The sequence below is a fragment of the Chenopodium album genome, chromosome 22 (assembly GCF_948465745.1).
Source record: "Chenopodium album chromosome 22, dcCheAlbu1.1, whole genome shotgun sequence".
Lineage (NCBI taxonomy): Eukaryota > Viridiplantae > Streptophyta > Magnoliopsida > Caryophyllales > Amaranthaceae > Chenopodium > Chenopodium album.
The window spans coordinates 30,872,504-30,944,592 of NC_137855.1; the positions used below are offsets into that span (position 1 = coordinate 30,872,504).

At 38.4% G+C, this 72,089-nt stretch overlaps 3 protein-coding genes and 1 pseudogene across 5 annotated transcripts; 2 read left to right on the forward strand and 2 right to left on the reverse strand.

Moving 5' to 3' along the window:
• Window positions 1–1,835: 1,835 nt before the first annotated feature.
• On the reverse strand, window positions 1,836–15,953 carry LOC145605159 (protein FLX-like 1). 2 transcript variants are annotated; one of them, XM_081661188.1, is made up of 7 exons: window positions 15,711–15,953; window positions 14,710–15,331; window positions 14,439–14,602; window positions 13,951–14,033; window positions 13,653–13,838; window positions 5,954–6,011; window positions 1,836–2,503 (listed from the first exon to the last, which is right to left on the reverse strand). In XM_081661188.1, the coding sequence occupies exons 2-5, from the start codon at window positions 15,315–15,317 to the stop codon at window positions 13,746–13,748; spliced, it is 948 nt and encodes a 315-aa protein (XP_081517314.1). In that variant the 5' UTR covers window positions 15,318–15,331; window positions 15,711–15,953; the 3' UTR covers window positions 1,836–2,503; window positions 5,954–6,011; window positions 13,653–13,745. The 2 variants fall into 2 exon arrangements, with proteins under 2 accessions (XP_081517314.1, XP_081517313.1); XM_081661187.1 differs by having other exon boundaries at window positions 13,951–14,039; window positions 15,711–15,936.
• Window positions 15,954–35,163: 19,210 nt separating this feature from the next.
• Window positions 35,164–36,333, reverse strand: LOC145604176 (protein FAR-RED ELONGATED HYPOCOTYL 3-like). The gene is made up of 4 exons (XM_081660121.1): window positions 36,131–36,333; window positions 35,773–36,010; window positions 35,314–35,349; window positions 35,164–35,202 (listed from the first exon to the last, which is right to left on the reverse strand). Exons 1-4 carry the CDS (start codon window positions 36,331–36,333, stop codon window positions 35,164–35,166), a joined length of 516 nt encoding a protein of 171 aa, XP_081516247.1.
• A 4,360-nt stretch (window positions 36,334–40,693) lies between these two features.
• LOC145605918 (UDP-glucose 6-dehydrogenase 3-like) lies at window positions 40,694–42,607 on the forward strand. The gene has a single exon (XM_081661982.1). It carries the CDS (start codon window positions 40,961–40,963, stop codon window positions 42,122–42,124), a length of 1,164 nt encoding a protein of 387 aa, XP_081518108.1. The 5' UTR covers window positions 40,694–40,960; the 3' UTR covers window positions 42,125–42,607.
• Window positions 42,608–46,615: 4,008 nt separating this feature from the next.
• Window positions 46,616–49,102, forward strand: LOC145605299 (pyruvate kinase isozyme G, chloroplastic-like; annotated as a pseudogene). Its single transcript, XR_014105030.1, has 5 exons — window positions 46,616–46,978; window positions 47,120–47,230; window positions 47,565–47,713; window positions 48,510–48,618; window positions 48,704–49,102. The product of XR_014105030.1 is annotated as a pyruvate kinase isozyme G, chloroplastic-like (transcript).
• The last annotated feature ends 22,987 nt before the right edge of the window (window positions 49,103–72,089 follow it).

Below are 72,089 nucleotides of genomic sequence, written 5' to 3' on the forward strand. Positions count from 1 at the left end.
TTGGTTGTTCGTGGCAACCGTCAAGTAGAAGGTGTTGATTATAATGAGACGTTCGCTCCAGTTGCAAAGATGACTACAGTACGTGTTTTGTTATCTGTTGCAGTTTCTTTAAATTGGGAGTTGCATCAGATGGACGTTCATAATGCCTTTCTTCATGGTGATTTGGAGGAAGAAGTATATATGCAATTGCCTCCAGGGTATGGTACTTCGACACCTGGCAAAGTTTGCAGGTTGGACAAATCCTTATACGGCTTGAAACAAGCCCCGAGACTGTGGTTTGCAAAACTGTCCAGTGCTCTGCGAGGTTTTGGGTTTAAAAACTCATATGCTGATTACTCTCTATTTAGCTATGTACAGGGCAGCGTCTCTTTGCATGTTCTTGTTTATGTCGATGACTTGATAATTGTAGGCAATTCTCATGATGCCATAGTTCGTTTTAAAGCCTACTTGAGCAAATGCTTCTATATGAAGGATTTGGGTTTGCTTAAGTATTTCTTGGGCATTGAGGTTGCTCGGAGTCCAGCGGGCATCTTTCTCTCACAACGGAAGTATGCTCTTGATATTTTGACCGAGGCAGGAATGTTGGGTTGTAAACCCATTGATACTCCGATGGAGCAAAATCATCGTCTTGCACATGCCTCCGGTGAACCGTTCGCTCATCTGGAACAGTATCGTCGTTTGGTTGGTCGTTTGGTTTACTTGTCGGTCACTCGACCGGAGTTGAGTTATTCAGTGCATGTTTTGGCACAGTTTTTGAGTGTTCCACAGGTTTCTCATTGGGATGCGGCCATTCGTGTCTTGCGCTATCTTAAGGGTAGCCCGGGACAAGGTATTTTGTTGCGACCTATGATGGATTTACGCTTGACGGCGTTTTGTGATAGTGATTGGGCGGCATGCCCGTTGAGTCGGCGTTCCTTGTCAGGTTATTTTGTTTTCTTAGGTCGTTCCCCTGTTTCTTGGAAGACTAAGAAACAGCCTACTGCAGCCACATCCTCTTCTGAAGCAGAATACAGGTCTATGTCTCTCACTTCTCGTGAGTTGAAATGGTTGAAAATGCTGTTGTTTGTTCTTGGTGTTCAGCATTCAAAGCCTATGCAGTTGTTTTGTGATAATCAGTCGGCTTTGCATATTGCTAAGAATCCGGTGTTTCATGAACGTACGAAACATATTGAGGTAGACTGTCATTTTGTTCGTGATGAGTTGATAAACGGTAACATTTCTACCTCATATGTTCCGACAGGTCATCAGTTAGCAGATATTCTTACCAAGGCTCTTGGACGTCAACAGTTTGGTTTTCTCTTACGCAAGTTGGGCATTCGTGATTTACATGCTCCAACTTGAGGGGGAGTATTAGAGTTTGGTTATATTTGTTATATTTATGTTAATATTGTATATTTGGCAAGTATATCTTGTTAGGAGTTTTAGGCTTATTAGGTTTCCTAAATGTATTGTGTATATATATGTGTTTATGATCAATACAAAGGCAAGCCGTTTTCTCCCATATTTTTCCACGTTAACAATACCTTGCAATGGACAGTCCTATAACATTCGCCCCTCCATAAAGGACCGACATCCTCGTTGGTCATGGCTAGCTTCCTCCAGGCCACCAAATCCATGTGCCACAACTGTGAGATCAGCTCTAATACTATGATATAGGACAATAGGAGAGCCATCCCCAAAAGCTAGCTCAAGGGGAGGAGAGCACATTGTCCTATATAAATCTCACAAGAGCCTCCCATATGACCGATGTGGGACTCAAGTCCCAAAACTTGCAATGGGCAGTCCTATAACAAAACCACTAAGACGTATATATGATTTGGGAAAAAAAAATACTCTTAATCTAAAAAACTACCTTTAAACAGGAAATTAATTAATTACTTCAATGTAAATCATAATTTGGTACATGCTATGATACAATGGTAATACACCAGAGTTACAAAATATCAGTTTAGTTGAGACAATAAACCGAGTCACCAACAGATTTGTGACTACTGCAGAAACGTTTCAAGTGGTGGCAAGATGGTTGTGGCATTTGATGAGGTAGTGATGATGGATTGATGGGTGAAGAGGTGTATAAATTAAAGGTGTTTCATTTGGTGTCAAAATCATGGTGGTTTGGAGTGGTGATGCTCCGTGACCGAAATGCGTGCTGTCAGAAACCAATACATGGGAATCAAGAGAGGTTTCGAGCAATTATAGAAGGTACAACAAAGATGTGTGCACTAATTTTACGAAGGATTCAAAAAATCATAATTCCTGTATCTTTTTTGTTTTCCTCAGAGTCATTCTGTGTAGAAAAAGGCTACCTCAGCGAATGTTTACCCCCCTCCCACTTAAAGATGATTTTCATGAAGTAGGCCTTTTTCACATCTCATTATTCGTCATTAGACATCATATAATCCATGACAGAATGGACCGGTCAATTCCTTGTTGGTACGCAGCATTGTTGCAAGCTTCCAAAAAGTGAATTCTGAGCTGTGACAAATCATCAAAAATAGTCCACCTGTACAAAACGAATTTTAAATTAACACTGCAATCATAACATTACACTATGAGGAAAATCTAACATCAAACTGATAAACACAATCTTGACTGAACCCTACTTCAGTCATTCCAAATTAAGGCCCCGAGGCCTATCAATTCAAGCCCTCCTTCCCCCCCTCTTTTCTCCAAGTGACTACTACCAAGCTGCTCCCGTACCTGGTCTAATAATAGGATCACTCTGCTTGAAATTCCTTGTCTTTCTGCAAGCTTAAGAAAACAATGCCAAGTTTCTAGGAGCAGCAGCTTTCAACTTCTCCACTCTGCTGGTTGCAAAGTATATGTATAATATAGCCTTACGAAATTTTCCTAAAACCTACTAACTATAAAGCCGCAATGCTTTTAGGAGGGAAACTTGTTTTAGTGGCTTCTGCTATAGTATGGTAAGGGCTACTTCAATAGCATTTTTTCGTAGCTTAAAATCATAAAATCTCATAGAACTACTTGCTTGACCATATACACCATTATAATATTTAGTTGCGCTTATAAGCTACCTTGTTAGTTGGAGAATAATAACAAATAATTAAAAGTATTGATTGACATTTAGGGTCATTTAAGCTACAAGAGTTGCATCTTACTATTGGAAAATAATGTAGCTCGGAATATTGATGTGGCAAGTCAAGCTTAGCCATTAGAGATATTCTAATACACTAAAGCAGAAGCCACTAGTGCATTTTCCCTTCTAGAGCAGGTATAAAATTAATATTATTAATGCATCGAGGATTTCAAGGGTCTTGGTAATGGAAATCAATTAATGAATTCAATAGAAATTGTAATTTGGCTTATAAGTGAAGACTTTCTTATTATATCTGGCATTATCTCAAAGGTGTGCCAAGCGCCAAGTACCGCAGCCCCAGCATTGTCCAAACCCTCAGAAGCAAGGTATGATGCCTCAACCACCTTCTATACAGAAATGTTTGAGATAGGAAAGTTAGTTAAATTCATAGAGGGGGACAAAAACCTGAAAATGTATCTACCTAGGCTTTTAGATAACAAAGTTGAGCAGGATCCTTTGGAAGCATCCACGAGACTCATGGATAGATTATAGATATTTGAACAGATTAAGCTTTGTCATATTATGCCCAAAAACTACTATTTGAATATGGGGCAGGCCTCCGTCTCACATTAGTTTTTACACTTATTATGACACATAAATTAGGTGATAGAGTGTTGTTTGATTATCAATTGTAGAAAAAGCTATTTCTTCCTTCACTTGCCTATGAAGCCTTGGTAGGGTAATCTATTGCATCAGATGATGAGCAACTTAACGAGCATGGCAAAACTTTACGGCCCACCTATCCCACCTCTTGTGGTGGTTAGATTCTCAGCCGTGGCAGGTCAAGTGTTTAGATTAGTACTTAGTTCTCTCTTTGATCATCTCTTTTTCTTTCGCCCTCATTTTATCTCCCTTTATTCTTATTTCTTCATTTTTCTCTACACTCTTGGAATTTTAGCTCCCCCCTTCTTCTTTCTGTTTTTTTCGTAAAAATAAAAAACTCACTTCTTAATTCTAAGTGCTTACAATATTAACGAGCATAGTGACTGAGGTAGTCACGTGGCCCCTGTCCTCTTCTCTAAATTCTTTTCAAATGGCTTTTATTAATAATGACTTTTATTTATCTGCTTAGTCTGAACTACAACAGTAAGTCGGTAACAATAAATGAGAGCACCTTCACAATGAACAGGCTTGTATATGAGCCAAAGTAACAGCCTGTTCTCTCTAATCCATAGCATTTTTCTTATCTCTCAAATCCAAATTAAGCAAAAAATTAAGGGAAGGGAATTTTGGAGAATTTAATCTTCATCAAATTCAAATGTGAAGGGAATTTGCAAAATTGTGGGACATGGGAAAAAAAAAAATCAAATGCAATAGGCCAATAGCACATATGCAACTATATGTTTTGTATGGTAAGAGTTTGAACAGTAAACTAGCAATGCAGGGGTTGTTTATAGAAAATTGCATTGAGAGATGAGTGAGGAAATACCAATAAATCATTATGGGTGTAATGTGTAATCGAAAACATGTTTAAGGAAATTAAATTTTTGGGACTTTAATTCAAGATGAGGCTTAAAAAAAAGGCGGAGACAAAAATTAACGAGAGAAAAGGAAAAAGTTGAATAGACAAAAAGAGAAGAAGATGAAGTATAAGTTTAATGAAAGAGTTAAGAAAGATAGTGCACTAAAAAATTAAAAATGTAAAAAGACGTGGCACATTGGGTTAGAAAAGAAGATAGGGAAGTGTAATAGGATGGGGACATGTGTCTTTCCTAGTTTGAGTTTTTAAATACTAAGTCTAAATTAGTAATGTGGATGGATTTTCAGCTATGGGGTTTCAACTTTCAACGAGCAAGATAGATAATGGAAGATGAAGATGAAAATCAGAAACAATGGATGGAAGAAGTTGAGGGAAAAAGTTAAAGGAAAGGAGAAAGAGAGGGTGAGTGAGGAAGTGGAAGAGGTGTCATTCACGTGCAGTGTATAAAAAGCGTACCTTAGGCGCTGAGACGCTAGGCATTTAAGGTAGAGTGCACTAAAGAGAAGCACCAAAAGCGCATTTAAAGAGGCACTGAGGCACACTTCAGTCAATTACATTACTGCACTATTGTGCCTTTGAGCTTTTTTACACATTGCTCACGCGTAAAAAAACAAAGCCAACCCCGGAAATTTGACTTTTTCACTGGAAACCGGAGGCAAGGTACCATATTTAAAACAGCTTTCCAGCTAAAGTACTATCTGACAAGTTTCCAAACTGTTCGCTCTTGAGCCTCCGAAATTGAGGCCACGGTAATGAACCAGCCATATGAGGGTTATAACTAGAATTGAACAAAATTTGGAAACTTGAGGAAACAGTCAGGAAATAAGTTAGGGAGAAACGAGAATATTGATGCCAATTTAAAAAGAAAAGAAGAGAAGAGGGTAGGAAGAGAAAAATTATGAGAAGAGTTGAAAAGTTTGTTTTTGCTTCTCTTAGTTAGGTTTGAGAGAGCATCATATCTCTCAAATAGTAGGTAGTTATCTCCAATTTTATGTAGCTTCATCTTTAAAACATTTATATGAAAGGCCCATACCTTCGTCAACGCCTAGGCTCCAGATACTTTTTGCACCTCAAAGCGCACTAGGCCTCTTAAAACTTGGAATACTACAGTTTTGATTAATTCATGCCCAATCTTTTTATAACTCAATTTTAAAACCAAGCAGTGATCAAATATTACTAATATCAACATACTACGCTACCATCACAAACAAAAACTATTCATATAGTTAAATTGTCTCCAGGTCAGACAGAAACCTAGTATTGAGTACCTATTTCCACAAATAAAAGAACATCCTCTTCATTTCCCGAGGTCAGACAACAAATCACAGTGAACTGCTGGGAACATAAGTAAAATAATGAAGGCAAGAAGTCAGTACCTTATATATTCCCATCTAACATGCAGGAAGATTGACCCTCCTTGCAAAAAGTCCACAGCTGCAATATAAATGATTGGATCACATTAGACCAGATCAAACCCTTATAAGATCAAGTTCAATATACATATAAAAGAAAGTAGCAAGGGCCAATAATGCTTACAAAATATGAGCAAAGCATTTTGGATTTTTTTTCACTCAGAAAATGTTCACGAGAGGATTTCTAAATTACAAAAATAACAAAAATCATATGGAAGCAAAAACTATCACCTGGTAGGATAGCTTTATTCATCTAGCAAGGAAGCATGCAAATATGAATTGTAACAGATATATGAAATCAAGAACTATCACCTGGTAGAATAGCTTTATTCATCTAGCAAGGAAGCATGCAAATAAAATTTTGGCACTCACAGAAAGGCAAGCTCTCATAGTCTCAACCATCTACACCTATATACAGAAACTAACTAGTATTATCAGTTTTCCATACTGACCATGATCAAAATTTTCAACCAAGGCACTGATATTTGGATAGTGTTCCCAATAATAAACTCTAGAGTCTAGAATACTCAAGAAATGGCCAAGCCATCAAGGGGGAGTTGGAGAAAAAAAACAAAGTGAAAGCTTTTTGGTTAATAAAATAAACAAAAGAAAGCTAATTGCACATATACAAAAGCTTTGATGACAAAGACCAGAAATAAAATTAGTCAAGACTCAAGAGAACCAAAATCCATCAACATGGATCTCGGATGACAACAAACATCTCATCAAGACCAACATCAAAAAATCGCAAAAATTCTTTGGTACTGGAGGAAGGAAGCAGCAATGAGTTTCACTAATAAAGTAATAGGTCAGCTGCAGCTCAATTTCAGTTTAACCTCAGCTTCCCATTATAGCCACACTCATATGTATATACCATCTCATTTATCACCATACTGCTCAACCCAACAATATTGTGGCTATTCACAATGACTTCAAGTACTATAGTATGTCCCCATAAAGTAATCACCATAGCTGCAACACTATAAAACTAAACTACCAGCTGGTTATCATTGATAGCACAAAGTAAGCTATAGGGACCTCAGAAATTGGATACTTTCTCTTTTAAGAAATACACAAACGTCATCAATTAGAAAGATAACTTACATTAAAGAAGACCAGGAATCCTCTCAAAATTGAATTTCACTCAACCTAGACTTGATGCCTTGGAGATAACATCACACAAAAAAAAAAAAAAAAAAAAAAACCCTCTACCCCACAAACTCCAAACTAGAATATGTACTATGAAGCCACATAAATCATAGCATAATCATACCAGTTGATTGCCAAAGAAATTGCCTAAAAAGTAACACAAGGGGCCAAGAAGGGAAGGCCACAATGCAAAATTTAACCTCTACACTTCTTTACTTCCCACTGCATAAGGAGAACAAATATATGAGGTAAGAACTAAGCAGCACTTACCAGGTCTCTACTTTAGCGGAACCTATCTGAGAATGCTTTTAACATTAAAGCCTTGGTTTTCTATGGAATCTTGACATTCCACAGATAACTGGAACAGAAAAAAGAAATGGAGTATATATGAAATACTGAGATAATTCTCAAATCAAATACCCTGCTCCTAAGTCAATAAAACCATATAAGGATGGATTGTCTTAGCTCTTACAATCCCACCATAATTTTCACGCAACCTTCAATCTTTCGAATTCAATCTAATGCAATAATTACACAAAGAGAACACATCCTCTCTAAACAAGAAATGAAAATCAGAAGATTATGTAAGAAAGAGATTATAGGATGAGGAAATGAAACATAAAAGTTATTAATCCACGCATTTCTCCATAAGTCAGACTCAAACTCATCCAATGCCAACTTTAAATGAAACCGGGAAAATTATAGAGAGGGTATCAAAGGGATCAACATGCAAATGCATATAGGCAAGGGCACCTAAGTAATTCCTTGGAATATCACGGCTGTATTTGATGACTTGATACCAAAGTGAATTATGTTTCAGAAGAAATAATAAACATTTCTCCAGCAAAGAGATGGTCCTTAGACTACAAAGGACCAAGACCCAGCCCAAATACCTCTTAAAACCAGCAAACCGCCCAAATACCTCTTAAAACCAGCAAACCTAATCTCAACCCACTGGAAGATTTCCTTAATCCTCTCCCCATACTTTTTTTGAAAAAAAAAAAAAGAAAAGAAAAGAAAAGGTTCTCACATTTCATAACCCTTTAAAAACACATAGCAACAACTAGAGAGACTCTATCCTATAATAAAACAAGTAACATAGAAGGATGCTTGACAAAGAATATATCTTTCATAGGAAAAGCTAGAGAATCAATAGGTAACAAGATCAAAGCCTTATTCCCAAAGGGTTGGGTTGGCTGCATGATACAAGAGTTTGTCGCTCACGGTCATCTACAAAGATCAATTTCATCCATTCGCTTCTATCTACAGGATCAACACATGAAGACAATTATGTGCAATTATGAGAAAAATGGTCACCCTTCCTTACATCCTTGAGGCTTTAAATGCCTCAAAGGCTGCTCCATCCACTACAAGTAAAAAACAAGCAGACGAGAAACACTATAGAACCCATTTCTTCACTCTGCCTGGTGCCCCCACATTTTATTGCTCTACTTTGTATCACCCATAATCACCCAATCAACCAATCATAGGCTCACTTAAAGTTTTAGCCCAAAACAATATCATCAACCACCTAATCAGCCACAAAGGTAACATCCAGAGTTTGTCTAACCTGACCTTAATTCAGACATAAATGTCTTTTCACAGATACAGCCCATACAGGGTACTCTATAAGACCATAATGGCTAGTCGACAAGAAAAATCACTAAACTTATCTAATTAAGGCTATAATAAAGTTTAACATCATAAAGTAGTTAGCATAATTACCACCTCAAAATAACAAAACCTCAAGCTATCAGACACATCAACAGAACAGTAGCATTTCTAAGTTCTAACATAAGCAAACAGATCCAAGCATGAAATGTGTTACTAGAAATTTGATGTAGTTAGTCTACACCATTAAACAACAGGAGATTATTAGGCAACTTATAAGTTCAGACAATCCTAATTGAGTGAACATCATTTGCTTCTGGCTAGCCCAAGTCTTAAGCTTGATTAAGTTCTCCTGAGATGAATATGGTTTAAATTTTTTATTTGGATTTTAAAGTGAAATAAGTTTTTCCATAATATAAAAAGAGGAAAACATATTATTAATGACTTTTCCAGGTGGAAGTTCCAACATCTATACATGGGGAATCATCATATATCCTCTAAATTCTACACTCACAATACTATCCTCTCACCTCACTCTCTTTCCACTGATTTCCTCTCCAGTCTCCACTATCTCTACATAAATCTCTATCAGCTCCAATCAGCTCCAACCACGTCTTACGCAGGTCTCATACCTTGAAAACATATCAATACTCAAATGGAACACACAAAGATCAGTAGCCGCTAATCAACAAGCAATTGAAACAAGCCTAATTGCCTTTTTCACTCTTTCTCTACAATCGCTTCTTTCTTCTGATCCTCTTTTGCTTTCCTCTCTTCACCAGCTCTACCTAATCTGTCTCACCTTCTCGATAGATATTTTTGTTCTTTTTGGACAGACCCCTTTCCTTCTTATCAAGGCCAGGCAAAGTTTCTGAGGGCGAGGGAGAACTCACAAATAACCTTGAGCTCCACTACAATAATCTAAAATGCTGCCAACAATCTTGAGCATTGTCTATTACAACCAACTCATTCATTGGCCAATTGACTAAATCCATTACTCAAAATATTAATACAATTAATGACAACTTCTACCAGCTAACTAGCAGCAAAACCAATCCCAAAACAAAAATTCTCATCTGTGAGAATTGGGTATCAAGAAACCACAAAGCAGACAATAATAAGATGAAAACATAAATACAATCATTAGGAGGCAAAAGTTGCTAGTGAGACAAAGTAATATAAAGTGTAGGACCAAATAAGAAAGAAAAAAAATCGGATTTTAAAAATGGAGAGAGCACACAATCGAGGCATCCCATGAAATGTGACAACATCAAAATCATGGTGATACAGCTAATGAGCTAAATACTATGGCACTTACTTGTAAATATCCATCCTTCATCCAGCTGCTTCACCCTCATAAATATCTTGGCAATGACCAGTTTATGTCTTCCAGCTAACAAAATTTGACAATTTTGCTACTGAACTTATGACAAGAATAGGACTGAACTTAGTCCAATCAATCATATGCTTGTCTTTCGAGGCATCACTAAGCAATAAACCCCAGAGGATGAAGATAATTAATCCAACTGAAGAGCAAAGCAAGTCAAATGTTGATGGGAATTTAAACTTGGGAGTAATAGTATATTGAGTGCACCCACATGTCCATCACTATCCAGAAGATGAGACCGGCAAATTGCTAGTTCAAGTTTCTAATAATGTAGTGGCAAACAAAATGGATGCCTGAACACAACTGTCACGTCTGAAAGGGAACATGTTGCTGATATGTGAACTGAGATTTACTGACAGGCTGACAGCTCTCAGCCTCTCACCAAGAAATTCTTCTATAATGATCACTTACATCATTAAAGTATGACTAGATAGAATATAAAGAAGGGATAATTGGTTATCTCTAAATGTCAAGAATCTCAAGATACTCAGCTGAACGAAGACTTCCTGGACATAGCCAGGGTGATAGAAGCTAAGAAATTAGCCTTAGGCAAATCCTGGAAAAATATGAGGTACAATAGCAAGTGAGGCCATTTATGCTGGCTTAACTACAACAGAACAAGTGTAAGATGATTGATGACTCCTGAATTTTAACAGAAAGCTATCCTACTAGCATAACCAGAAGATCAACTTAAAGCCTAAAAGATGGAGCCAGAAAGACCTTTTTTTTTTTTCCTTTTTGACATGCTATAGAACTATCATGAAGCAATGCCTACAAAATTAAGATTTGTCAAGTATCGCTCAAAAGCTAAAGCTTGACTAGAAGAAGTATATACAAGCCTCGCGATAAAGAACTTCAAACCTTGACAAGACAAAGTATAACCTCATATACAATATGTTTGTTTCTATCCAAGTACAAAACTCACATCGCAGCAGCAAACATCTCCCAACATTGATTATCAAAGATCCATATGAGAAAGCTTCAATGATTTCAGGCCTCACAATAAGGAAATAGTAAGCAAATACAGGTATCATGCTAATCCTTTTTTGTGCAAATGGCCAGATGCACCATACAAACTCAGATAGTCCGATAGCTTTGAGCTGATCAACGCCAAGTAATATTTTTTGAATTTGTGATGTAAATAACTGAACAAGGCAATTTCTAGAACGCAAATATAAAATTTTCATCCAATATATGAACAAAAGGGGCGAAGGATAGGAGAATACGACTTCAATACCACATGAAGCATAGGTATACAGATCTGACTCCTAGTCAGATATTACAGAGTGCTGTAATATTAGCATGCTGTAATGTTATTGTGTGTGCTGTAATATTTTCTGTTTAGACTCTACACCTGATAGTGACCAAAAAAAATATTATTAACTTTCATCAAGCCACATCAAATACACTATTCACAGGATTATCAAAAGCACCACTGTATATTCAAAATTAAAAATCCAACAAAAATTAAAAAAGTGTTGTAGTCTGTTTAACAGCTAAACAGTAGGAACTTACACTGTTCAGGTAGTCATAATCTATTTAGTATCTATCTGCTCATACATCACTATTATGTAAGACAGTGAGGAATTCATATCACTAACAATTGTAGGTTTTTTAAACATGTCACTCCTTGTTATCCTACCTTACAAAGGTACTAATCACTAAGAACATTTTAAATATACAAACATAATGGATAGTTGACGCCCCAATGCCAATAAATGGCCACATTTGAGTACAGTACAAAATCTACCTTACATATGGTTAGTACAAATAAGGTCACTTGACAACTAGAAATTATGTTTTGCTGAGTTAGATATAAAAGCCAAGGGGCCATGGACTCAAAACAGATGAGCAGGTTTATAATTACACCAAAGAACTAAACAATACACTAAACAATAAGACTCAAATGCAAAACATCCAGAAGCCCTATTTATCATAGCCTGCCTCCTCAAGTCCTCATCCACCTCCTCACCCCCAATAAAACTACTAAATTAGTTTGCATGACATACAATGTAAATGGTTAATTCAATCTGAAAAAAGTCCTTTTACTAGCAAGGTGATGTGCATGACATAAATAGTATAAATCCGTAGATAAACTAGAGTAGGCAAACATCTCTTCTCCAGTAGGGTTTGTTTCCGTACCCAGAAAAAAAAAAAAAGAGAGATTTTAATCGCTAACCCATATCTTATAAAAAACGATTAGAAAAATCCAACCAATGGCTTTTTAAAAAAAGGAAGCTAAAATTAGACTTTAAGAAATTAAGCAAAAGGGGCTGAAATGACCAGTCACAAAACACAGGCATGAGGTGCTGCTATATGCCTATATATAATACTTTTTTTTTTCTTTTGGGGATAGTAAATGATGAGGTTCTTTTGGGGATAGTAAATGATGCGGATCAAGCATCAAATTTTCAGAGTCTAGTTTAATTTTCTTTAGGGCCTTTTCGGTTGGGAGGAAATGGGAGGAAAAGAAAAGAAAGGAGAGGAAAATTATGGTTTCCTATGTTTGGTTCTGAAAATTACACAAATTTGATAGGAAATGAAGGGAAATGGAAGAAAAGCTCCCTTCACAAAATCTTTCCTTTCCTTATCTCCCAAAATTGGAGGAATTTGAGAGGAAAGAAAGAAATTAAATCTGTCGAACTTAAAATTAGTTTTTCCTCCCCTTTCCTTCCTTTAAAGTTTAGTATTACTATTAAAAATTACCAAAACATTTATCAAATTTATGTTTAAGAATTATTTAAGATTCCAAGTTACATTCCATCTCTACAATTTCTTATGTGTTTCATTGTTTTAATTAATTTGCATATATAAATATAGGTAGAATCAAACAATATTTGGCCTAATTATACTAACCCATATTTAACCCATCCTATCGAGTCAAATGAATAGCTCATATCAACACATTTACATTAAAAGGTAATAACTCCCAACCCAACCAGCCACTTCCATGTCAGGCATGGACAGGTTCCTCGTGTCAAGTTAACTTTTGCCAACTTTAATAAACACAGGCAAAAATATTTATAATAAACTAGCCAAGGAACTGACTTCACCAATGCATATAATTTCTTGGTCTTCACTCTTAACTGAACAAGATGTTAACAAAGAATCAAACTAAACAATTCTTGGAAAAATCTAAAGGAATGAAGCAATCAAATCTCTCATAAGGAATGAGGAAAGATCAGCTGTATGCAATTTTCTAAAATCTTCGGTGATCAAACGATAATAAACAGCAAAATAATTAGCAACAAAATCAAATACGAGGCTTGAAAAAATATTTCAAGCAAATAGGTCACCTCTGCTATAAACGAATATAGACATGGAATAGCATAACACATGTCACTAAATGAAATGAGAGAAAGAGAAATTGTAAATAGATATAGCTTATCCTTACTACCAACTTAAATTAATATTCTGTGGATAAGACAATATAATGACAACACATTTCACCGCATGACATACTTAGTAAACAAGCATCCCCATATTCTGTAAAAGGAATCCCTCAAAGTTACTCACGCAGTCACAATTATGCATCTATCAAGCTTGAGCTGAAGAGACCAGCATGCAAACGAAACAGGATTCTGCATCATCAGATAATTGCAAGCCACTTCATCTATGCCCTTGACCACGTTGCACGTTATATGCTCCCCAATTGCCAGGCCCAGGTCCATATTGAGAATAATTTTCCATCCCAGGCTGCGTCTGTAAATCAAACACCGAAAACCAAGCTAAATGACCTTTGTAAACAGATGAAACACAAGAATGCTTAAAAACATCACAGAGCACACCAAATTATAAAATCTTAGTAACTTACTGGGTTTACTCCATAGCCAGCAGGGTAGGGATTTCCTGCGTATCCAGCTTCAGGTGTGCTATAATTGGTGTTATAACCTGCCGCTGCTCCTAAGATAAACAAAGAAATGAACTAAGTTTGGCTGATTTACTAGACAAGAGGTCTTTTTCAGATAAGCATGGTGCACAGACAGAGTGAGAGAGAGGAGATCATTGAATACAATCATACATAAAGACAACCATAATTACTTAAATAACCAAAGCTTCTGAGAGGTGAGAAGTGCTCAAGATCTTAAATAAGGGTACTCTACAATAACTGAATTATTAAAAGCTCATCGTGATAATTTTTTAACCATCTCTAACATCCAAATGTTGAAAGTTCAAAACCTCACTATTGAAAACCTTTTCCAATAAATGTAGATACTATAAGCCTCATACATTAGAAAATCAAAAGACAAAAGCTCCTTTCTTACAATGCTCAAATAAATTAGACCTGCCAAACAAGCATACCAGGATTGCCAACAGCAGCAGCAGCACGTGCTCTCTTCTCTGCATTAGCAACCTCTGCCCGAAGCTTTTCTAGTTCTCTAGCCATTGAGAGCATTTTAGCCTGGAACTTTTGGCCATGCTCATAGCTATCTGCATATGCTTTCTTCTCGTACTCAATAGCAGCCCTGCAAACCCCCCAATTTAATTTACAAAAAGAAGCCAAAACTAGCATTCAAGACTTGTATAAATAAACATATGTAATATCATAAGACCCTCAAAAACAGCTCCATACTTTGCTCTGTCAACCTCCTGTCTCATATGCTCAATTTCAGCTTTCAATGCCGGGACTTGCTGTAAATCAGTAGAAAATCTAGTCAAATCTTGGTTCATTCTCTGGACCTGAGCCATAAGATCTTGCCTAACGACAGTAAGTTCTTTAACATCAGACTGAACCCGCATGTGTTCAGCCTTCATTGCATCTGCTGCTTGAAGTTCCATCTCCAATTTGGCAGCCTTGTCAAGCATTTCTCTCATCTGCATATCCTTTTCTGCGTGAAAGGAATCGCCATAATGGGACATTCGTTGCAACTCATAATGAGCAGCTTCTAATTCCTGCTTCAATGCAACATGGGTAGCAGCAACCCTCTGGTTATCGACTAATAAACCTTGAATTTCTTGAAGCTGAACTCCGAGACGTTCCTCGAGGATAGCAGGATGAGGGGGTAGTGACCTAGGGCCTATCCCAAACTGGGATTCCCTCTCCCTCATTTCCTCAAGAAGCGCAGGGTGAGGCATTGGACCAAGATTTCGGCCATATGGCGGTTCATGAGGCGGAAACGGAATCCTTCCATGAGGCATGTTCTTCATCGGCAATGGCGGACCGGGGTTTCTGCCTGACATTGTGACTGATGCCCCTAATTATGATACAAAATTATTCAAATTTCCATCAGAAAATTTAAATTAAGAATGCGCATATCTTCAATTACATTAATTGGAAGAAAAAACAAAAACTATTCTCAATCAATTAGAACATACAAACAACTCGATCTCATGAATTACCTCAAATTCTCAATTTAACTTAAATTATCAATTTATTCAAGAATTTGAATTAACAGATGAAGAACTACACCAAAAACCAATTAATTTGAAAATCAATTGAACAAAGATTATCAAAATTTAAAATACAATAATAATAATTCGACAATGAATAGCATACCAATAAATTGAAAATTATTGCTAATAAATGTAAATTAAAACCAGTTCAAAGATAAGAAAAGTAAGACAAGAAATTACCTAAGAGCGATTGACAATTCTTCTGAATTCGAATTATGAAAAAGTATGAATTTGCACAAAATCCGCCGGAAAATGGAGAGGAATTTAGGTTTTGAGGTCTTTTGGCAAAACCCAAGAACAATTGTGAACTGCTAACAGAGCACTGGAGTACAAATACTTGAAAATTTGGAATTAATAAAACTTGGCACAACCGTCATTCAGGTATCCAACGGGTCACTCAAGTCAACTTCTTCCCGGTAATAGTAGTTTTTGGCTCGAGCGATGCCTAGAAAATTAAGATTACGAAATGTTTCACTAAAGAAAAAAGAGACAACAAACAAGTACCAATCGTTTGGTAAGTCTAAAAAGGTTGAAGAGATAAAGCTAACGACTTTCAAAAAAGGTAAACTGTTATGTTAGTGACAAAATAACATTGTTTGTTGGCGCCTAAATTGTTGTCCAGCTGATGAAGGATATTTAGCCAAGGCATAGATTGCTATCACGCGGAATGTTTATTAAAAGACAGGTATGTTAGTTGATTTAGATTTTATTACCATCAAAATATCATGACCTTTGGGTATTTGATTTGTAATTATAGGTTAAGATTGAATTACCTATTAAAGCTGTAACGGTAGATTAATGAGGTGCTAAACGAGTAAAATCGCTTATAGTGTACTATTTATTTACTATATAGTAGTACAAAAGTCATTTCTCTACTTTATAAAAAGTGAAAAATGACTCTTATGAATAGTTCACGGACCGTTATACCCTTCAAAAAGTTGTATTTACCTTCTTACCCCTTCTCTATTTCCTTAAAAAGTGGAAAATGACTTTTATGAACAGTGTACGGACCGTTATACCCTTCAAAAAGTTTATTTACCTTCTTACCCCTTCTCTATTTCCTGGCAAATTGAACTCACACGTGTTCACCATCTCCATTAAAGTTTCAGGTTACTCTTGAGCTTTAATAGTTTACCATGGCGGTCAGAAATGGAGCTGCGTCGCAATCGATCTACCCCTTAAACGATGCGCGCAGTTTGTGAAGGATATTTTTAAGAAAGTAAGAAGGCCGATTTACTCTTACTTCTACAATGGAGGTCCGATTTCCATCCAAATTATTGTTAAGATCGAAATATAACACCTGCAATAGAGGATTTCGGCCACCGTTTGGTTTCCATCCATGGCAGGTACAAATTGGTCTTCAATTACTCTAAGCTCCATATGGTACCCACGTTAAAGGTTAATCTTCAATTATTACTCAACTTATTTGTTTAATTTTCCAGTTGAGCTCAATTACTTAATCAATTTTTCAATTTGTGTTTAATTACACTCATTTGTAGTACGAATATGTAATATAGGTCAAGAAATCCACAAAATAGTATGTTACTGATGAATATTGTTGGAGAAATCCACCAAACAGTATTTTGTAGTTGTGATGAAGAAAGTAATCAAGAATTCACCAATTAAATAACTATAATATAAAATTATAAACTAGCTCTTCAATTACTCCTATACTCATATGTTAAATTATTATGTTTTTTTTTTAAAAATGAGTAATTTATATTGATTTGTATAAATAAGGAAGATTAATTGTTTAATGGTTAGTTTAAATTAAATTGGGGTTTGTGTCAAAAAAAAAATAAAAAAAAAATAAATTGGGGTTAAGATGTGAGTATATGATGTAGAGATCTATTTCTATGTTATTTTATTCTTCATTGGATAAAAATGTTAATGTTAAATCAATATGATGGTTGTTACAAATTTTCCCAGGATTTTTTCGTAGTTGTATATAGCATGATTAGAAATATATAGTACATTTGCAAGGGTATGATCTATTTTATGTTAATGATTAGGGGTTGCCTGGATTAAGGTTAATAATTAAGGGGGTACATTTTATGAGAAGAATAATTACAAGGGACTAATTTAGGGGGACACTTTTTTCAAGGTTAATATTTTTACTGGTTTGGTATGAAAGTAATAGTTACAGCTCATAGGGCAATTCAGTTTGTTCAGCAATATCTTTTTTTTTTAGTTTTACATTTGCAGAATAATTTTGAAACAAGAACATTCATCGATTTAGATGACTGTCAAATTATCCTTCAAAAAAATGACTGTTAAATTAATGACAAAATTCAACATTATCTTTTTCAATTTTTTTATTTATTTTTTAAAAAACCAAAAATTTTACATGCACAAATGCATAATATGCGAATCAATCCAATTTCATTACAAATAGTACAATCAACTTGCTTTCAAAAGAAAATTCCCACGAATCAATTTTTAGATTTAAATTTTAGTTTTGTTTTCTTTTTATCTCGAAATCAAACAATAAAATCGAAAAGGAAAAAAAAAAGTCAAATTGCTATAAAATAGAATGCCAATGTAAAATTTAAAATATATTTTGATAACATTTATACCTGGAAATCTGGAAGATAGATCTAGCCATGGAAAAAAAAAAAAAAAAAAGAAGAATAACAGTGGTTGAGTTATTGAAGAAGATGATGATGAGTTGTATTGGGTGAATAACTGTCAAGTGAATAGTAGTAAATATATCGGTATTGTGGCAGAGGAGTATTTCCGAAGCAATGGACCCTATATAAGTGTTGTGTTTTTCTTTCAGGCAACTTGCTTTATTTTTGTGCGGCTACTGTCAAAGAACACATATAGAAGGATCAACAGATTTGTTGCGGAATTGTTGTGGCTTGAGCTTGTATGGATCGTTGGTGGGCTGGGGTTCATCAGGTGATTCTTATGATGATATGATCTGGTGCAGTTGCTAAAAATGTATTGATAGTTAATGGCTTTAGCTTATGTGGGTCATCTCTTCTCTTTGTTGATAAAAAACTAATGCTTTCTATTGTAGTAGGTTAGTAACTAGACCAGTGAAAGACACTCAGATCTTAGACACTCAAATCTCAGCCTATTTGAGTCTTCACTGTTGTACATGTTCAGCTTAAAATATTTATACATGGTATAATAAATAAATTGATTAAATCATATGTCTATACAGAATAATATTTTGTGCTAAACGTTATGAGAATAATCAGAATTGAAAGTGGTGGCTAGAGTTGAAGGTGTTTGAATTTGGAAAAACATCTTCTCAATGAGCATGTAAGAATGGGCGCCATTTTCTGTGGATAAAGTGTTGAATTAGTCGGTTATTCAGTCATATATATATAATCTCATATGTTAAATTATTATGTTTTTTTTTTAAATGAGGTTAGTTAAAATAATTTTAGTGAGAGCACACTCAGCGCAGTGAAGGTGTATGAGACTTCTAAGTTCACCTACCCAAAGCGGTATTTGGGTCCAAAGGAACTACCTGACAAGTCAAGATATTCAAGAGAACACAGGTTTTGAATAAATGGTGGAATGCCTCTCTCGAAAGTATTAACACTTAAATCTAAATGACAGATATATAGTGGATAAGAAATAAGAGATGATGAATTCTTCATAGTCAAATGAATTTGAAGACAGTTTTGTAAGCTACACCCACTCAAACGCAAAGCACTTAAAAAAGGGAGTGGAATAAGTGAACTTATCCAGTCATGCATGGACTTGACTTGGCTTAATTAGTGACTCTCAGATTAATTTTTGAAGATTATGGACTTCACTTAATGTAATTTACTAGAGTTATGTTGCTTGATTTTCTGCAATTGCTACCACTTGATCATTTATGATACTAGATTAGGTCCCATGCCATGCACGGTTATTTCACTAAATTTAATCAATAAAAGGAAAAAAAAGTGTATTAAAAAATAACATAGATAAAATGCATCTATAACAAATTTATAATCTTCTTATTTTACATATATACATATATATATATATATATATATATATATATATATATATATATATATATATATGTGTGTGTGTGTGTGTGTGTGTGTGTGTGTGTGTGTGTCCATATGTGAGAGTTCATACTTATATGAGAACTGATTTAAAATTTTGAACATGTGAGTAAAAATTTAGAACGTGCGAGTTAAAATTTAGAACATGTGACTCAAATTAAAATTTTGAACATATGAGTAATAATTTAGAACATTTGTGTGAGTAATATGTTTAGAACATCTGCTTTAAGAATTAGAAAAACTAATTAAAAATTTATTAAATTTGCTTTATCAAAATTTAAATATACAAGTAAAATTTAGAATATTTGATTTAAGATTATGAACATGTGAATAAATATTTAGAAAAAACTGATATAGAATTTAGAAAATGTGAGTAAAGAATTTAGAACATGCGAGTAAAAAAATAGAACATACACTTTAAAATCTGGGATATGTAATTAAAAATCTTAGAACACACGTTTTAAAATTTAAAACATATAAGTTAAAAATTTTGGTACAAGTTATTATAAAATTATGACATCAAACTTAACTATTTATGGTTTAGAACATGCGAGTACTAAATTTGAACATCTGATTTAAAATAGAACACCTAAGAAAAAATTAAGGATATCATATTTAAAATTTAGAACATACGAGTTAAAATTTAGAACATAAAGAGTATTCTCACATAATAAAACTTCTCACGAGAGCCTTTTTTATATATATATATATATATATATATATATATATATATATATATATATATATATATATATATATATATATATATATATATATATATATATATATATATATATATTAAATTAGATTGAATTTGATGTTAATTATAAATTTTTTGTATTTAATTTTTATTGATAAGTTATATAATATTAAGAAAAGACTTGCCTAATTTGCCAATCTTTCCTTCCAAAAAAAATTAAATGGATAAAACAAGTATATTTACCGTTAAATTAAAACTAGGTTAAAAATCCGTGCAATGCACAGTTAGGGGTGTACATAAAAGGGACCGGACTTGAAAACCGACTGGTCCTGGTCCTTAAAATTCAAGGATTCCGTTTTTGGTCTGGATCAGGTCTAAGACCAGGGTTTTTAGGTTTGGACCTAAAACTCGGTAAAAATTGTGTTTTTTTTTGTTTCTAAGAAAAAAACTTTTTTCAAAAATCAAAACAAGAAATCAGTTTTCATTTGGGTTAATTATTTTTGGTGTTTGAGAATTGGGGAATTATAGACTTTATGTAACTTTTGTGACTGATAATTTGAGATTTTATGTATTTATAAAAATTATGCAACGCTTTCTATGGAAGGTTTGATTACGGGAAGGAAATAGAGGTCTGTTTAGGTCCAAATCTGGATGGACTTGTTGCATTAGGTTTGACCCGGAATCAGAATTGTTAAATCAGGTCTGGTCTCTGGTCCTCAAAATTCTTTGATTCAGGTCCTGTTCCCAACAAGTCTGGTGTACAACCCTATGCACGATTGTTAAATATTTTTGACAATAATGTTACAAAATATAAAGTATATAAAATATATGTAGAAATATTTCATTTGGTTATATATGGAATATGATTGTCAAAATGGAAAGAAAATATCATAAGGTATAAATAACTTATTTAAAAAATTTGCCAAAAAAAATCCAAAAAAGGCGAGAAAATTTTTCACAAAATAATGACAAGTGTCATTAGTTATTCGCTTTTAATATAAGTTGATAGTTTAAAAACTGTAGGAAAATTTGTAAATATTAAGTTAAAGTTTTGGCCATCCGCTTATATTATGTCAACGTTTTGATTATTTTTGTATGCGGCCGGCCACATGGTGCGACAGGAGTTACTTGTAGGGTGTTACTGGTTTTGTCAGGTGTTACTTGTATTCTAGGGTTACTTGTATGGGTGTTACTGGTTTTGGACGGGGGTTATTTGTAGGGTGTTACTGGTTTTGTATGGGGTTTTGGTATGGGGTTATTTGTAAGGGTCACTTTGAATACAAGTAACAACTACAAGTAATCCCAGAATACAAGTAACTCATACAAATAATCCTAGAATACAAGTAACTCATACAAGTAACCCCAGAATACAAGCAACCCCAAAATACAAGTAATCCTGTTGCACCATATGGCCTGAAGCACTGAAAAACCTCCGTTTCTCAACACGTTAACCTTGTAATAATATTAATTTTTATTACACAAAAAAAGACCTCCTAAAACAGGTTAACTGGTTACGTGGACAACTATTTTTTATTTATTTATCTTTTTTTTTATTACAAACATGAACAACTAAGATGAAGGTAAAAAAGCTAATCTAATTTTAATCTTTTCAAAATTAAATCCTCATAAAACTATAATAAACCCGGTCTAAATTAATGTTAATGTAGACCGAGTAAATATTACATGAGTTTATCACACACCTTCTTTTTGTTTTTATTTATGTGTCTCTTACCTTTATCACACGCCTGTTTCTCTCTCTTTCTTTGACTATTATTCTCTCTCATTTTTTTTCCTATCCTCTTTTAATTTTCTATGTAGAGTCTGCACTACGCTTCCATGTACTATGTGAAGACGAGAAGTGAAGTTCATTAACATCAACCATGTCGGTGAGAACTAAAGGTGAAATTACATTAAAATGGAGTACTTATATATGATCATATCAAAGTAAATTAAAAGTGATTATATCAATTTATGTGATTATTAGAAATAAAAAGTGATTAGACCAAATTAAACGTGATTATAAAAAATAAAAAGTGATTATATCAAACTAAATGTGATTATAAGAAATAAAAAGTGATTATATTATATCCAATTGCTGATGTTGTATGTAAAGCATTGTTCACTACATCAACTCAAAAACAAGTTTACACGTAAGTAAATTTAAATGAGATAACATGTTGAAGCATAAAGGTTTTGATGATGAGGAACTTAAACTAAAGCAAGCTCGACTAATAAAGGTTTCAAGTGTTTGATTAGTTTAGGTGAAGTTGATCATGGTGATGGAAGAAGTAGCTGGAACTAAGAAGACATGAAGAGATCTTTATCAAAGAAGTTAAACAAATTAGAAGAAGAGTTCTCTAACAAGAACTAGTTCCCTAATAGGAACTTGAAGACAGCAAGCTGAGGTTCTTTGGTGGAACTTAATAAGCTTGGAGCCCAAGTAATCTACCTGAACAAAAGCGCGACACAGCTATAAATTTAGTTAAGGTTTTATCTTTCTAGATTATTTGTTAATATGTTAAGTAGGTTATTGCACGAAATTTATTAGAAGCGTGACAAGTTGGCTTGGTAAATAAAATAATACGGAAAGTAATAAAAGATAGATTTTAGGAAAAGATTTTCTAAAACTTTATTTCCTTTAAATCGGTTTGTTAAAAAGAATTATTCTTTTTAACAAAATATCTTTTTATCTTTATTTTCCGGAAAAGATTTTATTCATGTGATTTACATAAAACCGTGTTTTAAAGATAAGTTAAGTTAACTTATTTATCTTTTAGAAAACCTACTTTTTATACTAGTGTGACTTGTATAAATAGTAGAGAGTAAAATGGTTTTAGGTTTTTGTGAGTTTATGCGTGAAGAAATCACTGTGCGTAATTGAGTAAGTTTACCAAGCTTATAACTTGTCATATTAGTTTCGGATTTCGTGCACTGCTTGCCTGACATACTAGGTGCCGTATATTTGTATTGGGTTGGGTTATTTGGGTGAGTTTATTGTTTATTTCATACACAGTTTTGTAAGCTTCTTGGTGAGGCTAAGAGTTTGTACCTTGGCAGTACGTGTAGTACTTTGGCAGTACGAGTGAATCTAAGTGTGGTGCTTAGGTTGGATAGGATAGGGTCCTATCAAGTAGCAATTTCAGTGAGGAACTTGTGAAATTAAAGGTCTATGTCTAATAGGTTGTAACTTGGTGTTTTCCCTATTATAGTGGAGTTTGTGTGTTTGAAATCCCTAAGGCAGGGTCGAGGTTTTACTTCTTGTTGGGCCCTGGAAGGTTTCCTCGTAAAATATGTGTGTGCTTGCAAGTTCCTATATGCATTGTTCACTAATCCGCAAAAAGTAGTCATTATGGACTTGATACAATTCACCCCCCCTCTTGTATTAATTGTCTCAACTAACAATTGGTATCAGAGTAAGGTTCTCACGTGTAAGCAAATAACTTTGCTGAGTAAGTTCCTGGAGAGATGAATTACAAGGAGAAGCTAGAAGAAGGGTATTCCACCAAACGTCCACCCATGTTCAATGGTAAGTTTTACACCTATTGGAAGAACAGGATAGAGATCTTTATTAAGGCAGAAAATTACCACGTTTGGCGCGTTATTGAAACTGGTGATTTTGAAATAACTACAACCAATGACAAGAATGAGGTAGTTCCTAAACTTATTTCTGATTATGATAAGGAAGACTATCAGAAACTTGAATTAAATGCTTTAGCTATAAAGTATTTGCACTGTGGACTTGGACCTCATGAACATAATCGTATCATGGGATGTAAGTCTGCAAAGCAGATTTGGGGTCTACTAGAGGTAACTCATGAAGGTACCAATGAGGTAAAACATTCTAAAATTAATTTGTTGATGTCTAGATATAAAAGGTTTGAAATGCATTCAAAGGAATCTATAGAGAAAATGTTTACTAGGTTCAACGATATTATTAATGAATTGAACTCTCTTGGCAGACACATTCCTATTGATGACCAGGCTAGAAAGATCTTAAGGAGCCTACCACAAGATGAACGATGGAGATCCAAGGTTACTGCCATGCAAGAAGCCAAGGACTTCACGAAGTTTAACATGGAACAACTAGCTGGATCATTAATGACTCATGAACTTCACTTGAGTTCCAATTCTGAAAGTTCCAAGAATAAGAGTCTTGCTCTTAAGGCTCAAGACTCAGAGGAATCGGAAGCTGATGAGGAAGAAATGGCTATGCTAGTTAGAAAGTTCAAAATAAAGGATGATGAACTACAAGAAGTTTGATAGGAACAAGAAGTATGCAAGTTCCAGAAACACAACTTGTTTCAAATGTGGGTCGAAAGATCACTTCATTAAATATTGTCCTCAACCAGATGGTGAGAAAGGAAAGACTAAAGGCAAGGAGCAATCCAAGGAGTCAAGAGTCTATAAGCCTTACTTCACCAAGGACAATGTGAAGAAAGCCTTGCTAGCTGCCTGGGGAGATTCAGATTCAGAGGAAGAGGAAGATCAACTTTCAGAAGAAATTGCACATCTATGCTTGATGGCAAAGACTGATGAAAAGGCAAAACTGAAGGAGTTAGAATCTGAGGTATGGTTTTTCTCAAAAAGAACTTAGCCATTTCTCTAAAGAAAACTTAATATTTGTTGTTTTAGAAATTCAAGAAGAATTGAAAGAATTGCATAAAGCTAAACAACAAGTGATGAAGCTTTGGTAACTTTTAACGAAAACAGTGAGTGGGTCGATAATATGAAATTTGATATTCAATATAGATTCTTTAGTCTGTTTGATGATAACATAATTTAAATGTGGAACTATCCTTGATGAAACTCTGTATCGACACTTCTGACTCTGAAGTTCCTCAAATTGCTCATTATCCGAATTTTGAAAAACTAAAATCTGATTTGGAAGATATGAAAGCGGATAGGGCAAGACTTGAGGGGGAACTTGAGAAAGCCAGGAAAGGTAAACAACCTATAGACTACAGAGTTCCAGATTGGATCACTACAGCCCAAACTAAGAGAACAAAAGGTTTGGGTTTCAAAAAGAAGTTCCAAAAGGAAAAGAAGTATGTTGACCTGCCTAGTAGTATTGTCTGTTATTTCTATGGGAATACTAGACACAAACAGTTAAGTGTCCTAAGAAAGAAAAGAGTACACAGAAAAATGAAAAACATGTAAAACAGATTTGGATCAAGAAGAATGATGAACCTGCTGCTGTTAACTAACGTTTGATTTCTCATGCAGGTTCCAGTGAGGGGGAACAACACTTGGTACCTCGACAGTGGTTGTTCTAAGCACATGACTGGAGATAAATCTAGATTTCTCTCACTGGATGCCTACTATGGAGGAACTGTGACCTTTGGTGATAACATGACAGGAGATATAGTTGCGATTGGCAAAGTAGGAAGGTCAACTTTCAATGCTATTGATAATGTATTTTTAGTCCAGGGTCTTAAGCACAACTTGTTAAGTATTTCACAATTTTGTAACAAAGGTAACTCTGTAATCTTTACTTCTAATAAGTGCAGAATTATTCATAATGACATTGGGAACATTGTTTTAGAAGGAACTCGTAAAGGGAACACATATGTTGAGGATCTTAACGAGGTTCCTAACAGCAGTTTAACATGTCTGAGTTTCATTGAGGATGATCCTCTATTATGGCACAAAAGATTTGGCCATGCAAGCTTTACTTTACTTGATAAATTGAGATCTAAGGAACTAATGGAAGGAATTCCTTGCATTAAGTTTCTGTATGACAAAGTGTGTGATGCTTGTGTTAGAGGAAAACAAACTCGAATTTCTTTTAATTCCAAGAAGATGGTAAGTACCAAAAGACCTTTGGAACTCATTCATATGGATCTATGTGGTCCTATGAGAATTCAAAGCAGAAGTGGTAAGAGATATGTTATGGTTATTGTTGATGATTTTTCAAGGTTTACTTGGGTTTTCTTTCTTGTTAATAAAGATGAAACATTTGATGAATTTGTAGCTTTTGTAAATAAAGAACAGAGAAGAACAGGTAATCCACTGATTCACCTCAGATCTGATCATGGAACTGAATTTGAAAATTCAAAATTTGATGAATTTTGCACTGAGCATGGAATGGATCACAACTTCTCTGCCCCAAGAACTCCACAAAAAAATGGAGTGGTGGAACGCAAGAACAGAAGCCTCGAAGACATGACTAGAACAATGTTGATCTCAAGTGGTCTGTCTAGGAACTTCTGGGCAGAAGTAGTGAATACAACATGTTATATTCTGAACAGAGTATCAGTTAGAGCCATCACCAACAAAACTCCTTATGAGTTGATCAAAGGAAGAAAGCCTAATATTTCTTACTTTAGATCTTTAGGTTGTAAATGTTTTGTTCATAACAATGGTAAAAGGAATTTAGGAAAGTTTGATGAACGTAGTGATGAGGCTGTATTCTTAGGATATGCCTCTTATAGTAAAGCATATAGAGTATATAATAAAAGGACAATGTGTGTTGAGGAATCTGTACATATTATGTTTGATGAAACTGAACAATTGAATGATGTACAGGATTGTGATGATGATTTTGAAATTGGACTTGTACGCAAGGCATATGCAGATGAAGAATCAACATTAGTGCAGAAGCAGCAAGTTGAAATTGCTGAGCAAACGAATCCTGAAGCAAATGAAGGTCAAGAAATAGAGAATGCTACTGGAACTCCCCTTCATGAACAGAATCTAGAACAGAATGAGGGAGATCCTGCTGAAGTTCTAGATGAGACTCAATAACGAGTTCCTACAGAATAATCAGTCAACAATGATCAGGGAAGATTGTATCCAGTCAAGGACTTTACACCTAAGCGTTGGAAATATCAGAAGTCTCATCCTGTGGATGCAATAATGAGTGATATCTCAAAAGGAACTCAAACCAGATCTCAGCTTAGAAACTTGTGTGCATTCTATGCATTCCTCTCTTCAATGGAACCTAAGAATTATGTTGAAGCTTTAACTGAAGCAGACTGGATTAATGCTATGCAAGCAGAACTAAATGAGCTCGAAAGAAACAAAGTTTGGCATCTGGAACCTAGACCCAAGAATAAGAAGACTATATGTTTGAAGTGGGTGTTTAGGAACAAGCTAGATGAGCATGGTATTATTGTCAGAAATAAAGCAAGACTTGTTGTACAAGGTTTCAATCAACAAGAAGGAATAGATTATGAAGAAACATTTGCTTTTGTTATTCGTTTACTTATTGCTTTTGCTGCTTATATGGGATTCACGTTGTTCCAGATGGATGTTAAATGTGCATTTTAAATGGATTTCTAAATGAAGAAGTCTATGTGGAACAACCTCCTGGATTTGAAAGTCAGGAGTTCCCAAACCATGTCTATAAGCTTGACAAAGCTCTTTATGGGTTGAAGCAAGCTCCTAGAGCATGGTATGAAAGGTTATTAAAGTTCCTTTTGCAAAATGATTTTAAATGAGGCAAAATTGATAAAACTTTGTTTTTGAAGTCAAATGGAACTAATATCCTAGTTGTACAGATTTATGTAGATGATATTTTATTTGGTGCAACTAACGAATCTTTGTGCAAGTATTTTGCTGACCTTATGAGTGGAGAGTTTGAAATGAGTATGATGGGAGAATTAAATTTCTTCCTCGGATTGCAAATCAAGCAAACTGAAGAAGGAATCATGATCCATCAACAAAAGTATATCAAGGAACTGATCAAGAAATATAAGCTTGAAAATGCTAAGACCAATGATACTCCAATGGGTTTAGCAACTAGATTGGATGAAGATCCATCTGGAACTTGTGTTGATCAACCTATGTATCGAGGTATGATGGGATCTTTACTTTATTTAACAGCTAGGAGACCTGACATTTCTTTCAGTGTAGGTTTGTGTGCCAGGTTCCAAGCAAATCCAAAGGAGTCTCACCTGAAAGCAGTAAAGAGAATCCTTAGATACTTGAAAGGAACCGATGACTTGTGTCTCTTCTATCCTAGAAGTGACTCATTTGATTTAATTGGCTTTACTGATGCTGACTATGCAAGTGATTTGGTTAATAGAAAAAGCACTTCGGTATAGTACAGTTTTTAGGACCTTGTTTAGTTTCTTGGGGTTCCAAGAAGCAAAACACAGTTGCATCATCTACAGCTGAAGCTGAGTGTGTGGCAGCAGCAGCATGTTGTTCACAAGTACTCTGGATAAAGCAACAGGTTAGAGATTTTGGTCTTATTTTTGAATGTGTACCTATTTACTGTGATAACACAAGTGCTATATGTATTTCTAAGGATCTAGTTCAACACTCTAAGGTAAAACACATCCTCATTAGGCATCACTTTCTAAAAGATAATGTGGAGCGAGGGAATATTAAATTGGAATTTTGTAATACGGAATATCAACTTGCAGATATTTTGACCAAACCCTTGAACAGAGAAAGATTTGAGAAATTGAGACTGGAACTTGGGATGATCAAGCTGAATTGGTTGCTTCTGAAGTTCTAAGATATGGCAAAGTCGAAAATAATGTTAATAGAGCAAAAAGAGCATTTAGCACAATCTTGGTGTGCTAAACATAGCTGAAGTGTCACCGTTGTTGATCACTGGAGGTTAGTTCATTTAAACGCTTAATTAAATTTGCTTGTAGTAATGTACATTGCATGTGTGTAGAAAGCGTGTTTTATTTTCAGAAAATTCTTTTTGAAAATTAAATGAATTTGGAAAGAAAAGAATTTTGGTAAATTCATCCCGCCAAATTAATTTTAGAAAGTTAATTGAACGTGTTCAATTAATGACTGCTTAGTAAACCTCTTAACTTCTTTACACCGCCTCATTTAATATAAAAGGCATCTTCACCCACCTTACATCATCACTGTCAAATCAAAATTACTCCTCTGTGAAAAATTTCTACAAATTTCTTAAAACCCTCAAGAAGATAACTATGACCATAATTACCTCACTTAGCTCCTCACAAAACTCACAAAACAATCATCCTACTGAACAAGAAGAAGTTTCATCACTTCCAATTGTCACCTTCACCGAAACACAGTCAGTACCCCCTCCTTCAGACACCATGCAAAATCCAAAACCTGCTGAAACCGAAAACCTAACCTATGAGCAAGTGATCGAAAAATTGAAAGAATGGAAAGAGAAGCAAGAGTAGAAGAAAATGGTTGAAGAGCGCATTAAGGAAGTCGAGGATTTCGCTGAGAAGATAGGGGAATCTGATAAGGAAGAACCAGAGAAGGAGGAAGAAGAGGAGATCGCTAATCAAGCTGAACTTGAGTCACAAGCAGGGAGGTATGTAGTTGGTCATAGAATTGATTTAAATTAGGTTAGACAAGCAAAGTTCCTAGAATATCTTGTTTTAATTAAGTTCCAGGGTTGGGAGTATTTGTTGACTAAAGCATCTGATAATCTCTTGTATCCCGTAGCAATGACTGAATTCTGTCAAAATTTTGAAGCAAAATTGGGGGTAATAACTAGTGAAATTGATGGAATTAAAATTGAGATGGATGTTGAAACCCTAGGAAAAATCTTGAAAACTCCAACTGAAGGTTATGAGTCTTACATTAAAGGAAAAGCAACTGTGAAAGTAGGAAACTATCTAAGTGGTGATATTGTTGAAGCTTTAGGAGGAAAAAGAGGGAAGAACATAATGAGTCACAATGATTTGAGCCCCATGAACAAACTGCTGTTTAATCTAGTTAAGAAAACAATTCTGCCTAGAACTGCTAAGAAAGGAGAAGCATGCTTAATGGACATGGCTGTAATTTTCCGTATCTCTAGGAGGATTAAGGTCAACTTTCCTTCTTTGATGTATCAACACTTAGTTCACTGTGTTCCTAGAACTAAGGTTGGATATGGAGCTATCTTGTCTACGGTATTTGAAAGCTTGGGAGTAGTGTTGAAAGGGAAGTTTGGTGGATTGCATGAGAAGCCAGATAATGTCATTAATGAAGAAATTTTGGCTGGATTGAGTTTGGAGGTGGTGAAGGGAAAAATTCAGAGAGTGGAGAAAGAAGAGGAAAAGAAAGAGAAAACTACTGGGAAGAGGAAGGAAAAGGAGGCACCAGAACAACTTGTGAGGAAGAGCAGAAGACTGTCTGCAAGCTCAGTCCCTTAGACAAGTATGGAGCAGCCTTTGGAACAAGATGTTGACGAGGGAATTTTAGATGGGTAAGTTGCAGATCTGGTAGAGAGAATGGAATATGCTGAGAAATAGTTGAAAGAGGCTGTTGAAAAGGTCCAAGTGCAAAAACTAGAAAAGCTTGTGTAAGAGCAGGGGAAGCAGCTGAAAGACCAAAAGATGCTGATCCAGGAACAGGACAAGATGCTGAAGAAACAACAAGATGAGTTCCAGGAGAAACTTCAGGGTCTTGAAGACAAGATTGAAGCCCTAATTGAACATCAAAGAGAAGATACTCCCTCCATTCCACAATGATGTTCCTGTTTTGAATCTTTGACTTTTTTTAAGAAAGAGAGAATCTTCTAAATTTCTCTTATTCTATAAGAGCAAATATAGTCATGTGGGATCAAGTTTGATTCGTCTTGGTGAGTAGATTATTAATATCTAACTTTTATAATTTTTGCTAGTGTGAGATTAAAGATATTTGCGGTCAAGGATGGGTAAAATTTTGCATCGATTTGCGAAACAGGAACATGTTTATGAAACAGAGGGAGTAGCAAAAAGATCATGGACCTTCTCCAAACCTAGCCTATAATCAGCCTTAACTTTTCCTAGCTTATCCTAGTTTCCTGGTGCAGTCATGAACAATTTCAATTTATGTTTTTAATGCTTGAACAATTTATTTTGGTTTGTAAAAATTTGTTAAGAAGGATGTTAATCTTTTGGTTTTTAATAGAATGCTTTTGGAACAGCTTATACATGTGTGTTAGTGTATATTATGAAAGCTTATGCAGGAAAGTGGAACTAACTTAAGGGAAGTTAGCAGCGCTGCCTTCAGTTTCCCACACTCGATGAATTACTTGAGGGGCTGTGGCTAGATGCTTAATAACTTGATAATGCCAAAAGGGGGAAAAGAAGAAGCAAACTTGGATGCCGAAGTTGTTTAGGTTCCAGTTGAGAAAGTATCAGAAATTTCTCTGATATGATGCTATAGTAGTTTACTTTATTTCTGTTTAGTTTACTTTGTTTATTTTTGTTTCTTTTGTTTCTGTTTTTCATTTCAGTATGTGTTTACTTTCAGTCAATAAACCAAAAACACAAAAATACGACCTTCTATTTTGTTTAACTTGTTTCTAGAGTTTGCTTAAGTTTGTCATCATCAAAAAGGGGGAAATTGTTGAAGCATAAAGGTTTTGATAATGAGGAACTTAAACTAAAGAAAACTCGACTAATAAAGGTTTTTAAGTGTTTGATTAGTTTAGGTGAAGTTGATCATGGTGATGGAAGAAGTAGCTGGAACTAAGAAGACATGAAGAGATCTTTATCAAAGAAGTTAAACAAATTAGAAGAAGAGTTCTCTAACAAGAACTAGTTCCCTAATAGGAACGTTCCCTAACAGGAACTTGAAGACAACAAGCTGAGGTTCTTTGGTGGAACTTAATAAGCTTGGAGCCCAAGTAATCTACCTGAACAAAAGCCCGGCGCAGCTATAAATTTAGTTAAGGTTTTATCTTTCTATATTATTTGCTAATATGTTAAGTAGGTTATTGCACGAAATTTATTAGAAGCGTGACAAGTTGGCTTGGTAAATAAAATAATACGGAAAGTAATAAAAGATAGATTTTAGGAAAAGATTTTCTAAAACTTTATTTCCTTTAAATCGGTTTGTTAAAAAGATAATTCTTTTTAACAAAATATCTTTCTATCTTTATTTTTCGGAAAAGATTTTATTCATATGATTTACATAAAACCGTGTTTTAAAGATAAGTTAAGTTAACTTATTTATCTTTTAGAAAACCTACTTTCTATACGAGTGTGACTTGTATAAATAGTAGAGAGCAAAATGGTTTTAGGTTTTTGTGAGTTTATGCGTGAAGAAATCACTATGCGTAATTGAGTAAGTTTACCAAGCTTCTAACTTGTCATATTAGTTTCGGATTTCGTGCATTGCTTGCCTGACATACTAGGTGTTGTATATTTGTATTGGGTTGGGTTATTTGGGTGAGTTTATTGTTTATTTCATACACAGTTTTGTAAGCTTCTTGGTGAGGCTAAGAGTTTGCACCTTGGCAGTACGTGTAGTACTTTGGCAGTACGAGTGAATCTAAGTGTGGTGCTTAGGTTGGATAGGATAGGGTCCTATCAAGTAGCAATTTCAGTGAGGAACTTGTGAAATTAAAGGTCCGCGTCTAATAGGTTGTAACTTGGTGTTTGCCCTATTATAGTGGAGTTTGTGTGTTTGAAATCCCTAAGGCAGGGTCGAGGTTTTACTTCCAGTTGGGCCCTGGAAGGTTTCCTCGTAAAATCTGTGTGTGCTTGCAAGTTCCTATATGCATTATTCACTAGTCCGCAAAAAGTAGTCATTAGGAACTCGATACAATTCACCCCCCTCTTGTATTAATCGTCTCAACTAACATAACACGAAATAAGAGATGATCATATACAATCAAAATAGATTATATCAAATCAAAACTGATTATATCAATACAAAATTGATAATGCCAAAGAGCTAATTCAAGTTTATTAGAATGAGAAACAAATGTTGTTTATCTAGGGGCGACATCATCTTTCGATTGGGAAAGTAAGGGTAATTCTGACATTTTCTCATAATTAATGACGACAGACGTTATCTCCGAATTTCGTTGACTATTAACTCTAATTTTGTTAACCGTCTAACGACTGTTACTCTCTTAACTTTCTCTCTCCTCAGTAAAATTTCTCTCTCCTAAGGATTATCACCTTCATCAGCTTATGAGTTATCACCATTGGATTGAGTCGATCTTTGCACCTGTAAGAAATTGGAGTTGAGTCGTGAAATTACCAGAGGACATGAGTTGATCTTTGCAGCTGTAAAAACTTGAACCTGGGTAATCCACTATTGGAGCGTATTGCTGGTGGGGGGAGTTTTCCTGCTGGGTGGGGGTAATTTTGGGGTGGGGGCTGGTGGAGGTGGGGAAACTGGTGGTTTGGGGGGGGGGATTTTTTTTATTTTTTTTTATTTCTGATTTTTAATTTTTTTAATTTTTTTTTGGACCAATGACAAGCTGACACGTGTCATGGTGACCTCTTATTAAAGGTCGTTGACTCTCGTTGACCGGTTTGGGACTGAAGAAAATGAAGACCCCCTAAAGTTCGGATTATTCCAGAATAATCCAAAGTTGGGATTATTGTACCAAACTTGATGAAAGTTGGGATTATTTTTTCTTATTTTTCCTAAATTCTTCAATTATTATTTTTATTGAAGTTTACTAACTTGTGTATATTGTTATTAGAAAGAGGTACGAGGCTTCGAAGTAAGTTATTAGTTTACTCTCTTTTTAATTTCAATGTAGAAAGGATGTTTATTAATGTTCAATTCCTAGTATCATGTTAGGATGTTCTTATGCTTTCTAGAATCATGTTTAGGTTGCTTTTACTCTTTTCTAATGTCATGTTAGTACCATGTTAGGTTTAGAGCTTTGATCTTTATTGATTAGTGACATGCTAGGATTTCTTATTAATCTTGTTAGTATCATGCCTAGGATCTTGCTATTATTATTAAGCTTTATTATGCCTTATGATGATTATGATGTAATTATTATGGTTATTATTATGTTGCTTGATTATTTATTTATTGTTATTGCTTGATGACACCTTTTATGCATGTTAAAGGGAATTTATACTTGAAATCACGCTTAATAAGATAATTAATAATTTGGTTTAGGCTAATGTGATTTTAATTCAAGTGATCGCCAATAATAGTTTTGTTTGTGCATTAATATTCAACCAACATAGATAAACAGGTTTAGGGTAAATCTAATGTTTGCATGTTAGTAAAAAAGCGCACATGAATACGAGTAGAATAAAGTAGAGGCCTATTTTATAGGGCGGGTCCTTTCTTTTGTAGATTGGATTCGTACCCTCATTCCCGAACCCTATCTGGTTCCTGACCTTATGGAGTTGACGATCTCCTGGATCATTTTGGGTTTACAAGTTCCTAAAACTTGTTGGCGACTCTTTTGCTCTAGCTTTCTTCCCTTTGGAACGTCATCATACTTAAATGTATGATCACAGTGGGGTTCAAGCTTGGGGTTATAGTGCTTGAAATATTCCCTACACTACTAAATGTTACTAATAAAGAAATGTTATACCAACTTAAGAAATATAGCACAATATTCGTAGAGTACAAATGGAAGGATAGAGTACTAGTAGATGGTTAACCTTAAAAAGCTTCTGAACTCCTTTTGGTCCATTCCATGTTGTTCGTGTCCAGCACCAAGTCAGCATCATTAGCATGGCTTACACTATCACCATGTTGGGTGTTGCATACATCAGCATCATCACCACTACCTGTTTAGGGTAAAAATACCCTAGACATGTGGACCAATGAGAGAGCTCCACGTGTCAAGCCCTAGCAGGTCATCGAAGGCCACGCACCAGCTGACACGTGGATACCTCAAATAACAATCAGAATTGCGGCCTTCAAGGGCCCCATTCTCGAGAAATCCGCACTTTGCGGCGCAGCCCACCAAACCTAGGTCAGAGTGACCTAGGGAGGGGCACATTTCCCAACGACCCTATAAATAGGGAGATATTCCCCCATTTTGGGGACACATTCAATCATTTATTACACCCACTTTCTCTCTCATCAGAGAACTCCTAATCTCGGAATCCGAGAAGATACCCACCTAAATTTCCGCACTTCTTTATTCTTTTTCAAGTTACTAACTTGATCGTCAAAGGCGGAGCTCCAACACCCGGAGTCTTCGTGTTTTTGCAGGTGCAGCTCGAGCCGGACTAGACTTTGTGACGTAACTCTCCCGAGCGACAAAAACACCCAAAACACTACCATATTAGGTGTTGCATATATCAGCCTCAGTGAAATCCATGTCCTGGTTGGTATAATGAAACAGACACACTTTAGAGTTTAAAGTTTTAAAAACAACACGAACACTTAAGTGAGTAGCGTAATGTATAATTTGTTGCAACAAGAAGAAATATACCTGTAACTCTCCCAGCTCATCATCCTGCTTTTCCCCCTGTTCATCAAAGTTAAGGTAAAAAATGAGTTCACATCAAACAACATAGCCACATAAACTTCATAAACCATAGTCACCTGACACATAATTTACCTTGGTTTTCCTAGTCTTAGGTGGTTTGTAACTTGTTTTAGAGAGTGGTTTATACCTAGAACCTTTAGACTTGCCCCAGGCTCGCTTCTTTATTGGCGGATCTAAAATTGTTGCCTGTTGATTGGAGGCAGATGGTTGACATGGACTGTTGGAGCCTATCTCTGACTGTGGAGTTTCAGTAGCGGAGGGTTTGTTGTTGCAAACTCCATGTATTTCTTTCTTCGATCCTCTCCTTGACTTCGATATGGAGTTTAGATAACGCTTTGACGACTATGTCCACTATATCATAGCTTCCGGGGTCTGGGTGGGATCATGGTATGCAACCCTCACTCTAGTGTGCTTCCTAACAATATCTTTACGCCACCTATCGACAATGTATTTGTCAGGAATCTTTTCCACCTTGTTCTTATCCAAGACACGTATGCAGTTCTTGCATATGATGCCATGGGTTTCAAACCTCCTACAGTCACATGAAACCTCCTTTGTCACTGGATTGAACAAGATAGAGTAGTTACGACGTCGATCAATGATTACTTCCTCGCTTTCACCTTCCGATACAATCCACACCCTATCATCAATCACAAACCAAATCGTACCATTATCAATGACAGTTACCTCACCATAATAACAGTAAATCTTTCGGGTAAGTTCTCTTTGAATTTCCTAAAACTTAGCATCGGTGTATAACTTTTGAAACAATTTTTCATGTTTGAAACCACTCACAAGGCGTCTGATGTATTTGATAGCCTTTGCATCTACTTCATTCTCATCTGTAACCCTCTTCTTCATTGCCCTTGTGTAACGTAGAGGGAATTCACACAATCTGGTTTTCCGATTAACAAACCCATCAAAGAAACTGTTTATGTTCTTCACTCGTTGCGTGGTTTTCATCCTGTAGACACCCAATTGTGTCTCTCCAAAACCAAACCCAGTGATGAATACCTTTCGCGTCGAATGATAATCGAATGAAGTGAAAGTGTGAAAAGTCTAGTGTTACGGTAGTTTTTATTAAAAATCTTTCTTTCTCTTTTAGAAAACCTGCTAGTTTATGAAAAAAGGCATTCCGGTTTAGTTTGGTCCACGACTAGGGTCCAATAATGGTGTAGTTGCATAGGTCTTGCAAAGAGCTTTCCAACGATATATTATAAGCCCCACTTTGATGAATAATGAGGAAGTTATGTAATTCTGTAAGCCTAGACTCTTGTGTAGGTAACTTCCCCTACACCTCCTCCAAACGATGCGTTTCACATTCCACCCACTACTCCACACATCCCCACAAACTACCCCACACTCCACAGTAACTTCCCATTAAACCGCCAGTAACTTCCAATACCCCACTCATATATATACATATTTAAAAAAAAAAATTCAAACGATCATTTACTCTGCATTTTTTCTCTCATCCTCTTTCTCCATTTTCTCTCTCAGCCTCCATTTTCTCTCTCATCCTCTTTCTCCATTTTCGCTACAATCTACACAAATAAGTTAGTAAAATCGACTAAAGTGTCCGACATTAGAGACGAAATTGCGCAATCGCGATAAATTTCAGACCAAAAATCTAAAAAGAAGTATGTTTTGCATGTTTAGAGTAAAATTAATTGAAAATTGCGCAATAGAAACCCTAATTTTTTGGTATTTTTTTTGTTGATGATGTTTCAGGAAAAAAATTGAAAATTCTGGTGTTCAAGAACAATCAAAGTAAGTTTTACTGATTTTTTCGAAGTATAAGCATAATTTTATTGAAATTTGCTCATATTTAAACAAGTTACTGTTTAAATTTGAATTTAAGCATAATTTTGCTCTATTTCTGAGACGATGATAAAAGTTTTTGAACAAATGTAAGCATAATTTTGATTTTAACGATCAAACAAAAATTATATAAAAATATACAAAAAAAAACGAAATGTGGATAAAATATAATGTCTAGTACTGTGAAGTATAATGAACAAATACAAAACACTATATGTTCAAATTGATATGTGTGCATATATGTGTTCAAATTTGTATAGAATGTGTATAGCATGTAATTTATGTTTGTTTATATACATTTAGTGATATGTTAATTATTACAAATATTGTTCAATTCTAAATTTCATTTTGTACATTTATGAAATAACCAAAAAATGACAAGGGGAAAACGTATACTTTCTAATTCTGTATATATAGTAAAATGAACATTTACAAAACACTTTATGTTCAAAATTCATATTATGTTATATGTGTGCATATATGTGTATACATATGTTCATTGGTAAAACTATACTAATCATTTCTATGAACTATTTTGTACATTTGTCTAATATAGAAACATCATGTCAATTTTATGATTTACAATATAAATTTCATTGTAGTGATGTACCATTTAAAGTGATACACTTGATGCAATTTGACAATGGAATGTACAATCCTTATCCTATAATTCATGAGAGAAAAGAATGTTCTGAAATAGACAACAAATTGGATAGAAATGAAGTTAAAAAAAAAAGTGGGAATCCTATTTATTAGAAGACAACCTACATCCCAAGTTGATGTACTTACAAATATTCATATATGTAATAAATGTACAATCATTTATTTCAAGGAAAAATACACTTTAATAGTCCCAACTATGAGCGATTTACTTCTAATAATCCTAACTAAGGTTTAATTTTTAACAATCCTAACTATGGGGTATGTTTTCCACTAACAGTCCCAACTGGTCATCAACCTTTTATAACAGGTTGCTTTGACACATGGCATCATGTAAGTGGTTCAAAAAAATAAATAAAAATTAAAAATCTGAAAAATTAAACAAAAAAAAACATGCTCCTCCATACCTGCCACCCCCATCCCCATAGCCCAGCTGGATTCCGCCGCCACCTCGCCGGAAACCGAAAACAAAAAAAAAATTGAAAAATTAAACAAAAAAAAAAACCTGCTCCTCCATACCTCCCCTTTCCCCTTCCACCCCAACCGAAAACAACCATATTCCCCAACCCCACCCTCGAACTGCCCCCTCCCTTCCCCCCCCCCCCCCCCCAAAATCACCTTAAACTAACCCTCTGCATCCACGAAACCTCTACCTTCCCATCTGCTTAAGATTAACAGAACCCCCTAAATAAAACAAAGGAGGTAATTATGATCCTCAATTACTCAGATTCTTCAATTTGATTAATATATCACCGAAAAATCATATAAATCTGCAACTGAATTATGCGTCGTGATTATATAAAGCCAATCAATATGTGGCACCTTCAAATCGATTCAAAACATTTATAGAATGAAAAGGAAAAAACGAAAATCAAATTTAATGAAATAATACGGAAAATTGAAGGTAGCTTGTTTGGGACAAATCTTAGAAAAGGGATTCTAGGAATTTGTTAAAGGTTTTATGGGGTTTTAATAATCTAATTTGCCAAAAGAAATAAACACAACCTCCAAATGAATTAGTTAAGAGCAATAAAACAATAGAACTATAATAATAATTATAAATCAAAGAACAAGGCTCAAGATGACAGAGGCAATTCTGATCTGAGTAAGGACGAACTGATGTCAGTAAGGACGACATAAATCAGAGATTTTAGTATAACAGTGTAGTAAATTATATTGGACAATGTATGAATGTGTGAATGAATTCTATTACAATGAACATCCTATTTATAATGATTTATAAGTCTAATAAAGGTAAATATATTGAAGGATCCTCGCTACAATGGTAATGTTGACAATATTAATTGACATCTTCATATCTTAGGAAATGTTGACTTTGTGATTGATATCTCCTTGATTCGTTCCTTCAACCATGGGACTTGATTGTGCTTGTTGCCCAAGCATTCATTATGTGTCTTCAAATGGTCCGTGCTCTTAAGGGAAGTTGCCTTTCTCAGAAAGGCTCAATAAGGCGGTCGACTTACTCCAAAAGGTGCATCGAGTCCGTACTGTCCGTTCTCAGTAGGGACCACTGCGCGGATAATATTTCGTCAAACAGTTGATCCATTTCCTATTTTAGCTTTATTTGATTGATTCAATAGTCTTCATAAGATCTTTAATTGATTGATGACTCCTTAATTGACTCAATCAAGTCCTTGATTGATGAGCTATAATTTATCGAATATTCTTTGATATCTTTGACCATGCGTCTTTTCATTTTCAGCTTGTTTCCTTATTATGTGTGAGTGAAGTCAATTATTGTATTCTTTGATTGATCTTTTCCTATTTTGTAATTTGCTAAGAATCTTCTCCCAACATAGCTGCTTGTGGAACATGGGTGAATCTTCTAGATCAATGTAGGACACCATTGGAGGTAAGGAATTAAGGGAGGGATAATATGAGAATGAAGGTGAAAGTAATGAAAAAGGAGGAGATAGAGAGTTCCAGAAATGGTGAGTGAGTAAATCGAGTTGCGTTGGGAGTTAGATTTCGGAGGCGGCTTGGTTTTAGGGAAGAGTGACCGGGAATGGTGGTTTAGAGGGAAAGGGGAGGGCCGACGGTTGATGAGATGGTTGAGGAGCGACGGCCCGGCAAATTGGGCTGGGCGGTGGAGGTGTCGGTGGGGAAGGGGGAGGGGCTAGTGTTTTGGGATATTTTTATTCTAATTTTTAAATTGTTTTAACTTTTTTTTATTATTTACTTTTGAATTTTTAAAACTTTTTCTCTTTATTTCTAGACCAATAGAAATACAACACATGTAATTAAAATATAAAAAAAAAGAAAAATTTAACTGCTAATTCAGGTCACCGGTCATCCGCGACTGCTAATGGCAAACTGACCCCATAGTTAGGATTAATAAAAAAAAAATAAACCTTAGTTGGGATTATTAGAATTAAATCGCTCATAGATGGGATTTTTAAAGTGTATTTTTCCTTAGTTCAATAGTTAATCTCATAATTGAAATAATTTGTAAAATTTTAGTGAACCAAAAAAGTTAAAAGTGAAATTTATAATGTCAAGATCAAGGCCAGAGAGAAATTAATCAATTGAGGTATAAATACTTCATAAAAATTCAATAATTTATTTTTATATTGTTACATAGTAATACTTTTATATATTGACATTTAAAAAGTTTTCATTGAACAAGAGAAGGAAAGTTCAAAAATAGATGATGCATCAGCAAATCAAGGGTATATTACTTTAAATTAAGTGACCCGACCAGATTTGACCTTACCCGAATATGACCCAAATATACTTGACCCAAAATTGACCCGACCCGAACATACCCGACCTGAAAATTGACCCGACCCAAACTCGACCCGATACCTGACCCGAAACCCGAATCGACCCTACCCGACCCATACATGACCCGGATGACCCATTTGCCAGGTCTATCCCTAACCCCCTTATAATTCACATCCCTCTAAACAAACCCTACATTTCTTCCATCCCTATTTTTATCCTTGTCCCAACCCTTTTTTTTTCCCTAAACAAACACCCTTAATTACTACTTACGGAGTACTTCTATTCAAGTTTTAATTTTCTTTCTCGTCAAGAATAGTTGTAATTCTTCCTTCAACAATCATCTACTCTCTCTCTATCAATCAGTATGGCAGCCGAAATGCAGAACATCTGTTGTATCGGAGCTGGAAGACTAGGGGCATTTAGTATGCTCGCACTCGCAAATCAGTACGCAAACAAACATTTTATAGTAGTTGATGAAGATGCCAACTTAATCAACCGATGGAATTTAGGGCTAAATCAATTGCCTTTTGCAGAACCTGAGTTGGAAGATCTTGTTGCACAACATCGAGATGTAAACCTTGTTTTTGATAACGATATTGTTGCTGCTGTACAACAATGTCAACTGATATTTTTAGCAGTTGAAATGCGAACAAAGAAAGAAGGTATAGGGGAAAAGGGAAAAATTGATGTTGCTAAATGGAAGAGAATGGTGGAGATTATCAGGGACAATGCACTAGATGTTAAGGTCATTGTTGATAAATCTGCTGTTCCATTTGAGGAGAGGAATACAATACTTACTGTGCTCCAACCTGGTGAGTTTGAACATCATGTATTTGTTAATCCAGAATTTTTTAGCCAAGGAACCTCTTTTCAAACACTTCTTAACCCTCAGCGAGTTGTTTTTGGATCCAGGTCAGTGAATGCTGACATTGATTATTTACATCAACTCTATAATTATGTGCCAAACAGAGTAGTCATTCAAAATCCTAGATCGATTGATTTTGCAAAAATATTTAGCAATGCATTGTTAGGCTGTTTGGGAACTATTGCGAATACGGGGTCAACGTTTGCGGATGATTTAGGCCTCAATATTGATGATGTATTTCGAGTCGTTGACGGTGAAAACAGATTGGGACATGGTTTTCTAACTCCAAATGTTGCAATTGGTGGCCCTGCTTTGCAAACAGATATTGCTTATTTGGCTTATATGGCAGAAGAATTTAACCACAAGGAAATTGCAACCCTGTTTAAGATGTTCATTGAAGTGAACAAAAAGAGAAAGGAACATTTTGTGAAGAAAATGCTTGATTCAATGGTGTCTCTTAAGAATACCACAATAGTCATCCTCAGATTTGCATTTAAGGAAGGAACTGAAGATGTGTCCGATTCTCCAGCAATTTACATAAGTGAATATTTGCTGAAAAAAGAGAAAGCCAGACTTCGGATAAATGATCCACTCGTCCGGGGGGAAATTATATTGAGATGTTTGAAGGCACGTGCACAACAAGATGTCAAGATGTACACGTAATGCCACTCAACAATGAAATTTTTCAAAATGTGGATGCTATATGTGTCATGACACGAGCACCACAATACCAAAATCTTAATTTTCTTCAAATTCGACCACTGATGAGAAATCCGTATTTCTTTGATTTTACCGGCAATGTGAATTTCAACCTTCCTGCAATTCGACAAGCTGGCTTTCAAGTGTACAGCAGTGGACGCTCAGAATGATACTATAAACTTTTTAAGTTTTGAATACAGTATCCATTGGTACATTTGAGGCTCTGAAGTGCGCCTGCTGAAATCTCTTGCTTTGCTATTCTAGATGTGCATGCTGCAGTCTCTTGCTTTGTACAATGCTAGCTAGTTTCGTACAAGTACATTTTTATGATGAAAAAGAATTCTGTTTGCAATCCTTTTCTTTGTAAACTGCTTTATACAAGTACTATCCATTTGTGGCAAGGTCTATCTTTGTTACTCTTAACTCGATTTTGCTATGATTCGATTACTCTTGCTGTCATGCTTATAACATATATATTCTTTTTGTTTGGGATGTCCCTAAGTTAACATATACGAACTATGATAAGTTTTGTTTCCTGTATTATTAGTTTTATTACTACTGATCTGTCATTGACAATTCTATCTACATGCTATTTGGATAAAAATCTACTGATTTGGGTCAAAATCAGTATACAGAGCTTTAATGTTTGGAAAACCTTGTTTCATAATCACAACACTTGAATCCTCCAAATTAAAGAAGTCTCATGAGATTATGCAACTTTTGAGTCTGGTTTATCAATTACTAAACTCAGGGGTAAAATACATTTCATGCCATCTCTCGGGAGTAACACAAGCACCTTCAAACGCTAACCATGGCTGCCCTAAGCGGTCAAGAGGCACTGATCATTTACCTCAAGAACATTGAAAAAATCAGGATCAGCTCACTGGAGGGATGTTCTGGCATGTCGATACCTATGACTGAGAGAGGAAGATTTTTTTCAAGGTGATTATGTACACTATGGCAGTTGAGACGATTATTGATCATTCCATCATGGAGGCCTTGGAAAGGGAGTATAGTACTTTGAAGTTTGAATCATGGAATGGAGTCTATGGCTACTGACTTACCTGGGTTTGCTTATCAGTTATCAGAATGCACTTGGTAAACTCTATGAATTTCACAACTCTTTTTGCAGCATTTTTATCCATAGTTTTTATCCTGTGCAACTACTAATCCATGATTGTCAGTTATCTTCGTAAATAAGTAGTTTGCCGTTGAACCACAATCCTTATCTGTATCACAGATTCATAGGCAGCAATAGAATATTGGCATTTTAGCTATTCCATATTTGAAACGGATATAGAGAAGGTAGAACCGTTGGATAGCCGTGTTATTCAGAAACATCCATTTGGGAAGACTGGATATCTGTTGTGATTCATAATGTATAGGATTGATTGGGTTACCTGAGTGTTAATGGCTGTGTTCTGCTACTCTTTTGGTGATTACTTTTAATGGTTATTTTGTTGGTGTTTTAGCCTATCCACATGTATTTTAAGCCATGTGTTTTAATTATAGACACACCTAAGTGTCATAAGGTGGGATTTTTTTTTTTCTTCCCAACTTAGCCTTAATGGCTGCATAGACCAACCACAGATTCCATTTTGTTATGCTGTAAAGTCTGACGGATTATCTAGCTTTTAGGGAAGTATAGAAGTGATTTATTATCATACTTTATGTGACTCAGGTCATGTTTTCATTTCTGTTTAGAAACTATGTATTCATGTTAAATACAATCCCTTACTTACAATTATTAGCCTCGCCTCATGAATCGAATCGAATCTCATTCTGTATTTCTACAGAACCTCTCTCTTCTTTCGCTCTTGCTTTGACGGTTATTATGCGTGACTTAGAGTAAAAGTTTTGCTGTTGTATTTGTTTTCATATAGGGTCCTGAGGTTAGAAGTGGAGATGTACCTCAACCTATCTTACTAAAAGAGGGACAAGAATTCAATTTTACTATCCAAAGAGGAGTAAGCACTCAGAATACTGTCTGTGTCAATTTTGATGATTTTGTGAATGATGTAGGGGCTGGAGATATACTTCTGGTTGATGGTAAGTATTTTAGCTTTTTTTTTTTTTTTTTGGTAAAGATTATATTTTAATAGATGTGATACCTTGTATTTATTTTTTTATTTTTTTTTGAAAGAATGTGATACCCTGTATTTAGTTGCTTTAGTAAAGCTACAAATTATATTATGCTAATTGGCTGAAAGAAAAAGGCTCTTGCTGACCTATACTTGATTGTTTTTGTTTGTGAAGTTTTATATCTTTGTTGTTATGCACACAAGAATGCAGGTGCAACTTTTAGATAGATTGAACCTTCATTCAATTTGCATCTAAAATCTCTGAGTGATGAAGGAATCATGGGACCTATTGGGATATGAGAATGGACCTTGGTGTAGTATTATAGGAGGATAATAGATGATTCTAGAAATTATAGTGTGAAACACATTTGGCTATGTTTTGGAAAATGGGTCTAATAGTTGATAATGTTGATGACGAATACAGGGTTACGTTCAACATGGATGTTAGTACTAGCCATCTTTCTGTCTGGAACTTGATATCAAGTGGTTGAAATGCTATATATATATATATATATATATATATAGTGTCAGATATCTTATGTGTTACAAATTTTGGTTTCTTAGTTACATATGTGATGTAGTTACTCTAGGTCTCTAGCCCAGGAAGCAGTATATTTCTCATGGTTCTACAACATAACTCAGTCCATGAAAGTTAGATTCTGCACTTTTAAAGAGTTGTAATCTAACCATACTTTATGTGCATTTGGTTGGTCCAAGTAGAGAGAGTTTCCTATCATTCCTAGTGTGGTAGATATATTCTTCCAGACTGGTGTTTATTGAAACTGCTTTATGATGTTAGGTGGAATGATATCACTTGCTGTGAAATCCAAGACAGAAGACACTGTAAAATGCCAGGTAATTGATGGCGGGGAGCTCAAATCTAGGCGGCATTTGAATGTACTACTAGATTGGGAGGACATTAAGTTCGGGGTTGAGAATCAAGTTGATTTCTATGCTGTTTCATTTGTGAAGACTGATAGAGTTGTTATTGAGTTGAAAAATTACCTTAAAAGTAAAGATGACTTAGCTTTTCTCACTTTAGAATCTGCTTTCCAGCACTCAATTGTTGCTGACTTCGTTTTATCTACTTTATAGGTTGCAATGCTGATATTGATGTTATAGTGAAGATTGAAAGGGGCAGGTTCAATACCAAACCTTCAAGCTATAATTACAGCATCGGATGGGGTAGGTCATTTTTCAAGTTTCCTTCTTTTATAAGCCTTTCTTCTCTAATGATACCTTTGTCCATATGAAGTCTTGGTTTTGTTGTTCTCGTCATCTATAATGTTGTCCAGGCAAAACGTGCTCGTGGAGATCTTGGAGCTGAGCTTCTTATTGAGGATGTGCCTATATATCAGGTAAATATTTTTATATACATCTCGATGATATATGATATGGGTGAGTGAGCTATTCGGCTGGGAAGTGGAATTTATGATTTTTAATGTGATTTTTCAGTGATTTTTAATGTCGTTTTGGCACTCAGAGGGGGACAAGCAATGAAGTGGTGAGTTTGGATGGAAAGGATTTGACCATGAGTGAATGTTTTAAGTACCTAGGGTCGATCATCCAGAAGAATGGTGACATTGATCAAGACGTGACCCACAGGATTAAGTCAGGGTGGCTTAAATGGAGAGCGGCCACGGGAGTGCTATGCGACCGCAGCATTCCCTTAAAGTTGAAGGGAAAATTCTACAGGACTGCCATAAGACCAGTGTTGCTCTATGGTACAGAATGTTGGGCTTCTAAGAAAGAGCATATTAAAAAGATGGAGGTTACGGAAATGCGCATGTTAAGGTGGATGTGTGGAAACACTTTAAGAGATAGAATCAGAAATGAGGTTATTCGCAAGAAAGTAGGTGTGGCGGGCATTGTAGATAAATTAAGGGAAAATCGTCTGCGTTGGTTTGGACATGTAAGACGGAGACCCGAGGGTGCACCGGTGCGAAGAGTGGAAGAGTGGGACCATGGAGGGATTAAACGAGGAAGAGGGAGACCAAAGATGACTTGGTTGGAAGGAGTGAGGAAGGATATGAAGTGCATGGATTTACGTGAGGATGAAGTTTTGGATCGTAAGGGATGGAGGAGAAAGATTTATGTTGATGACTACACGGAATAATCAAATTTGGTTCATGTTAGCCGACCCCACTTTTGGGATTAAGGCTTTGATTGATTGATTGATTGATTGATTGTTTGCTTCTATGTTGAAACTTGTCAGTGTTTTGTAGGATTTGAAGTTGATTAAAGATGAATAAATAATTTATATTTATGATCTTTCAGGAGTGACTTATCTATTGTTGAAGTATAAATCAATTTCCTTTAAGATATCATATAGTAAAGCAGTAAAAATTTAAGAATCTATTAGTTTATACAATTATGGTTATGTAAATGGAATTTAAAATGTATTTTCGTTTCTTATTAGGAGGAGCTAAAGCTATTGATTATCTTTTGTAGAATTTTTCTTTTAGCATTGGAAACTGTTTTTTTTTTTTTCCCATGTCCCTCAGGAGATCTTATGTTGTTTCTGTAGCTTTGCATAACCACTGATTAAAAATGCACAGCATGCAGAAATCATTAATTGGTGTCACAGCATGCAGAAACCAGTTATAGTCGCAACTAATATGCTTGAGAGCATGATTGATCATCCGACACCCACCAGGGCAGAGGTTTCTGACATTGCAATTGCTGTTAGAGAAGGTTCTGATGCAGTTATGCTGTCTGGAGAAACTGCTCATGGAAAGTAAGTCTAATTGCTAAGGATGTGGCTACTTCATACGACAACACTTGCTTCAGTTTTTCTCTTTGAATGTGTCATATGCATCTTTAAGTCATGTCATTCATGCGTTCCAGTTTTGATTAAAATGCTCTTTATTGGCCGAAGGTACCCATTGAAGGTTGTTCTATTAACGTGATGCATTTTGTGGCACTAAGGATGGAGTCAAGTTTGAAACCAACAAATGACTCTCCTCCTGTACCATCTAAAGTATACAAGGTGTGTGGTGGTTCTTTTACTATGCCATCTATTTATTCATATAATATGGCTGTGTGAAGAGCCTGTACAAGATATTACCCTTTCTCTTACTTTTCTATGGCTGCTAAACGATTCTGTTTAAATTTCGCTTAGATTGTGAATTCCTGTGATTTCTCTATTGTCTTCCTATCCTATCTCCGCGAGTCCTTGGTGCTCATGACTTGCCTATGACCGCTGGAAAAGAGTTTGAACGTTGGGGTGTTAATCTAAATGAATTAGAATTTATGTCTGTGAGGTAATATGATAGTCTCTCTATCTCTATCTGTAGATATTGATCTTTGTTCACCTTTTGCAGAGCCATATGGGCGTGATGTTTGCTTTCCATGCAACTACCATGGCCAACACTCTTGGCACTCCAGTCATTGTATTTACAAAAACAGGATCAATGGCTATACATCTAAGCCACTTTCGGCCGTCTTCTACAATCTTTGCCTTCCCTAATGAGTAAGTGTGCAATTACTTTCACAAAGCAAATCTAACAAGCATATAGAATGACATTCTAAAACATGTGTACCAAATCCTTGATATTATGGGTTTCAACTTTAAAGTTTTTTGTCCTGCTAAAAGATATCAAATATCATCAATTTTGCATCCAAATCTTGTCACTAGAACCATAGTTAAAAAAGCTTTATTCCAGCAATAATAATGTTAGTGGGCACTTACTTGCATAGCCTGGTCTTTTTTAGCAGTCTCTAGGCCTTTTCTTGTAACGAGGACAATTAACAGAACTAAACAGTTTATGAAAAGGCTATATGTCATGAGTAAAAGGTTAAATGTCATGAGTAAAAGTCAATATGTCATGAATAAAAGTCAATATGTCCACTGTAAAATCAAATCAGCTTGTGATGGCAGGGATCAGAACCATAATCTCATTTTATCTTCAAACACTATGATGACCTTTGTTAAAATGTCCACTGTCATTTTAGAGCATGCAAAATCTTTCAATTATTCTTATGTGATTTGGGGCATTTTATTTTATTTTTTTATTTTTATTTTATTATATATGTTTTAATGCTTCCATCAAGATTTTCCATGACCTTTTCTATGCCTTTTTGATAATCTTGATTCCAAAGGACAATTATATGCTTAATATGATAAGTTAATGACTTGTTTGTTGTGCTGCATTCATATGACATGATGTCATGTCTATCCTGTATCATATCATATTTGAAATTTGTATTATTTTACGGTCATATCTCTATACCTACTGTATTGAGCTACTCCTGTTGTTACTTTCCAGACAAAGGGTGAAGCAGAGGCTGTCTATATATCATGGGGTGATGCCCATTTATATGGAATTTTCAGATGATGCAGAGGAAACATTCTCTCGGGCTCTAAAGATGTTGACAGTGAGTTCTTTTGATTCTTCGAACTTCACAGATTCTTCATTTCGACATTAAATTCTGATCTTTTGATTTATTTCATGTGTAACAGAGCAAGGAACAAGTAAAGGAGGGACAGCATGTTACGCTGGTCCAAAGTGGAGCACAACCAATCTGGTGTCAAGAATCCAGTCATCACATACAAGTCCGTAAAGTTCAAGGCTATTTTGTTCAATACACGTGTTTGTTACATGCTGCTGGATATTTTGGAGGCACTGGATCCTAGATAGTGTAAGGTCTAATTTATCTAATAATGACAATGCTTTTAGTTATTTTAGTTATCGTAGTCCTTGTATGCAGCAATTTTTTTTCATACTTAGGTTTCAAAGGAACCTGTACATTGAAAAAAGTTTATTAGCTTTGGTTGATTGTTTTGCTTTTGATTTTAAATGTTAAGGTGCTGCCTTATTATACTATACAAGTATACAGGCTTAGCTTGGTTATCTATGAATTTCTTGTAAGCGCTGTCACAATTATTGGGTTTTTTTTTTGGTAACTGTTATGCTTGGCAATTTTATTACAAGTGCCTTAAAGCTTATGGTTATACCTGAATGAACTTCCGTGGGCATGGTATGCAGTGTTCATTTTTATTCATATTTTTGGGTCGGGGCAGTGGCAACTGGCGAGTAGTAAATGTTTTTCATAATGGGAGTGGCTGACATTTCTTAAATTTATTTCAGAAAGGCAACTGAGTGATTGGAACAGGATCCAATTGCTGTTAACTTTGTTGTCATTCTAACTAATTGTGCACTATTGGCTCGTTGCACTAATGAGTGGGTTTGTTCTTAGCTTGTTCTGGAGATTTTAGTTTTTCTGGTTTGTTTCCAATGCTAGTATACTTTGGAACCTAAAAGGACTAGAAATTATTCTAAATTGCTGATGTTTTGCTTTCTGAGTTACTATGATATCAGTATACCTTTGTACGAGGTGTCAATTACGTGTTTTTTTTTTCTTTCATCACTTTACTTGCTCTGTGGTAACTTGGAGTCTTTCTGGGATCTTGATGTGGTTTAATATCTATTTTTTCCAATTAAAATTATGTTTTTGAAGCTTAATTATTGGTTCAATTATGCTGATGTGCAATAGACTTGTTTGCATATGAAAGTTAAAGGAAAAAAAATACAGACCAATAGAAAACGGGCCGTCTATTAGCACAATTGATTAGTACAATTGGAATGCATAGCTCAGTCCCTACAATTAGAGCCAACAGATGAGCATTCAGTAGAAAGAGCTAAAAAACAGCAATTCCCTTGAACTTGTTGCTCAATCCTGGCTCTTTAGGAGACTGCAGTGGTTCAATGTTATCGTTCAATCATTCATAGGTACGAGTGACAAGTTCTAATGGTTCCTGTTACTTTCGTCAAATGATCTTCCCCTCTCCCATCCCCAAGAAAACATCTTCAATGAATGGACCTCTTATTCAAGCAAAGCATGAAGGCCTTACTACGCAAACCTTGTTGAAGACATCAGACATCATAAGTGATTTGACCATGTTCTTCCCCAGATTTCCTTCCATCTTGATGCCCATTTATAAGATCTTGCACATAAGAGACAACAAAATCTATTGTTGTGAGAGCTGCTGGTAGGAAGTAATACCTGTCTAAATGACCCTTGTTGAGATTCCCTGGTATCCACCCCGACATATGATCCTCTGTTGAGATTTTCATAACTATTGAGACTATTAAGCTGCTCACATAGTCTCCCAATGAGATTGATGTCACACACAGAGCACTTCCAAAACTCTTTAGTCCATCAGGTGCTTGGGCATTGAAAACTCCAGCTGACCCACATACATGAAAACTTCAGATGCTCCGATGAACACATACTGTGGAATTTGCCAGAAAATGCTCAGGGTGCTGGGGTTTGGCGCCTTACAATGAGGGCAATCCTTTTATGGCATATTTGAATCTATAACATTCCACAATTCTTGCTGAGACCATGGCCATTACTGCTATAATTAGACCAATACCCATTCTGTGCAACTCAATCTGCTCATAAGTGGATCAAGAACTCTTCTATAGAAGAAAACAAAAACTACGACACTAAGAATGTCAAAGCTGGACATGCTTGCAGCCGGGATTCTAAAGTTTGAGACAGTAGTTTCCATAGCAGCACCCTGCTGAACAAAATGTGATGCCATTTGAGTAAACACCACCGAGTAGATTATACAACCATATGGGAAGTAGTCTTAATCTGCACATCACTTCCTCGACTTGTGTTATGGGGCAGAGACGCCATGGGTTTCGAAGACCTTGTTCCTGGTTGTAGAAATCCCCAGATTTAATATATTCTGCTTTGTCTAAGAATCTGCAAGACATGATCAACTCAGGTTAGTTTTTATAGATTTTCTATAGAAATGTCATGTGTGTAATGGATCTTAGCCTTGCAGCTTATTAGGAAACTGAATGATGCAAGTAAAATGTAGCTTGGTATTAGTCCTCAAATTGGTATGATGCTATAAGAAAATTGTATGATAGTGTACTTGTATGGTTGTATACTTGAAACCTTCACTATGGAGCAGCTTTCAATAAAATTTTAAAATCCCTGAAAATTTATCAGCCAAGTAGTTCAAACTTGATTGTGAGCTCTGGTCCATGATTGATTTTGTCTCAGTCGCGATTTTTTCAGTTCATATAGAACACTAAATCCAGCTATTTTTATAAGTTATTGAATCAAGGTTTTCAGATACTGAAGATAGGTCTATTTTTCTCGCCTAACTGTTGCTTAGATGGACTGAACCGATCCCTATCATACACACATCACAATCTATTAACAAGCATACACGGTCCTTGTTTACATGCATTTGTCGATTTATGTATCATGTTGCTATACACATCTATGATTATGTATTCACTATCAACCCATGTTGCTGTCAGTGATGTGCATGTTTCATCTATATGTGGCTGATGAGGCACAATTTGTATGACATACATGAGAGGAAAACTTATGATCCCTTTTCATTTCTGTAGCCATCTACCTGCTATTTCGTTCTCTAGGTCACATTATGAATATGCTACTCATCCTTATATTCTTTGTCTTTTCTAACACCGGGAATTTACGTTTTATCTTCTCTTTTTGTTATAACAGTACAAGGTTCTAAAATTTTGGTATAATGAATTCTTATGTTTAAATTGGATTGTAATCTATTTTGTTTTCTTTCAAAGGAATTTACCAATTGCAGAATGGATTTTTAACTGGCTTAGAATTTTGAGTGACAGGTCTAGGGGCTTGGATGACAGTTGTGTAATCTTTTTGGCTGGCTTAGAGTGCATATGGGATGCGAGAAACAGCAGGATCTTCAGGGGCAACACCCAAAGTGCCTGGGCTGCAGTGACTCAAATGGAATGCAAGCTCAGCACTCACAAGATCAGCACCATCAGGGACAATGATTTTGGGAAGGGCTCTGCTGACTGTGGTGAGAATTTCCCTCTGGGGTTAGAATCTATTATTCCCAGCAGGAATCCTAACCACAGCATGGAGAAGACTGTTCTGATTGCTGGCAACGAGGAATGTGCTCCTGCTACTATGGAGGTCAAGCTTGCTACTCACAGGGGCAAGAGAAACTGGGTCTGGAAGATCAATGCTGCGACTGGTGGATTTTCTCAGGGTCCAAGTCAAGAACAGGAAGGACATTCTAACTGTATGGTGGATGCTTTGTTTGCAGGGATAAGAGCAGCTCTGAGACAACAATTATGGCACCTGCAAATCTTTATTGCAAACAACATTGCTAGCTGGTTACAGGGGAATCTAGCAGGTGGTTTTCAGCTTAGGGACAAGATTACTAGTATCAAAAATCAGCTTCCCAATTTCCATTGTTTTAGTTTGTGTAATAGTGCCTGTAATGCTATTGGGGCCTGATGGCCTTTTAGTCTGCTGTCAAAAAAAAAAAAAAAAAAAAAAAAAAGTAATCTATTTTGTTTTCAATTTTTCATTCTTCTGGTTGGTGTCAAAATTCGGACCGAAAATCAGGTAGGTTTTATTTCTATGGTTTGCTACTTTGCTCTAGCTGATCATGATGTTTGATTATTGTATGGAAAAGTATGTGACATTTAAGTTATGAGATGATGATTAATATTAAGAAAAATCAACTTAATTAGTAATAAGGTAGATATTATATAGTTACTCACATCCTTGTATGAAAATAGAACTTGGCAAAATTTAAGCCTAGAAAAAGGTTCCCACAAAATAATTTTATGATGTGACCTTTGAAGATTCTTGTGTTACTCAAATAGGATTTAGATACCACTCCAGTACCCCACATTTCATCTATGAATATAGATCATTAATTTTTGGCTTTATGGGTACAACTTCTCAATTAGATAAATATTTCTTACTCGTACTATATTTTGCAATTTAATGCAATCTAAAGAGCGACATTAGAAATGAATTTGCCAAGGATGAGATCCAATGAGTATGTTTTGAGTGCAATCAGTTTGTTATCAATCAATTACAATCTCGACTCAATGTGTATCAACCTAACATAAGGATAGGAAGCCGAGGCCTAAGACCTCATGTTAATTAAGTTGGAAGTTTGGAACTAAAAGCTAATCCGAACATGTACATCAAAGGATAATAGAGAATTAATATACCAACTAGATAATTACTCCTTTGTATCCATATCACAAGTCTATCAATTTGTACCTCAAAAAAGAACACAAGGGAACATTCTACTTCGTGTTAAGGTTTCCCATTAAAAATCTCCCTTAATGTATAAATATATCCCCCTTAATGTATAAATATTACTCAGCGTTTAAGCCTATTATATTATATCCCTAATGTTCGGTTTGAGAAGTGTGGAGAACGGTTCAAAAAGGCTAAGGGGGTACATAGCTTATGAGTTTAAGCTATGGGCTATTGCTTGGTGTTAAGCAATGGTGGATGTCAAATGGCTGACTTCAATTGGGCATATCTCAAGATCTAAAAATGATATTGAGATGATTCAAATTGGAGGTGATAGCTTAACTCAAGAGCTTTCCAACGATTGGTAATAAGCTTGATTTGTTCAAGAATCAAGGGAGTTATGGCTTTTTTAAGAAGAGATGTCCGCGTAGTGCGGGAGTTCGACCGAACTTTTGAAAGGTTAAGTCGAACCTAGCTTTTGAGGCAGACCCTGCAGCCTTTGATTTCTAGAGCAGGTTCGGTCGAACCAAGGAAGAAGTTCGACCGAACCACCTCATGTTCGACCGAACTCTGGGTAGGTTCGGTCGAACCATCGAGCCCCTGTTTAGCGACGCGATTTCTTTTTATTTCGCTTAAAATGTTATCTTAGTTGTTGATCTTCTTTTACTATATATACTCTTGTATTGTCATTGTAGAGAGTAATAGGAAGAATGGAAAGATGCAGAGAGAAAAAGCCTCATGTAAACCCAAACACTTAGGGTTTGAGTGTTTGAAAGGGTGAGTTTGGGGTGGGAGCTTTGATGGTGATTGAAAGCTTGTAATCTACATTAATCTTCATCAAATTGGTACTCCGTAGTGGATTGGTGAGTTTTTCTCCCGGTTCTTGGGTTTCCCACGGTAAATTCTCCTTGTCTCGTTTATTGCTTGTTTTTCCGTCTTCATTGTTGTTAATTGTCGTTAATTGCAAACTTAGCTAGCACATTCGTCAATCCCTTTCACCTAAAGCAAACAAAAACTTATCGGACAAAACATTAACTTTTAATTTAAAATGAGTGACGAGGGAAAACCAAAATATACAAAAGATAATCAAATGTTAGCGTTCATATCGTCAACAAAATTATGTCATAAACCTAAAATTTGTTTTTATTTGGGTGACGTTATTTTATGTCTTTACTTTCTTCTGCATGCGTTGCTCGGTTAGAGCATCCTTATTCATGAACAAAAAAAAATTGTTCATGTTACTATTTACAAAAAAAAACTTTTTCTCTCATATTGATAAACCAAACAAATAATTTCCAATATCCTCCTCTTAACAATGAACCAAATAAAATAAAATAAATAAATACTCATATTACTATTCACCTACTCCACCTTCAATTTATCTTTTCCTATAAATTAAAATACAATATTCATCATTAAAATAATCAATAATGTTAAAATCAAAGAGAAATATAGAGAGATGGGAGAAATATATTTTTACGTTCTGTATATTCTTCCATCCAGTACGAGATATATATACATGTATAATACCTAGAGTTTCATCAACGGATAAGATCAAATACCCAACTCTAGAGGATCTATTAACTAGTTACTTCAAGAAATAGTCCCTAGACTAGGGTTTGTCGTCCTTGCCTTGGGTTTGTCGTTTGTTAGTGCATGTTCTTCGTTATGTGATCGTATTTTGCTCTGATTTTTGTTCTGTTTGTCATTCCACTGTCTGGTTCTATCAATGGAGTTGGATTTGGTCAAGGACTAAGAAAAATTTAGGCTTGCTGATGAGGAGGAATTGGTGATGGGTGGTAATGATGATGGCGATTTGGGTATTGAGTCGAGTGACCGGATTCATCTCGCTTTGGTGGGTAAATTATTGACTGTGAAACCTTTCAATGTTGAGGCAATGAAGAGAACCCTAACCTCAATATTATGGAAGATGATGCTGAGAATTAGATCAGAACAGAGAATTCAGAGCTAAGAAAACAGAGTGACAATAGTAGCAAGGATAGATTTGTATTGCTCAATCAGAGAGATCACAATACAGGCCTTCTTTCGAGAGGAAGGAACTCTCCCAACAACTTTACTTGATTAATTTTTTGCATACATTCCCCCTCACCATTCCTCCTATTAATACTGAAAATTGAACTAGCTAACAAGCTCTAGAAGCTGCCAGCAAAAGAGAATATTATAACAAACTCCATAACTAATTTTATCACAAAATTACTTCTAAACCCTTTCCCCCCAAAACTGATTTCTAACAACCTCCAGCTCACCAAGTTCATTCTGCCTTAGCTTATTTCTTGGGCCTTCTAGCATAAGTGAAACGGACCTCAGGCCTGGGCTGCTGGTTCCTTGCAATACCCCCCACCCAAAGTTGCACCTTGTCCTCAAGGTGGAAGCTAGGAAACCTCAAGTGAACCTCATCAAAGTGCTCCCACGTAGCTTCAAAGTCCTGCAATCCCTTCCATTGAATCAAGACCTCCCTGGTGGTCTGAGAACTTCGCACCCCAAGGACTGCTTCAGGTTCAACTTCAAGCACCATCTCTGCTGATAACTGTGCTGGAAGTGAGGATGGACGATGCCCTGCCCCAACAGCCTTCTTCAGTTGCGAGATATGGAAGACAGGATGGATTTTGGTGCCTGGTGGAAGCTGCAATTTGTAAGCAACCTTGCCAATTTTTTGAAGAACCTGGTAAGGGCCATAAAAGCGAGGGGAGAGTTTATCATTAGACCTCCTCACCAATGAACGTTGTCTATAAGGTTGGAGCTTGAGGTACACCAGATCTCCCACCTCAAAAGCCCCGTCACGCCTGCTTTTATTTTCATACTGCTGCATATACACCTGAGCCTGCACCAAATGAAATTTCAGGTCATCCAAGATAGCATCCCTCTCCTGTAGCTGCTCTTCCACAGAAGACACAGCGGTACTGCCAGCTGCAAATCTGATCAGGTGCGGGGGTTCTCTGCCATAAAGAGCCTTAAATGGTGTGTAATTGGTGGCGGTATGGAAAGAAGTGTTGTACCAATATTCAGCCCACGGCAGCCAACGGGCCCAAGTATGGGGTTTCCCATTCACAAAGCACCGCAAGTAAGATTCAATTCCTTTATTCACAACCTCTGACTGTCCATCGGTCTGTGGGTGATAAGCCGTGCTGCGCATGAGCTGAGTGCCCTGTAGCTTAAACAACTCCGACCAAAAAATACTAAGGAAGACCTTATCCCTGTCTGAGACGATAGAACCAGGTATGCCATGTAGCCTAACCACCTCAGTCAAAAAGCTGTGAGCCACACTCTGAGCTGTGAAGGGGTGCTTCAAGGGAATAAAGTGCCCATACTTTGTGAGGCGATCCACCACCACGAGAATAGTGTCCCAACCCATGGATTTAGGCAAACCCTCTACGAAATCCATGGATATATCCTCCCATACCCTCTCGGGAATTGGTAAGGGCTGGAGGAGACCCAGGGGAGACAAGGTGGAATGCTTACTTTGCTGGAAAATGTGACATTGCTGCACATACTTCGCCACATCTTTTCGCATGCCCAACCAGAACCACTCTCCAGCTAGACGGTGGTATGTTTTGAGATCCCCAGCATGCCCACCTACCACAGAATCATGATACTCCTTGAGCAACTTGAGTGTCAGCTCACTGTGTTTTGGAATTACAATCCTCCCCTTATATTTTAACACACCGTTATCCAAGGTGAACCACTTGGGAGTGTACTCCCCATTTTTCAATTGAGAAATCAAACGTTGCAAGGCACCATCCTTCTCAATCAATGACTGCACATAGTCCCAACGGAGGCCACAAGAAGTGACCAGAGAAGAGCACTCAATTTCAGGGCTGTACTGGCGCGATAAGGCATCTGCCACTTTGTTTGTAGGGCCAGGTTTGTAGTGTATATCAAACGTATAGCCCATAAGCTTGCTAATCCACTTCTGATAAGATTGACCCACCTCCCGTTGCTCCAAGAGGTATTTAAGGCTTCGCTGATCTGAACGAACAATAAAATGGCGCCCTAGCAAGTAATGCCGCCATTTTTCAACGGCAAATACTATCGCCATTAATTCCTTTTCGTAAATGGGTTTTTCACGACTTCTAACACCCAAAATCTTGCTAAAATAAGCTATTGGATGGTCTGCCTGCAAGAGAACCGCACCTAGACCATGTCCCGAAGCATCGGTCTCCACCACAAAAGGTAAGGAAAAATTAGGGGCAGCCAAGATAGGAGCGCTGATCATGGCAGATTTGAGAGAATTGAAGGTTGTGGTCGCCTCCTCGGTCCAGCCAAAATTATCCTTGCGCAACTGATCAGTCAACGGTTGGGCAATTTGAGCATAGCCCTGTATAAATTTGCGATAGTACCCTGTGAGACCGAGAAACCCTCTGAGTTGCTTCAAGTTCGTAGGGGGAGGCCAATCCAACATTGCCTGCACCTTGGATGAATCAACTTCTACCCCTGCTGCCGATATAATGTGACCCAAGTGAGCAACCCTTGCCTTGCCCACCTCACATTTCTTGAAATTTGCGTATAGCTGATGCTCTGCCAGAGTCTGCAAGACCTTTCTCAAGTGCACCAAATGAGACTCGGCACAGGGGCTATATACCAATATATCATCGAAGAACACCAAAACGAATTTGCGCAGGAACGGCTTAAAGATTTCATTCATAAGAGACTGAAAGGTGGCAGGTGCATTGGTAAGGCCAAACGGCATTACGAGAAATTCGTAGTGGCCATCATGGGTTCGAAAGGCCGTTTTATGGACATCAGCAGGGCACACCCGAATCTGGTGGTAACCTGACTTTAAGTCGAGTTTAGTGAAGACCGCCGAACCACCCAACTCATCAAGTAACTCATCGATAATGGGAATTGGAAACTTGTCGGGGAGTGCCCTATAATCCACACAGAATCGCCAAGATCCGTCTTTCTTTTTAACAAGCAAAACCGGACTAGAATAAGCACTTGTTGAGGACTGAATAATCCCAGCACTGAGCATGTCAGCCACCAGCCTCTCAATCTCAGTCTTCTGTGACTGTGGGTAGCGGTAGGGCCTAACTCTGACGGGATCAATGCCATTGCGTAACACAATGGAGTGCTCAATGTGGCGGTGGGGGGGCAGGCCACTGGGTAAATGAAACACATGCTGAAATTCTTGAATTAGAGGTTGAAAGGCAGCCGGGACTACTGGCTCTTCTTCCTCCACCGTCTCTAGGTGGTTCAATTCCAACAAAAACCCCTGCCCTTCCTTCTGCAAATTTTTAAACATTGCCTTAAGGGAAATTCCCGATCGACCCAAATGAGGATCTCCAGTCAAGGTCACCGTGTCTCCTCCCAGCTGGAATTTAATGGTCTGCGTTTTCCAGTTGGTGGTGATTGTTCCCAACTTCTCCAGCCACTGTATACCAAGTATTATGTCGGAGCTACCCAGAGGAAGTATGAGAAAATCCTCCACTATTGTAACTCCCTGGAGGTTCAAAACCACGCCCTTACACACGCCCTCCCCTTGCACCGCTTCTCCCGTGCCAAGGGTTACCCCAAAACGCCTAGAATCCGAAGGTTGAATCTCCAATTTCTGGGCAGCCACGGTGGAGATAAAATTATGGGTTGCACCAGGGTCTATCATCACCACCACCGACTCTCCGTTGATCGTCCCAGCCAAGCGCATCGTCTTCGGGCTTTTTAAACCCATTACAGAGCTTAGGGAAACTTCCGGGGTAGAATTCGGGTCTGGGTAAAAATTGGCTAAGTCATCCGGGTTCGATTCCACCAAAGACAATTCACCAGCGTCTCCCTCCTCATCATCGCCCACCGTTAGCAGCACACTCAGGCCGCGGTGCTGGCAACGGTGGTTAATTGTCCACTTCTCATCACAACGGAAACACAACCCTTGCTCCCTCTTATGCTGAAGCTCTTTCTCCGATAGCCGCCTTATTTCACCGGGAAGTTTGTGGTTGAAGGTGTTTCGGTTAGGGAGGGGTTGGGTGGTGGTAGATTGGTGGTTCGGGTTGGTTTTTAGGGTTGTGGTATTTTGGGAAAACTGATTTGGGTGATTTCGCAGATTTGGGAAAGGGGGTCGCCACGTGGGTAGAATACCTGATGGCTTGGTTCGTGGGCCGACCCGGATTTTTTCTTCGACCCGCATGGATAAGTCCATGGCCTGATCCAGAGTGATCGGATCTAAGATCCGGACCTCGACCCGAATTTCTTCCTTCAGCCCCTTAATATACTGGCCCTTCGCAATCTCTTCTGGTACATTCTCAATCGGAGCTAACAACTCAATGAAACGCCACCTATAATCGGCCACCGTGCCGGTCTGTTCGTGGGCCAGCCACTGTTCTTGCAGAGTGCCAGTGGCGGTGGTCCTGAAACGCCGGAGAAGCAATTTCTTCAGCGCATCCCATGAAGGCAAAGAGCGGCGCCTATGCTCCCATTGATACCAGAGTAAGGCGTCGCCCTCCAGCGCGACGACGACCGCCTCTAGCTTATCTTCTTTGCTTAATCGATAGAAATGAAAGAAGCGCTCGGCTCTAAGAATCCAACCATTCGGGTTGGTTCCATCAAACAAAGGCAAATCGAGCTTCCTCAACTTCCAGTTTGATTGCCCGCCTTGAAAACCACCGTCACCTTCACCAAGGTGGTGTTGCGAGGAGAATGGATTATCTCCGGGACCACCGTTGGGTTCGCCATTTTCTGGTCTAGTCACCATGGCCGATCGAAACTCAGAACGGATCGCATTGAGGTCAGTCTTGACGGCTGCCAGAGCAGCAGTTACCTCCTGAGCCACCATTGCCGGAATCCCAGCAAGCTCCTGCTCCATCAAATCCATTCGTTGCGCATTCGTGAGGCGTGCCATTGTCGTCTCCGGCTCAGATCGTCACTGCTCTGATACCAAATTTGCTGGGAATTAGATCAGAACAGAGAATTCAGAGCTAAGAAAACAGAGTGACAATAGTAGCAAGGATAGATTTGTATTGCTCAATCAGAGAGATCACAATACAGGCCTTCTTTCGAGAGGAAGGAACTCTCCCAACAACTTTACTTGATTCATTTTTTGCATACATTCCCCCTCACCATTCCTCCTATTAATACTGAAAATTGAACTAGCTAATAAGCTCTAGAAGCTGCCAGCAAAAGAGAATATTATAACAAACTCCATAACTAATTTTATCACAAAATTACTTCTAAACCCTTTCCCCCCAAAACTGATTTCTAACAACCTCCAGCTCACCAAGTTCATTCTGCCTTAGCTTATTTCTTGGGCCTTCTAGCATAAGTGAAACGGACCTCAGGCCTGGGCTGCTGGTTCCTTACAGATGAATTATAATATTGCTATTAATGCGGTTGATACGAACTTATTCGTGTTTCAATTCTTTAAGAAGGATGATAAAGAGAAAATATTGGCGGGTAGACCATGGTTTTTCGATGGAAAGTTGTTACTGTTGAAGGAGATACATGGTGGTGAGCAACCGTCCGAGGTCGAATTCCACTCCTCCCCAATGTGGATTCGATTGTTCGATGTCCCGTTCAATAATAGATGTGCTTCCTTTATGTATGATATTGGGGAATTGCTGGGGGGGTTTTTTGGAATTTGGTGATTCAAATCCGCTTGGTTGGGGTGAATTCATGCGGATTAAGGTAGAGATTGATATTCGCAAACCTCTTCGAAGGGGTATATTCGTAGCTGGTGGAGGCTCTAAGTCGAAATGGGTGGACGTCAAATACGAAAGGCTGGGCAACTTCTGCTTTTACTGTGGCAGACTTAATCATATTGATAAGGAATGTCAGGCCAGGGAAATAGACGGAGAATCATCGAGTTCAGTGGTTTACCAATATGGTTCGTGGCTCAGGGCATCCCCAATGAAACCGATTGTTAAGTCCTATGCTACTAGGGGAAAGGAGAGACTTTGGGAGGAGGCTTAGAATGTTCGGGGGTGATGGAAGTGTTCTCTCAACTCCTGCGAAACCTATCAAACTTGCTCTTGTGGGTGTTGTTTAGGGTATTTTTACCCTAGACAAGTGGACCAATGAGGAGGTGCCACGTGTTAGAGGCTGGCAGGTCACCCTTGACTAATCTCCAGCTGACACGTGGCCTCTCCAGATATTCTCGTAGAATTGCGGCCTTCAAGGGCCCAATTCCCCAAAATTCGCTATTTGGCGGCGCAGCCCATCAGTCCTAGGTCAGAATGACCTAGGGAGGGGCACTTTTCCCAATGACCCTATAAATAGGGAGATATTTCCCAAATTGGGGGACATTCAGAAATTTACTATCATTTATTACATCCTACTTTCTCTTTCATCAGAGAACTCCTGAGCTTGGAATCCAAGCAGGTCCCCACCTAAATTTCCGCACTTTTTATTCTCCTTCAAGTTACTAACTTGAGCGTTGGAGGCGGAGCACCACACAACCGGTGTCTTTGTTGATTTTGCAGGTACAGAGCCCGCAGGACCAGTCTTCGAGTTGTAACTCTCCCAAGGGACAAAAACACTCAAAATATTTGGCGCCGTCTGTGGGGAGAGTACCTCAAGATGGTTCAAAATTCTGTACCAATTCTTAATTCTACTTCTCTACGTCCGGTTACTCAGGCGGGTAACCAAGAGGACTTGCAGCCGGTTATTCAACCGGAAGGTTTTGAAATCCCCCAACCTCCGCCTCAGCCTCAGCCAGAGGTATTCACTGAGGAGGAGGAAGAAGAAGACAATGATGTGGAGACCTACATAGCCAAAGATGGCTCCCTCATCTCTAAATCAATTCGTTCCAGAGATCAACTGGAGCGAAATCTAGACCTGGCGGGTCCAAGCAGGCGGCCCACTGGGAGGTCAGACGAGGAAACCCGGAAGACCAGAGGAGAGGCTCCAGTCACCCGGAACGAGCTCATGAAATTCATGAACTCCTTCAAGGGTGAAATTAAGGAGATGATCAACAACAAGGCTGGCTCTAGTAAGAGTCCGCCGGCTAAAAAGACTCCCAATGATGGGAAGAAGAAGAAGCCGGTCAAGGACAGGCAGCCAACTCCTCATCCAAAGGAGAAGGCAGCCGCAAAACTTGACTGGTCCAAGATTCTGATGCCCCAGAGGCAGCCCCGGCAACCCCAGCCGGAGGCCAACAAGGCGTCTACCTTCGATGCTAGACAAGTCATCAATCGAAGGAGGCAGCAACAGTCTGAGTCAGCTTCTACCCCAAGCTTTCCAGACAGCTTCAAGGAAACTTCTGCAAGGAACTCCATGTCCTTGCATGAGAGTCGGACAGGCGGTAAATCCGTCAACACCGAATCTCAACTCATGATAGGGTCTATGCCATACGCACCCCAGGCGCAGTATGGGCAATATGGCCTCCAGTTTATGCAGCCACCCCCATTCGGAGGTTAGGCGTCATATACCAATGTCCAGCCACTAGACTAGCAGCTGCGGCTGATGAAGCTAGGCGAACAGCCGTCTGCCTTTGCAGCCAATATAACCGAGGCGGCCCAGCCGGCCAAGGTTAAAAATGTTTTGGTTGGTGCTTATGATGGAACCACCAACCCAGAAGACCACCTGATGGCATATACCAACCTAATGTGTTTACAAGGTTGGGACGATGCCACCTGGTGTCGCTGTTTCCCGGCTACATTGAAGGGCATTGCCTAGCAATGGTTTGGCAACTTGCCAGTCGGATCTATTGATTGCTTCAAGAAGCTAGCCTTCTTGTTTGCCACTAACTTCTCAATGAACATCCCTGCTAAGAAAACAAGTTTAGACTTGAGCACCATTAAGCAGGGGGAGAGAGAAGGGCTACGCTCATATGTTAGACGGTTCAACCTGGTCAGGATTCAGATCCAGGGGCTGTCCGACGAGGTAGCATTTACAGACTTCTTCAAGGGTTTGAGAGACAGGTCGACTTTTAAGTTCGACCTTGTCAGAAAAGGGGCATTTACGCTACAGGCGGCCCTGAGGGAGGCGGAAAGCTATATACAAGCAACCGACCTCTGCACGCTTGGTAGCCAGTCGGACTCCCAGAAGTCTGAAAAGCAAAAAGAGAGCCGGTCTGCTCAGCCGGCAAAGAAAAAAGAAGAGAGCAAGAAAAGAAAAGAAGTCTGGGTGGTCAGTGATTCTGAGCACCCGTCCTAGAAGAAGAAAAAAGAGTTTAAACCATACGTCCCCCGGTATGAGTTTAACAAAGACTGCAACTCTATCCTCATGGAGGTAAAGGACCGGCTGTCCATTGAGAAGCCGAATCCGATGAAGAGTTCCGTCAGTCACGGAACAAAAATAAATTCTGCCAGTTCCATGAGGAGGTTGGCCATGACACCAACGACTGCTTCAGTTTACAGCGGACGTTGGACCGTCTAGCTGATAAAGGGCTTCTAAAGTCCTACATTTCTAAGTCCCCAGCTGGGGCAAAAAAGAAAAACAAGGGTCAGCCCTCCAAGGCTACCCCCCAGCCTACTAGTAGTTCGGATACCAACAGGGATCCGGTCTACACCATAGCAGGCGGATTCTCTTGTGGTGGCCCTACCATCCGGGGCACCAAAAGCCATCTTCGAAAGATGGACAAGGATGATGATGATCAGGCGTCTGCAAGCTCCACCTTTCCGGATGTCCTCATTACTGAGAAGGACAAGGGCAGCGTACGCCGCCCGCATGACGACCCGATTGTCATTGAATGCAAGGTCGCCAACCAGTTAGTTGGGCGCATCCTTATTGACACCGGCAGCTCGTCAGACATCATCAGCCTCCGGTGCTTGTAGAAGCTGAAATACGACTCCAGCAGCATGCATCCGGTCACCCACCCCTTGGTTGGTTTTGGGGGTGGGATGGTATATCCAGCCGGAAGAATTGATTTACCCATCCGGCTGGGAGAGAAGGGCCAGGGACGACATGTTGTCGTCAGATTCTTAGTCGTTGAGGAGTTAACCGCCTATAACATCATTCTTGGGAGGCAAACCCTCAACGAAGCCAAGGAGGTAATCATCCCATCTCTTATGCTCATCAAGTATGAGAGGGATGATGGTTCTGTTGGTTCCCTGAACGGGGATCAGAAGACGGCCCGGGAGTGCTATCTCTCAGCGGTCAAAGATACTATGGCCTCAGACGGCCTAGGGAAGGAACCAATAGACCTTGACAATGTCAAGGATGCCAATTCACCCCCACCAGCAGCCGGAAAAAAGAGGAAAGCTGTAGAGCTGGTGGAGGTGAAGAAAGAAAGGAAATAGCAATCACTGACCAGTGAATGGTCAGAGGAGCTCCGTCCCCAACCGGCTGGTGAAAGTATTGATCTTGTTCTGGACGACAGCCGTCCAGAGCGAACTGTTAAGGTTGGACGGTTGCTAATGCTGTTCTGGGTGCAGACTTGCACCTTTTGTTGAAAGAATTCAAAGATGTGTTTGCCTTTGAAGTGGAAGAGATGCCAGACATCAGCCCGGATCTCGCTGTCCACAAACTCACCGTGGATCCAAAAATGAAGCCCATCCGGCAAAAGAAGAGGAACCACAGTGAGGAAAGAAGTCAGGCGGCAGCTGCCGAAGTAAAAAAGCTGATGGATGCCAGGTTCACTTGTAATTTCCCCGACTGTGTGGCAAACGTTGTGCTTGTAAAGAAGCCAAATGGTACCTGGCAGATGTGTGTAGACTACACAGATCTCAACAAGGCATGCCCAAAGGATAGTTATCCACTTCCAAAAATTGACAGCTTGGTTGATCCTCCCGGATAATATAGATTAGGTTTGGAAGGTGTACGTAGATGGGAGCTCTAAAAGAACGGCTGTGGTGCAGGCATTGTTTGTGAATCCGCATAACGAGGCGGAGTATGAAGCCCTGCTAGCCGGAATCTGCATGTGTAAGGTGGCAGGGCAACAAAGATTGACGCCCATTCTGATTCTCAGTTGGTTGTCAGCCAGTATGAGGGCACTTATGAAGCGACTCATCCGGCTATGATCAAATATCTTCAGGCTGTCAAAGATGAGGCCGGGACACTTGAGGAATTCAGATTGAATCAAGTGCCCCGGTCAGATAACCACCCGGCGGATGCATTGTCAAAATTGGCATCTTTCGCCTGCCATGATACGCCTCGGTCAGTCTTTTGGAAAGTTCTTGAAAAAAGAAGTATTTATGAAGAGCCCATTGGAGTTCTGGATCGAAGTTCTACTTGGATGGATGGCATCCGGGCGTATCTTGCAGACGGTACGCTCCCTGATTCACCTCAGGAGGCAGCCGTCATGAAAAAGAGAGCAGCTAACTTCAAGTTGAGAAATGGAGAACTCTTCAAGGCAGGAATTCTCAAGCCCTTGTTGAAGTGTGTTACGCTAGAGAAGGGGAAAGAAGTTCTCGAAGAGCTGCATGCGGGATTTTGCGCCTCCCATATAGGCGGCAAGTCCCTAGCCGTCAGAGCCAGGCGGCATTATTTCTGGCCTACCCTTGAGGCAGACGCCAAAGAATTTGTGAAGAAATGTGATAAATGCCAAAGGTTTGGCAAGCTAATACATCGCCCGGCTACTGATCTGACGGCAATCCACAGCCCAGTCCCGTTTGCTAAATGGGGCATGGACATTTTGGGTCCTTATACGCCTGCTCCAGGCGGAAAACGCTATCTCTTGGTGGCTGTCGACTATTTCACCAAATGGGTTGAGGCGGAGGCAGTTAAGAATATCAAGACAAAGGATGTCATCTCTTTCATCTGGAAGAACATCATCACCCGGTTTGGGGTACCTATGTCTATGGTATTTGACAATGGCCCTTAGTTTGAGACGCCTCAGCTCAAGACCTAGTTAGGAGATCAAGGTATCTCAAGTTACTTTGCCTCAGTCGGCCGTCCTCAAGCAAATGGTCAGGTTGAGGCATTCAACAAACTCATCTCAGACGGCATCAAAAAGAAAATTGAAAGAGCCGGTGGTTTATGGGCTGAAGAGTTAATTCATGTCCTATGGGCCATCCGGACAACTGCCAAGGGGTCAACCGGAGAAACCCCATTTCTCATGGTATACGGAGCTGAAGCCGTTTTGCCCATTGAACACTATGAGCCTACGCTCAGAGTGATGCTCTATGATGAAGAGGCAAATTAGGAGGCCATGCGGCTAGCATTGGACTCCCTCCCGGAACGCAGGGGCAATGCTGCCCTGCGACATGAGATATACCGTCTAAGAATGACGAGAGCCTAGAACAAAAGAGTGCACAAACGTCCTTTGAAAGTGGACGATTTTGTGTTACGGAAAATGGAGGCAACCGGTAGGGCCAATGAGCTTGGAAAGCTAACTCCTAATTGGGAAGGTCCCTACCGGATTTATGAAGAAGTTAGGGATGGCACATACCGCCTGGAAACCCCAGACGGTAGACGCCTGCCTAGAACTTGGAATATAGATAACTTAAAAAAGTACTACTTCTGAGTATTGTAAAGTTTTTTGTAACAAGAAGTGTTAATGAGAAATGCTTTTGTTTCATTTATTGTCTTTTTATTTCCGTCTGGGTTTACCCATAGAAATATTGTGAAGTTTAGTAGCAAATTTAATATGTAAATAACTTGAGGCCAATGGCCAGATAAAAAGCTAAGTTTGATACTTAGTGTTCAAAATTGAAATCCGTAAGTAACACGAGGCCAATGGCCAAATCCTTAAGCTAGGCACAAAACCGCCTAGTGGCTATGCAGCCGGTCTCCAACTAGACATGAGGCCAAGGGCCAAATGGTTGTCCTTTTTTACAAATTCGTCTATTCCAACATGGATATAGGCGTCCGGCGACACCCTTTCGGGTGCAATCGTCGCAGAGAACAGCCTAACTGCTCGTTCTATATGTACCCCTGCAGACAGCAAAGATTGAACGGCTAAATTAGCCAACTCGTAGCCGTCTGACTCTAACTTTTCTTAAGAATGCTTTGAGACCGTGAAACTCCGGATGTCCTCAGACATCAGCCGGAGAACGATCACAACTTTTACTTAGGATTGTTTCTCTTTCAAGTTGCGCACTCCTCCTATTGGTGCAAAACTCTATTGCGTAATGGCTTAAATTAAATACCTAGGCGATTTGTTACCGACTGGGGTAGATGTTGCATGCTTGTTATTTGGCCGGCTGTGTACTTGGTTTGGGGCAATCACCATTGTGATTGATTGCCTTACAAACATCTCATACTCTTTTAAGTATGAGAAGTTTCCAAGGCAATCAATCCTTTTTTTATAGTATTAAACCAACCACACAGCCGTCCAGGGGCAAGGACAGCCGGATTTTGTACCTGCCGCATGCTTCTTATAAGATAGGCAAAATCACAAGTATATATATTGAGTATATATGCAAAATTGAAAAACTGAAAAACTTGAAAAATAGTGCAAGTGTAAGAAAAACCGACTGAGTTGGAATACTTCATAAAATAAAACTGGCTCAAGGTCAGGCATAATTGTTAGCCGGATCTACATCCGGTATACAGAGAAACAAAAGAAATTATACAAGTACTCGGCACACAGGCCAGAAAAGAAAGTGATTGGCATACTGCCGCAGAAGTGGAGGAGAGCTACTCTTGGGGCTGGTCCGGCTGGGCCTGAGTTGTAGAAGGAACTTCCTCCGGAACCACAGCCTCTTTAGGCTGGCTGTCCTTGGTGCCCAATTCCTTCATTATCTCATCAAGGTCCTCTCCTTAGTGTCCGAGACCTCAGCGCCATTCTCCGCTGCCCAGGGCTTGAATCGAGGCGGAACAGGATCCCCAAGAGCCTTGGCATCATACGCCGCAGTGGCGTAGTCATACCTCAGCTTGTAGACATCAAAGTCTACCTCAGGGTAGAGAAGCCCCCAGGCCATCCGGAGGCGGATCTCATTATCCCGCTCATTCTCCTTGATGAGCCGCTCTGCTCAGCCTTGAGCTCTTCTTGGTGCTGATTTTTCAAGCTGAAAATCTCGGCAACCATCCGGGATTTTTCCTGCCTGAGTTCAGCATTCTCTTTGTCTGCTCCTTCCAAGGCCTTGAGGTCTGAGTTGGCATTTTGCAGCTGGAGCTCCAGTTCGTTGATCCGGTTATTAACCGCATCATTAGCAACCGTTAAACTCTTGACCAGCTCCTCCTGTTTCAACTCTAGTGCTTTAATCTCAAGATCAAACATATTATATGCATATTCAGCAGAGTTGAGATTTTGTTGAGCCCTTCTCTTGGCATCAGTTACCTCTTCCTACTTCTTCCGTAATGGTACCCGGAGCCCATCCACCCGGACCATAACCTGTGCAAGGTCATTCGGGAAATTAAACACTTAGCAAAAAAAAAAAAAAAAAAAAAGAAATGAAAAGATAAGGGGCAAGTTCTACTTACCTCCGCCAGCTGCCCCAGAATTTGGTCGAAGTCGACCTCGTGGCGGTTGGGCACGGAGTTCTTCTCCGTCTGGGTGAGAGTCCTCACCATTCTTTTGCCGAACCCCGCCAAGTCCGGGGGCCCAGAAGTAGCATCTGCACCATAAGAAGGACTCGGTGAGAGACTAGCAGCATATTTGGCATTCATTCTTTGCCGGCTACTCACGGAACCCCCGGAAGGGTCGGTCATAGTCTTGACGCGCATAAAATCAAGCGGCCAAGGAATCTCTATCTTACATTTCGAGTCGGCCCTCGTCGGCTCCTCTCCTCCGACTGCAGCACCACCTGCAGCCATGGGTGGCTCGCCACCCTTTGATGCTTCAGTAGCATCTGGCTTTCTCTTGCTTGACTTCTCTGAGTTCTCACTCAGAGCCGCCATTGCCTTGGGGCCTTTTCCCTCGGTTGTTGGGTGGTCTTTGGCATTAGAGCCGGAGACCATTGAGTTTGCCTTCTTCCCGGCTTTGGCAGCCGGCTTTTGAAGTTGCTCATCCCCTGGTCTTTTTAAGACCTTTGTCATTGAGCGAGGGAGGATGCCAGTTGAAGCCTGTAAAAACGCAAGTAAAACATTAGTCATCCGGTATCTAAAAGACTTGAAAAAATTCAAGAGAAGTTGAAGTTTATCTTACCCTGCCTTTCTTGGCCTCCTTGGCCTCAATAGAAGCCTTCTTGGCCAGAACATTCTCTTTGCGGAGCTGAGCCGCAGACTTAGCCGGTGTTTTGGCTGGGTCAACCATCTTCCTTGCTTCCGCTGCAGAAAGACATGAAAAGTGTTAGAACAAGAAAAAAGTTCAAGGCATTGAAATATTAAAATTGCAGACGGAAGACCGCCGGGTGGGTGAGTGTATCTACCTTGTGGAAACATAGGACTCAACCCGCAGACGGACAAGAATCTCTCGTCCGCACAGAAATCCGGATGGGGGATCCAGTTTTTTGGAACAACTATATGAGACCCATCCCCCAAGGGCTCAGTTGTTGTCTTGAAGAACTCCGGCTCGATTATTTGCTCCCGGGCTTTGGTAGTGAGAGCTGGGCGTACACACTTCTGGCCCACCAAAGCCGGCTCCTTATTGTAGCGCCGGAGAATCTTGTTCATTCTCAGATGAGGGGAGGAGACTAGCTACCACTTGTCTTTCCAACCTCCCCACTTGGACATCTTGTCCAAAGTCATCAAGTATTCCGGGAGCGTGGAAATGGTGTAACACGCCCCGTATCTGCCTGGGGCACTCTTGAGGTAGTGCATGTGGGCAAAGGCGGTGAAGCTAGGCTCAATGTCCTGGAGCTCGCAGGCAGCAATATAGCTCAGGATATTGACCCAAGAGTTAGGTGTCAATTGCCACACTCCCAAGTCATACCCCTTCAGGATCTTCCGGATGCCTCTGTGAAGGGGAAAGCGGAGGCTGGCTTCTATTACCGCCTCATAGCAGACAAAGTAATTGTCCGCATTGTCAATGTCGTCCCCCTAAGCTAGTACAGCATCAGGCGGAGGGGACGATAATATCCCAATCTTCCCCGAATGGGTGTTGTTGTTTGAAGGCCTCAAAGCCGCTTTTTAGAAGATCGATGTCTCCTGGCTTCATCCGGGTTTTCGTAGGATCCGGATTTATTTCCTTCTTTGCTGTTTGGCGATAAGCCTCAGCAAGGTCCTCTTTATCAGAGCCGGATTCCTCTAACTCTTCAGCAGCCTTCTCGGCTGAGTTATTGGGTTGGTCTAGAGAGGAGGCGGTCTCCTCACCGTCTCCCCTTGAATTGTTACTGCTGGAGGTAGATGGGGTGTCCTCATCTGAGTTACTTTGCTCAGCCGCCTCGTAGTCCTTCTCCCTCACAACTTCACTTGCGGGCACTTCCCTAGTGCGCCGCCTGCTGGGCTTGGTAGCCGTTTGTTTGGTTCTAGCCATTGTGTCATGCATAGACACAGAGAGGGAAGAAGCCGGAGATGAGCAAAGCACTCAGCCGTCCCTGGTGACTGGCTAAGCGTCCTAGGCAGTGCCGTGTGTGCAAATAGAGAGTTCATTTTATTTTTTGAAAATCAATGTATACAGCCGGAAACGAGTGTATACAGGCTAAAGAAAAATAAAAAGAAGAAAACTTAAAGAAGGAACGGATAGTTACCTTACTTTGAGTTCTGAAAATCTGAAAACGGCAAGTAACCGGTGATCGGGTGACTTCGAAAGAGCACACGGAAATCTTGAACTTGCTTAAACGCAACCGGGATCAGAGCACCTCTCTCTAGAAAACTCTCTTTCTTTCTCTAAAAAGTCAAGCAAATGTAAAAAGTGAAGAGGAGAGAGGGGGGTAAATCCCTATTTATAGGGGGTGAAACGGTGGAAATCCCCGTCACCTCCGTCAAAAACTAGTCGTTTTACTGTTCTCCTCTCACGAGCTGACACGTGTCACAGGCGCCACGTGGCCTGCCATGTGCCACCTGTGAGGGGAAAATGTTTAGGGTATTTTTACCCTAGACAAGTGGACCAATGAGGAGGTGCCACATGTTAGAGGCTGGCAGGTCACCCTTGACCAATTTCCAGGTGATACGTGGCCTCTCTAGGTATTCTCGTAGAATTGCGGCCTTCAAGGGCCCCATTCCCCAAAATCCGCTATTTGGCGGCGCAGCCCATCAGTCCTAGGTCAGAATGACCTAAGGAGTGACACTTTTCCCAATGACCCTTTAAATAGAGAGATATTCCCCAAATTGGGGGACATTAAGAAATTTACTATCATTTATTACATCCTACTTTCTCTCTCATCAGAGAACTCCTGAGCTTGGAACCCAAGCAGATCCCTACCTAAATTTCCGCACTTTTTATTCTCCTTCAAGTTACTAACTTGAGCGTTGGAGGCGGAGCACCACCTAACCGGTGTCTTCGTTGATTTTGCAGGTACAGAGCTCGCAGGACCAGTCTTCGAGTTGTAACTCTCCCAAGGGACAAAAACACCCAAAACAGGTGTGGCAAGGAGATTACACTTTGCTTCAAAAGAGTTAGCAGGTGGGGATCATAATCCTAAAGCTCGAGAAGTTGTTCTTTCTTTAGCTGTATTGCAGGCTAGAAATGCTTAGTTGGATAGTGTTGTGGTTCCTGTGGTAGAACAAAGTGGGGGAGTGGAGGATGGGGCTAAGGCTGATGTTGTTAAGGTGGTGGCAGGTGGTGATGGGGATGAGGGAGTAGGGGGGTTTGGTAGTTGGCAGGGGCTGGGACGCTTGGGAGTGGATTGTAATATGGGTGGGAGTGGGCATTTGAGTGGAAAATTGAGTTCGAACTTTATCTCTAAGGGGGTGGGAAAAAGGTCTAGTAAGTGGAAAAGGATAGAGAGGATGGAGGAAGGATATGCTGGGGGTGGTAATGGGATTTTGAATGATGAGGGCTGTACTACGAGGGATGGTAATAAAAAAAAAATAAAAATAAAAATAAAGCTTGGTAGTAGAGGGGTTCAAAGGAAAATCTGGAAAGATTAGAAAGTGTAAGTTGGGTATTATGACTGGCGGCAGTATAAATCAAGTATAGGGCAATGGTGTTGACCATTCCCTCGAAGAGC

What these genes read in the sequence shown, in the direction of transcription:
- LOC145605918 (XM_081661982.1), top strand. Translation starts at nt 40,961, where the DNA reads ATGGCAGCCGAAATGCAGAACATCTGTTGTATCGGAGCTGGAAGACTA.
- LOC145604176 (XM_081660121.1), bottom strand. Translation starts at nt 36,333, where the DNA reads ATGAAAACCACGCAACGAGTGAAGAACATAAACAGTTTCTTTGATGGG. An exon ending in TTGTTAGGAAGCACACTAGA is followed by an intron (nt 35,350 to 35,772) that starts GTGAGGGTTGCA and finishes TTTGATGAACAG; the next exon opens with GGGGAAAAGCAGGATGATGA. An exon ending in ATGAGCTGGGAGAGTTACAG is followed by an intron (nt 35,203 to 35,313) that starts GTATATTTCTTC and finishes TATACCAACCAG; the next exon opens with GACATGGATTTCACTGAGGC.
- LOC145605159 (XM_081661187.1), bottom strand. Translation starts at nt 15,317, where the DNA reads ATGTCAGGCAGAAACCCCGGTCCGCCATTGCCGATGAAGAACATGCCT. An exon ending in TGCTGCTGTTGGCAATCCTG is followed by an intron (nt 14,040 to 14,438) that starts GTATGCTTGTTT and finishes TGTTTATCTTAG; the next exon opens with GAGCAGCGGCAGGTTATAAC. An exon ending in CTGGCTATGGAGTAAACCCA is followed by an intron (nt 13,839 to 13,950) that starts GTAAGTTACTAA and finishes TTTGATTTACAG; the next exon opens with ACGCAGCCTGGGATGGAAAA.